This window comes from Pinus tabuliformis, chromosome 5_1, assembly GCF_031772625.1.
Source record: "Pinus tabuliformis cultivar Carrire ecotype Pingquan chromosome 5_1, CPIR1, whole genome shotgun sequence".
NCBI classification, from domain to species: domain Eukaryota; kingdom Viridiplantae; phylum Streptophyta; class Pinopsida; order Pinales; family Pinaceae; genus Pinus; species Pinus tabuliformis.
Window position 1 is genome coordinate 269,920,047 of NC_142305.1, and position 72,089 is coordinate 269,992,135.

Here is a 72,089-nt window from a genome sequence, read left to right on the forward strand (position 1 = left end):
GGAGAAGAATGAGCCCTTAATGATCAGAGCTGGGCCATCAGATCCCATGGCTCTCATCAACACACACCAGCTGCTTGCAAATAAACCCCAAACTCTCCCTAAGTATATCAATGATCAGGCTCAGGCCATTGCACAGTTTGAGGACAGGGAAAGGTTACATGGGGATGACTGTATTCATGCTTGTATGAGGAGGTGGAACACCCTACCACACAGTTTGCAGATTAGGGAGTATCACTCTCCAACAAGGATGAAAGAAGCATTAAGGAGAGTGCCATTGTACAAGTGCTCTATGAAGAATTTGAAGGTCAATTGGGTTGGCCTCAAATTGAGTCCCCCACTGCTACTAAGCATGTTAGAAGGTAGAAAAGAGGAATAAGAGCAACAACAATGGGAAGAGGTGGACATAAAGGCAGGATTCCATGACAGAGAAGAGAATCTCACATCAAAAGCATGGGATGTCAAGGAGGCCATCAGGGCCATCAAAGATGAGGAGATGGAGTAAGTTGCTCAGAGGATGAGCAACACCTTTAGTGGGGGGGTGATGGTGAGCCCCATAAATGGGTAATTATATGGGCTCATGTTTCCTCCTAGCATAGTTTAATCAACCATTCTCTGATATTATTACATGTTTTTTGATTATATTTATGCTTATGGAATGAGTTGGGTTGGTTATGTTGCCATGGAGTCTAATATGTGTTTAATGTAGATTTTTGTTGAATTTTGAAGACAAAGTCAAAAATTTAATGGAAAATTGGTAGCAATAATTCGAAGTGGAAAAAGGATAGGATTTATAGGAGGGTATCCCCCTCATTTATGACTCCCCACTTTGAATTCTCCTTCATGCAGCTCGGAGCACAAACAATCAAATCAATGCACTAGGAGGCAAAGAAGCAAGTGGAGGATGACTTATGTTTATCTCAAGTTTTGGGAGCCAAGCCTCCCTGATTTTAAGGAAGCTGTTGGGAGCTTCAGTTGTATAAGTAGAAAGGCCTATGGCCTCATAAGGAAGTTAGTCAAATTTTCGAATTTTTGTTGCAGCATTGCTCTGCTCAACTTCGAGCTTACTTTTGTTGACAATTTCATGTAATCTTATTATTATTTTGATAATAAGGATCAGATCCTTATTGAGCTAGCACTCAATTACCTCATAGGGTTGAATCTCTTGGGTTAGGTCCCAATCCAAGTAGCCAGTCTCCTATTGTTTGTATTTATATGCTTTGTTTCAGTTTATGGATTAGTTGGTGTTAGATAAATTTCTTTCTTGGTTAAGAATAGGTTGCTTTTGGTAATCTAGAAGGTGGTTTCAATTTGATTTTTCTATAGCATATTGAACAGTGATAGAAAGAATATAAAAAAAGGCCATCAACAGAGCGTTGGCCTCGTTTCCTCCCTTTGGGACCATGAATTGAGGCCAAGACCCTCTTGTTGCCACCAAAAAACACAGATTTGCCTTCTCAAAAGGATTTCTAGTGTTTCCGTTTGTTAGAAGGTTAATGCTTTGCTTTAGATCTCTTTCACCATGCTCATTTCTATCTTGCAATAATTTTCCTTCCATTCTTTCTCTCATTATATCATTTTTCAACATTTCTTTCCATAGCTCATAATCTAGATTAGCTTAATGCAAAATTCCGTTTTTTTTATGTACTTAGTTTCCTTGCTCACTTGATGTCCTTGTTTGATTTTCAAGTCCTTTTGTAGAAAATCTCTTCTCACAGCAAGTCAACCTACCAGCCATCACCTTCTCTCCCTGATCTATGCCCTACAGGTCACCCAAAGTTCACCACAAATCTGCCTTAGTTTTCTCTGTTTTTCCATAGGATTTCCTTCTCTCTCCCGACCATCCTTTCCTCTCATATCAATCCTTGGTGAACCCTAGACACCTTAACACATCATCCCAGCCTTTAGCTACCCTTTCCACCCACTCTGACACCTTCAAAACCTCCAAAACTGCTTCCGGCATCCTTTTGCAGAGCTCCAGTAGATCCCCTGCACCCTCCTATAGATTTCCCTGTTGTTGAGGGACAAAGTCTCCTATGGTATTGGGTCAATAAACTAGCAGAGTGGGGGTTATCTACAATGTAAAACAAGAATTCCACACAACCATGATACTAATATAAGCAAACTATGTGAAGAGAGGTGCACCTAGGGGTCCTTCGTTCGGGTAGATCCAGCCAGGGTTTAAACCCTCTTGGAGTTCCTTTCGATCCTTCAACCTGAAAAAAAACCAATTCAAAGAAGCATGGAAGTATATGGACCAAGCATCATAAAAAAATCAACTTCAGAGCATATTGAAAGGTAGTTAGTTACACAATTGAAACAACTATTCATAAGCAAATCATAACATTAACATCATAAGCGTGAAGAAGATTAATTTCAGGAACAAAACAAGTGTTTCTTTATTGCAAATAGCTAAAGTAAAACAAGGAATGATATCACTTGAATCTTCCTCTCGTAGGCTCCAAGTGGAACCGTCCTCTGGATTCGTCCAATCCCAAGTCTTCAAAAGTATCTTTCCATGACTCACGCAAGGATATCTCAACTAGTGAAAAAACATCATAACTCAAGGAAACAAGGGTTTCATGTAATGGCCGAAGTGCTGGAAGCACAAGGATCTTCAAACTTGATCAGGGATAATCTCAGCAGAGTGATTTTTCTCTCTATTCTCTCCTCCTTAGGCCTTCCCATCGAAGCCTTTTTATACTTCTCCCTAAGTAGTTTCTTACATGGGAATTCGTTGGGAACAGTTGGGCCACAGGCACTAATAGGTAGTCAATAGGTAAAACCCGCGATCTCCGCCAGAAATTAAGGAGATTTAATTTTTTTAAGTGTTTTTGGACATATACGTAGGTTGGGTATACACAGACCCACGTACACACGTGTTTAGCTCAGGGCAATGTCCCGTATATGGAGTAAAACACTTTTTTTTAGTATTTGGACCAGGTATGGAAGGAGGGGTTGCCCTAGGCCATGAGTGCAACATCGCAAGCATCAAGAGTGAGAGTTGGAGCTATAACAGATGCCCCCTAATATATGAGGTCATAAGGTGTACATGATGGCTGAAATGTATTATGTAAGTACATGGAAAGGAAACCTGTCAAAAACTGAGAAGGACTTCACCAGAGTTCAGCTTGCCAAGCCACAAAAGGAGATTAGAAAGAAACATTGTATGAGGCGAGCATACCCATTCTCAGAGAAAGTAAAGCATGTCCATATATCAAGTACAAGCGGATCTGCTAAGTATATAAGTATATAAGACTGGAAAATACATAATGGATCATCTGATCACGATCGAACAAGTACATGTCTGAATATCACATATAAGAATGTTAATGATGCTGAACGATGAAGTTGATCACTGATATCAAAGACTAATCCCCAAAAGTATGAAATGAACATGATGGAGTAATATGGTACTACACTGCAAACTCAGGTGCCAGCATATAGGATGTCACCATGAATGACTGTAACATATAAGGTGGAGTGGTATCAACTAGCAACAACAGGAGCAACTGTGAAGTGAACCAATGAATCCTGATGCAACCTGAGGTCTTCACCGACCACTGTGGTACATTTCTACATGATGGGAATAAATGGTCTGAAGTCGAACACGTGAGAAATCATTTGATTACCGGTCATTGATGTATATTGTTAACAAATGCGAGACTACTCACCAATAATGATAGTGAGCGTCAAGGTACCCAGTACAATCTAACAAGTGTGAATCGATGAGATGGAGTCAAAGACCTATAAGAATCTATCAATCAGGATACAATGATGATTCCCCACTGTCGATAGCGAGGGATTTGCCACTAATGACTGCAAACCCCAAGGTACTACCAAATGGACTCTAGATCTTTGCCCCAGAGCAATGAGTCATAGTCGATAAGGAAAGATCTACTAGAAGGAAGGCATTAAGGCATCCTTCATCAATCTAGCGCGAGTGTAACCTGTAGGCCAATAATGTGGAAGGAATCAGATGAAAAAGATGTAGTAACCCAACTGAAGCATGTTTCCGGAGTACACAAGATGTGGCTAGCGCACGACAAAAGCCCTCTGAACCAACCAATAATGAAAGATGACACAGAGGCGAGGTATCCACCAATAGGGTCAAATGGAAACCAAGGTACCGCACGAATCCCAATGTGTGATAGTGTAAGCTGATGTCGAACATAAGGGAAACCACTTAGTTAAAGACCCATGATATTGATCGATGCTGAGCACAAGGTGACCTATCAATAATGAAAATAGGGCTAGGGTGCGGCTCTAGGCCCATCCTCAGAACAAGATGTCGTCGTCGATAAGGACAAGACACGCCAACAAGAATTCAATGGAGACCTTCTCAAACCGGCACGATTAAAGGACCAATATAGCTGATGTGATGATAGACAAGATACTAACAACCAGGGATGGCCGACTGAAAAATGAGTCAAGAGACACCGTAGAGAGCCCGAATCATGCTAACTTCCCTTGAACAAAAGCACGACTCAATGTGACTATGTGGTAGTGTATGATGACTCTGTATAAGTTCGTTATGCAGGAGGCACAAACGAACCCTCCATATGATTGGAAGAGATAACCAATCGGGGGATAACTGACTCAATAACAAGGTTAAGGCATACCTAAGTCAAACTAAATCCCACCCAAATGGAGGAGATTTTGTTTTGACTGCTTTGTTCAAGGGCGACATGACTGAATCTAGCTGCCAAAAATAAGTGGAAATATTGTCCCGTTCTCGCTCTTTTTTTTGGAATATATAATTTTTGGAAATAATACTGAGAGGGGGGGTGAATCAGTATTATCAGATCAATCAAACTTTTTCAATGCTCAGAAACATATACGCTACTTCAGTTAAGTGAACCAGCGTGTACACGCTACTGTGACTAAGTAAAACAGCGTATAAGAAGAAAACTCACAATTTAGTTAGCTTATTCTTCAGTTAAGTGCATCAGGACATTATTCACCACATTAACAGTAAACATGTGCAGTATAACAGAACAGATCAAAAGCCACACACATGAACACCAAGATATAAGGTGGAAACCCAATGTGGGTGAAAACCACCTGCTGCAAGTTGTCTCTATCTTTCTTTAATATGAAACTTCAGTTTACAATCTTTTGTACTGGTGCAGCCTTATACCAGTACGCAGGCTACAACCTGCAGAAGGCTACAACCTTCTCTCGTTCTCCAAACTTCCTTGGAAGGGAGCTCCAACCCCCTTTGCTCTTGTACTAGCCAAGATACTAGTACGTAGGTGCTGACCTACAATCTTCTTTCTTTCAGGTATCACTTTTCATACATTTTCAGACTTGGATATTCCTGAAGCACAACATTACAATCTGAAGACCACAATTCATTCAATTTCCACAATAGATCATTGAAGCATAAAACAACCAAACTTTGAATCACTGAACCACTGAACCCTGTCAATCACCAGTTACCAGAACACAGAGCAGACTATAGAACTCTGCAATAACAGTCAGACCCCACTGTAAACCCAAAATCAAGCTTCAAAGGATATACGCTACTTCAATGAGCAAAACCCGCGTATACACGCGCTTTTACCGAAGCCAACCTGCGTACAGATCTAAAAATAAACTTTCTCAATTTGCAGCTGTACCAGACATTAGTTAGACCCAGAACATAACATTGCGACAATATGCAGATCTAGAAATACGCATAATCAACCATATCATGATAGTGCATTTCAAACCATTAGATCCCGATCTATCCTTAGATCTAGTCTTCCATCAACCGATGTGATCTCTCCTTGGCTTAGATCAAGCAACCCAGAACCTGCATATCAGATCTCTTTCTCTCTTAGATATTCAAGCCTTGTCGAAAGATAATTTTGCCTAATGATCTTCTTCTCCTTATATAGTCTTAGGCCTAGCTCAATACCAAGAGCCAAAACCATAGTAACATAATACCATCAACTTCAAAACTAGGGATCGACACGCCCGTCGAGACACAATGGTCCGAAATCATAGGCACAACTTCCAAGGACTAACCATCATGGACCAAAGATACTTTTCCACATACACGCGCTTTTTCTGAATCCAACTAGCGTGTACACGCGACTTGGGCTTAACGAACATGCGTATATGAACTTCCTTGGCATGCTGTACTAAGATCTGTCTTCTGATTAAGTTGCCATCACCTATACCAACCTCTGAGCACCTGTACCATCCTCTGAGTGAGTTGCCATCAAGGACAACACTTGAATCATAATGCCAACAATCTCCCCCTTTGGACTTGATGGCAACCACCACACCAAGTCACTCTCCCCCTTTGACATCAAGGGCAAAGGGCTGTGCTCCCCCTGAGGACATGCTGATACCTCTGCTTGGCTGTGCCGACTCGTGCTCCCCCTGACAGTAGGCCAGATCTGCAAAAGATGTTCTTCAACAAGAACCAAGACTTATACACCATAAGGGACCGTCCTATCACCAAAAGACTCAATACATACATCCATACTCCCTACCAAGAGGGGACATATCAGAAACAACCAATTATATTACAGCATTCATCCCAGGCATAGTGGGGAAACCAACATAGGCCGTTACATGACCTTGACACCATAAAAGAGATATGACAAGAGAGATATAGAGACAACAGATCTAGACCAAGACTTAGGAAAGGCACCAGCAGCATCTGATAAACATCTTGTTAGATCAGCAACCAGGATTTCTTTCTGAGCTCCTTCTCCTGAAACCAACAACCAAAACATCTGAATGCCAACAATGCTTTATGAGACTTTTAAGCTGCTCCCCCTGGACCTGTGCCTGTTGCACTCCCTGAAACTGTGCCTGAAGAATTCTGACGTTCCCATTGCTGTTCAGAACTCCAGAGTTTTCCCTGGGCAGTGGTTTTGTGAGAATATCAGCAACTTGCTCCTTAGAAGGAACATACTCCAACTTGACCTTCTGCTCAAGCACTTGTTCCCGAAGAAAATGGTACTTGATTGGTATGTGCTTGGTCTTTGAGTGCATGACTGGATTCTTTGAAATGCTGATTGCACTTGTATTATCACATAAGATAGAGACAGGTGGAGTGCAAGTGATTTGAAAATCCTGCAAGGTCTGCATCATCCAAAGAAGTTGTGTGCAACAAGATGCTGCAGCCACATATTCTGCTTCAGCTGTAGATAAGGCAATCGAACTTTGTTTCTTGCTGAACCAAGATACTAATCTGGAACCCATGAAGAAAGCACCTCCACTTGTGCTTTTCCTATCATCCACACTTCCAGCCCAATCTGCATCTGTGTAAGCATGAAGAGTGAGATCTGTATTTCTAGGATACCATAAGCCATAGTTTTGGGTCCCTTGAAGATATTTGAAGATTCTTTTGACTGCCTGAAGATGAGTTTCCTTTGGGTTGGCTTGAAATCTTCCAACCATTCCTACTGCATGTGTAATATCTGGTCGAGTACCTGTCAAATAAAGCAAACTCCCAATCATGGATCTATAAGTGGGTTGGTGAACTGCTGCTGATTCATCATTTGCACTGAGGCTGCATCCTGTAACCATGGGTGTACATACTGGCTTTGACTCTTCCATGCCATACTTCTTCAAGATCTGCTTGAGGTATTTGGTTTGAGACAAGAAGATACCTCCTTCATTTTGTTGGATTTGCAATCCAAGAAAATATGTCAATTCTCCAAGAAGTGACATTTCGAATTCTTTCTGCATAACCAAGGCAAAGTTTTGACTCATAGTCTCTTCATTGCTGCCAAAAATAATATCATCTACATAAACAACAAGAATTAGCAATTTGTTATTTTCAACTTTTATATAGAGATTGCTATCTGCTGATCCTTTTGAAAAGCCTTGTTGGTGAAGATATTTGTCCAACCGATAGTACCAAGCCCTTGGAGCTTGTTTGAGTCCATAGAGTGCCTTTTTCAATCTGCATACAAGGTTTGGGTCATTCCCAAGAATGAAACCATCTGGCTGCTCAATATATACTTCTTCTTCTAAGTCTCCATTCAGGAAGGCTGATTTCACGTCCATTTGAAATACCTTGAAGTTTTGAAAGCTTGAGAGAGCAAGGAACATTCAGATGGCCTCTAGTCTTGCCACAGGAGCAAAGGTCTCTTCAAAATCTATTCCTTCTTGCTGTGCATACCCTTTACAAACAAGTCTGGCCTTGTTTCTAATTACTTCTCCATTTTCATTTAATTTATTCTTGAAGACCCATTTTGTTCCTATTACATTCTTATCTTTTGGTCTAGGAACTAATTCCCAAGTGTTGTTCTTTTCGATTTGCTCAAGTTCTTCATCCATTGCTTTGACCCAACATTCATCTTTGCATGCCTCTTTCACATTTTGTGGTTCAATGGAGGAGAGTAGTGCCAAGTAGCTTGAAGCTTCTGCAAGTGTCCTTCTTGTTTGTACTCCTGCTTCTTTCTGCCCCACAATCTGAGTTTCTGGATGATTCTTTTGGACATATCTGGATGGAGTCTTCTCTTCTATTCTTGTCTGCTCCTCTGGTTCTTCTTGAGATTCTTCTTCTTCTTGAGGTTCTTCTTCTTCATCATTTTGCCTTTGAGAGTAACCTTCATCTTCTTCAATGTCTTCATGATGAACTTGCCTAGGAATATATCCCTTCTCATCAACCACTATATCAATACTGTCAACAATTCTGCCAAGTCTTTTATTGTAGCACTTGTATGCTTTGCTATGTGGAGAATAACCAAGAAGAATGCCCTCATCTGCTCTAGGTTCAAGTTTGCCAAGTTGCTCATCAGTATTCTTAATATAACATTTGCTCCCAAAGATTTTGAAATGCTTCACGGAAGGAGTTTTACCACTCCAAAGCTCATGAGGTGTTTGAGTGCTGTTTACTCGGACATTTGTTTTGTTAAGAATGATAACAGCAGCATGTGCAGCTTCACCCCAGAAGGTTGCAGGAGTACCTGATTCATCGATTATAGCACGAGCCATTTGTTGGATAGTTCTGTTCATTCTTTCCACAACCCCATTTTGCTGAGGAGTTCTAGCTGTAGAGAATTCTCTTCTTATCCCATGTTCTTCGCAGAAATCGAAAAATTCATTTGATGTGAACTCCCCACCTCTGTCAGATCTGAGGCACTTAATTTTGTGTCCTGATTCATTTTCAGCCAATGCTTTGAAGGATTTGAATTTTTCGAATGCTTCATCTTTGTGCTTCATAAGCCCTAACCAAACAAACCTTGAGAAATCATCAATGAATAATATCAGATATTCTTCTCCTCGAGGTGTCCTTTTCCTAAATGGACCACATACATCTGTATGGACTAGCTCAAGAGGCAAGCTAGCTGATCCTTCCTTCTCTGGAAAGTTAGTTCTGGTTTGCTTTCCAAACTGACAAGATTTGCATATGGTGTTGTCTGGAATTTTGATATCTGGAAGATCGCGAACTGCCTGATATTTGCATGCTTTTCTTATTTGTGAGAAGCTTAGATGTCCCAACCTTCGATGCCATAACCAGTGCTCTTCATCCTTGCTAAGATAGCATTGTTGTTGTCCTTCTTCAAATATGTACAGATTATTTGGAGTTCTTTTGCCTTTGAGAACTGTTTTACCTGTATCAAGATCACGAACAAGACATCCATTCGATCTGAAAATAACCTCGGTTTTTTGATCACACATCTGGCTGACACTTAGTAGATTATGCTTCAATCCATCAACATACAAAACATTTCCAGCCTTGACCTTTTCTTTCAAAGGAGCAATACCTTTTCCTTTTATAGTTGCAGGAGTATCATTTCCAAAAGAAACTTTCTTTCCCTTTTCTAAAGTAGAATAAGATTCAAGTTTTTCTTTATCACCTGTCATATGTTTCGAACATCCACTGTCAATGTACCATAGATTTTCCTGTCCTTCTGCATAAAAAGCTATCCCACATCTTTCTGTCTGAGGTTCCTTTATTCTCCATTTTTTGGTGCTCGTGGCTTGTTCCTTTTTCTCCTGAAACCTGCTCCTGCATTCAGATTCTTTATGACCAAAATTATTGCAAATAGAACATTCAACTTCATTTTCAAGAACCGAAAAGTTGTTATAGGTCCTCTTTGTAATCCCTGTCATACTTCTTTGTTTTTGAGCTTCCCTAGTCATGATTGTTTTATATGCAACACATTGAGCTGCTTTGTGACCAAAGTTATGGCAAGAAAAGCATTGTCCATTGAAGAAGCTTCTACGGTTATTGAATCTACCAGCCAACTGATTGTAATTTCTATTTTCATCTATTCTTGTGCCAAACTGAGAAGATTTTACCTGTGGTTGGTTGTAGCTTTTGTTCACCCTTAAGAAGGATTGTCCCTGATAGTTTCTGTTTGTAATTCGTCCCTGCTTTACCTGATTATCTTCATTGTTCTTCTGCTCATTTCTTCTTGCTGCATCAAGATAACTTTTTGAGGTGGATGCTTGAGAGGTTTCTCCATTATAGCCCAAACCTGTCTTGTTTAGAGGAGACCGCTGCACATTGATAATCTCATCCAAAGTTTCAGATCCTTTGACAAACTTAAGATTAATAGCTTTTGTTTTCTCAATTTCTTTTCTGAGACCAACGATTTCACCTTCTAGTTTTTCAAGATGTTTTTCCTTTTCATCAATTTGAAATTGCAAAGTATCAATGATCACACTCTTTTCTTCTATGCATCTCTTGAGTCTAGTAATTTCATTATAGAGATTATCCACATCTACAGCATCCTCATAATCATCATCTTCAAATGCCATTAACAACTTATATTTATTACCTTGTTCATCTTCATCACTGTTTGATAAGCCATCACTATCTTCATGGGTGTAGTAGCTTTTCTTATTTGCACTTTGTTTCTTGTTCCATCTAGCAGGTTCTTTTCCTTTATCCTTATAAGGACATTTTGCAGCATAATGACCTACTCTTCCACAAGCAAAGCATTTGAAAGGTAGCTTACCTCTGAACCTTCCAGCACCCCTTTGAAGATTTCTGACAAAATTTGATTCTTCTTCCTCTTCTTCTGGAACATGGCTTGCTTCATAGTAATCTTCTTTTCCTGATGCCTTAAAAGCAGCTTCCCTTCTATCTGATGGACCTCCCTTTCTCATTTCATAAGCAGTTAGAATTCCATGTAGCTGAGACATAGTGAGAACTTTGAGATTTTCCTTTTCTTCTATTGCAGATACTTTATATTCAAACTTGGGGGATAATGATCTTAGAATCTTTTGAACTACTATAGTCTCTTTTATTTCTTCACCCAAATTTTTCATACAATTAACAATCTCATCTACCCGAAGAAAATAATTAGCCACACTTTCATCATTATACATCTTGAGAGTCTCATATTGAATCCTGAGAGTTTGAAGTTTAGCTTGCTTTACCTGTTCATCTCCTTCATAGCTAGTGATCATTTTGTCCCATATCTCTTTTGCTGATTTGAAGTGCATGACCTTCATGAATTCTGTTTGGGATATACTTCCTAATAGAGTACTGACTGCTTTTGCATTTGTTTCATATGCCTTTTTCTCAGCTGGATCTGTAGGAGTAGCTGAAGGAAAAGCATAGCCTGTTTCTACAATGTTCCAAACTTCTGTACCAAGAGATTGAAGATATGCAGTAACTCTTACCTTCCAATAATTGAAATTTGTTCCATCAAAAACCGGTGGCCTGATTGATGCTTCTTTCTCGTAGTTGCTCATGATGAATGATCTACCTTCAAGCGATCAAGCTTCTCTGAAGGACCTGCTCTGATACCAATTGTTGGAAATAATACTGAGAGGGGGGGTGAATCAGTATTATCAGATCAATCAAACTTTTTCAATGCTCAGAAACATATACGCTACTTCAGTTAAGTGAACCAGCGTGTACACGCTACTGTGACTAAGTAAAACAGCGTATAAGAAGAAAACTCACAATTTAGTTAGCTTATTCTTCAGTTAAGTGCATCAGGACATTATTCACCACATTAACAGTAAATATGTGCAGTATAACAGAACAGATCAAAAGCCACACACATGAACACCAAGATATAAGGTGGAAACCCAATGTGGGTGAAAACCACCTGCTGCAAGTTGTCTCTATCTTTCTTTAATATGAAACTTCAGTTTACAATCTTTTGTACTGGTGCAGCCTTATACCAGTACGCAGGCTACAACCTGCAGAAGGCTACAACCTTCTCTCGTTCTCCAAACTTCCTTGGAAGGGAGCTCCAACCCCCTTTTCTCTTGTACTAGCCAAGATACTAGTACGTAGGTGCTGACCTACAATCTTCTTTCTTTCAGGTATCACTTTTCATACATTTTCAGACTTGGATATTCTTGAAGCACAACATTACAATCTGAAGACCACAATTCATTCAATTTCCACAATAGATCATTGAAGCATAAAACAACCAAACTTTGAATCACTGAACCACTGAACCCTGTCAATCACCAGTTACCAGAACACAGAGCAGACTATAGAACTCTGCAATAACAGTCAGACCCCACTGTAAACCCAAAATCAAGCTTCAAAGGATATACGCTACTTCAATGAGCAAAACCCGCGTATACACGCGCTTTTACCGAAGCCAACCTGCGTACAGATCTAAAAATAAACTTTCTCAATTTGCAGCTGTACCAGACATTAGTTAGACCCAGAACATAACATTGCGACAATATGCAGATCTAGAAATACGCATAATCAACCATATCATGATAGTGCATTTCAAACCATTAGATCCCGATCTATCCTTAGATCTAGTCTTCCATCAACCGATGTGATCTCTCCTTGGCTTAGATCAAGCAACCCAGAACCTGCATATCAGATCTCTTTCTCTCTTAGATATTCAAGCCTTGTCGAAAGATAATTTTGCCTAATGATCTTCTTCTCCTTATATAGTCTTAGGCCTAGCTCAATACCAAGAGCCAAAACCATAGTAACATAATACCATCAACTTCAAAACTAGGGATCGACACACCCGTCGAGACACAATGGTCCGAAATCATAGGCACAACTTCCAAGGACTAACCATCATGGACCAAAGATACTTTTCCACATACACGCGCTTTTTCTGAATCCAACTAGCATGTACACGCGACTTGGGCTTAACGAACATGCGTATATGAACTTCCTTGGCATGCTGTACTAAGATCTGTCTTCTGATTAAGTTGCCATCACCTGTACCAACCTCTGAGCACCTGTACCATCCTCTGAGTGAGTTGCCATCAAGGACAACACTTGAATCATAATGCCAACAATATTTTTTTTTTCTTTTTCTTTAAGCTGGAAAAAGAGTTAAAGAATGCTATAGTACAGTGGAAATAACGAGTGTCGGTGAAATAGATGATCTAGTGCCTGGGATTGGAACAATCCTATGCTCAATGCAGGGAGGCAAAAACCGGTCAAAGGCACTCAAAGATGTGTTCCTTCCATGGGTCAGGGTGTGTCAAGTTGTAGAAGTCAAGGGGAAGCAAGTTTGATTTTGCAAACATCATGGTCAAAAGCTGGCTTAAACACGTGTCCAAGTGAAGGTGGCTCAAGGCCAAAAGGTGTAAATGGTCAAAATTCAATGCAGTAGTACAACTCAACACAAAGGAGCCTCTAAGGTATAAGGCCAGAACAAATCGAAGAAGCAAAGAGGAATGAGTCTTCATTGCATAAGTCATGGTGGGACTACAAAGGAATCCCGAGCCTACTAAAATCGAAGCAGCATGGGCAACAAATGTCAGTGAGGTACTAACTACGACGTCCATGAAAAGGATGGCTCTACCATCATGTCATGATTTAAAAATTGGCGAGTGAAGATGGTTTACGAACCATAACATGATTGGATCAACCTTATGGAAAGTGTATCGACAAATGGAGGCTAGTATGCATAATTCAACGGAAAAATGGCTTCCCTAACCTATATGCCAGTGAGAAAATGATACCTACCATGACAGGTCAGCAGTCACGGAACCGTCTCAAGACTATCGAAAAAGCATCCAAAAATGTCCTAAAAATCAAACCATTCTCGACATTCCAAGCTCCCAAGTTAAAATTTACATGAGACAAAACAAAATCATGTTTTGAAAAAATTTGACATTTTCAAAGCTTATAAAATAGTTTTTTGACTCACCATTATCACCGTTTGAGTTGAGAGCACAAGGAGTGAAGAAAAGAAGCAAGCTTTTCCATTTGCCGAATTCGACTGTTCAAATCTCTCCAAAATCACCAGGTAACCCTTAAACTTATCTTGCATTCATTTGTGATTGGTTTTAAAATTTTTAATTCAAGTTTCACCGTTGAATTTATGTCAAAAAAATTGTCGTGGCGTATACGCGGGTTGGCTATGTACAACCCACATATACGCAGGCCCTAGACGCGACTGTGCATGAAAAGGACCCGCGTATACGCCGTGAAAATTTGAAAACAAAAATCTAACGGTCTGAACTTCTTTTTTCTTAAGGATGTCAGTCACTTGGAGGGAAAGAGAGCATGCCACAGTGGATGCTGAGGTTATGAACAATCCTCAGTCCTTGGATGCCTTAAGAGGATGCGATTTGCTAAAGTTCTTCAAAATGCCAAACATGAAAGTAAACACTCGCTTGCTCGAAATGCTCATTCACCACTGCAACATCGAGGATGACTCATTCATGATTGATCAAATGCCTCTCAAGATAGAGGTTGAGGATATTTCTTTCATCACAGGCCTTTCCTGGAGGGGAGAGGTAGTACATTCCACGGGCAGATCATGAGGTAGTCTCTCTATCGAGGACTATGTGCATACATATTGCTCGGGTCATCCAGAAAAGCTTGGAAGTCAAATTCCAATCAAGCACGTGGACAGTTTATCATTTAGGATCATCATGTTCACTATAGCCAGAGTGAACGTATCAGCTTCCTTACACCAGGCTTTACGGCTAACAATGAGCTTGGCGGTAGATTGTCTCACCATAGTATTTGATTGGTGTACTCCTCTTCTCGCCAACTTGAAGAGCCAGCTTACTTCTATAAAAAAGGGCCAGACCAAAAACTTCGGGTATGAAACTATTTTGTGCTCTTTCTTCTTTGAGAGGGTCCCAACACTCTATCTTGGAGTATCAGTTTCGATCAACACCCCACGAGATCCACGGATGGGCAGGTGCGCTGACCTGATGAAACGACTAGGAGGTGGGGACGTTCCACGGACTGTTTTCAATGATGACTTCTTCTCTTGGTGGAAGCAGAAGATCATTGCAGTGGATTATTACCCTTATGCCGGCTTGGACTTGTGAGGAGATCCTGATCTAGCCTTACCACTAGCTACGACATGGGGCAATATAGGTAACACATGTTTTTGATTTTATGATTTTTCAAATATAAAAATGAACTTTGAAAAATATTTTTGATAGGATTCAAATGACTAATATGATGATCATGTTCCAGATATTGGGCCAGTACGACCAGATGGGTTCCCACGACATGGATGTCACGACCGAGGTGCCGAAGAGGCGGTTGCGGACACAGAGTGACTCATACACACTGTTCAACGGCACTTGGTGAGACTAACTCACCTAGTACTGATGGAGGTTGTAGAGGATCTCCCTATAGACATGCAGTGTCATGTGGTTGGAATGCCATGAGACTGGGTTCGCACTCTTAGGTGTGTGGCTAAAGCAGTAGTCGCATACTTAGCTGCTCATCCTAAGCCGGGGCATTAGTTGTACTAGACATGATTATGGGCATTTGAGTCCTAATTTTTGTATATTATTTTGGACACACTTATGTACACTCGAGATATTTTATGATATATATATACAGTTTTGGAATTTCCTAGATGCTACTTAAGCAAAGTAATTTCCAACTTGTTTCCTTCAAAATCGACTAACTCATACACCCCTTTTTCTAAAATATACACACCTCTAGAGGTCTCTGGAAGGAGCTTAATAGCTAACTTAAGAGATGGAATTTCACATTCAACAGGGAAGATAGATTCCATCCCATAAACTAACTGAAAAGGTGTAAAACCTGTAGCAGTCTTTATGGAGGTTCGGTATGCCCAAAGAGTCCGATACAACATAAGATGGCAATTGGACCGATTTTTGTTGATCGTCCTTTGTAGGATCGTATTAAGGGTTTTGTTAACTGCCTCGACCTATCCATGGGCCTAAGGATAATATGGAGACGAGTGCTCTTGTCGGAAACCCAATTTAAGAGCCAATTCAAACATTAGTTGGTTCTAGAAATGACTGCCATGGTCAGTGAGAATCTCTCTCGGGATACCGAACCTTGAGATAATCTGATTAAAAAGGAACAATGTCATTGTTTCACTATCATTTCTATAAGTGGGCATGGCCTTAGCCCACTTCGTGAAGTATTCTATGACCACAATAGTGTACTTTTGATTCGTTGCTCAAGGCAGATTACAACTTGTAAAATCAATACCCCACTGAGTAAAAGGACCGACAGTGACAACGGGGAAAAGAGGAGCTAGATGTGCATGCATCTTCCGAGTATAAACTTGACAAGGGTGACAACATTTGATTGCTTCAACACAATTTTGAAGAGCGAAGGCCAAAAGTAGTCGGCATGCAAGATATGCTGGGTTGTAGCAAGCCCTGAAAGATGACCACCAAAAGCTCCACTGTGGCAGTCATTGAGCACTGACTCTACTTCTTGTAAGGTTAAACAATGCCGAAGGATTGAATCAACCCCTCGAAGATATAATGTATCACCAATGATGACATATTTCTTAGCCAGGTGACGTAATTTTCGACGTTCATCCTTATTGAAAGTCGAGGGAAACTTCGAAGTTTGGAGATAGACAATGATATCTCCATACCAAGGGTCGAGTGAAGAGATGAGGAATAGATGTTTGTCGGGAAAACTTTCCTCATAAACAATATCCTCTCCACAAGGCAGCTCGGAAATTAACTCCACAAAAACCATAGATTTCTTAGACTTGGTGGATAAGAACTCGAGATCGAATTCTTGTAAAATAACTATCCATCGATTATATTTGCCCCCAATCACTCGCCTACTGAGGACAAATTGGAACGGATTGATTGCCGCTAAGACAAAAGTTTTGCGTAGCAAGATATAATGGCGAAGTCGCTGGACAGCATGGACAACTGCCAAAGCCAACTTCTCAATAGGAGAATAGTGAAGTTCAGGACCTACCAAGCCTCGACTCAAGTAATAAATCACATGCTCTATGAGAGCATCATCTTCCTGAATGAGAACCATACCTATGGTTGATTCTGCAGCAGCGAGATATAAAAGGAAATCCCTACCATAATCTGGTGGACTCAAAAGCAGGGTAGAGACTAATGCCTTTTTCAAGGCATCAAACGACCGCTGCGCAAAGTCATCCCATACATATGGAACTCCTTTCCGTAGCAAACGCATAAACCCTTTAGTGATCTCGCATAATTCGCTATAAACCTTCTTAAGAAATTAGCCTTCCCTTGAAGACTTTGAAGTTGTCGAATTGAGGACGGGGGAGGCAACTGAATTATTGCCTCTACCTTGAAGGGATCAACTCGAATCCCTTCAGTTGACACTATGAACCCTAATAACCGACTAGATGTAACCACAAAAACGCACTTATTGGGATTCGACCAGATCTTGTAAAATCAACATCGCTCAAAAACCAATTGAAGGTGACTCGGATGATCAGCTCTCTTTCGAGAACGAGCATCTAAATCATCCAAGTATGCTTTGATGATATGCTTAATGTCATGGAAAGTGTATGACATGGCCCGCTGGAAGGTAGCTCCAGAATTTTTAAGACCAAAAGGCATCTTTCTGTATGCAAAGGTACCCCAGGGACATATAAAGCTATCTTATGCTAATCTTTAGGATAGATAGAGATCTGATTATAACGAGAAAAACCGTCCATGAAGGAGAAAATCTCATTACCCGCACACTCATCAATAATCTGATCAATAAATAGTGTGGGGTAATTATCTTTGGGACAAGCTTTGTTTAGGTATCTAAATTCAATGCATACTCGGATTGTTCCTTGCTTTTTATCTATAGGGATTGGATTAGAAACCCAATCCGTAAGAGGAACAGGGTATATAAAGCCTGTCTTGAGCAGCTTTTCAACTTCAACTTTAATAGCTGCTTCTTTCCTAGGATTAACCGGCTGAAGCTTCTGATGAATTGGCTTATCGTTTTCATATGTCTTGATCTCATGTTTAACTATGGATGGATCAATGCCAGGCATTTCTTCATAAGACGAGGCGAATACATCTCGAAACTCCTTAAAAAGGTCGGTGTAAATTTTAATTTCTTTAGGGGAACATTCAGCTCCGATGAAGAGATTCTCGATCATGTTAGGGTTCCTAGAGATGTTTATAGATATCATTTTTGAAATCACCGACATATTATCTTTGGCACAAAAGTGTGCTAGAGCCAACGGATTTGATACCATACAAACATCACTAGTAAACAGCTCAGAGAACCTAGATTTTACTTCCTGCAATGGAGGAAGAAAATATGAACGATGGTGTAAGTCTTCGCAAGGTCGATTTACACCCATCATCACTTCTAGGATTACTTCCTCGGATGGTAAAACCGTATCTAAGCAGTCCATAGCAGAGGTAGAATCAAGGGTCCAAGTTGGGGCCATATCACCATCTAACTCCTCCTCTGAGAAAAGAGTAGAATGGTTGTCTGCAGAGTTGATGATAGACTCATATCTAAGCTCTGCTGCAGACATAGGAAATTCCATTCCACCAACTTTTCCTTCATCTAATATGGTTGTAGGTGAAGGCAAGGTCCAACGCTCTGAAAAATAATGAGTTCGGAAGAACTCTTCCTATGAAGACTCCTTGGATGATGAAACGACATTGATTCTAGCAATAGGAGAGGGAAAATCAAATGTACCCATCAATGAAGAATACACCCCAACTCCCAGATTCTCAGTAGGCGGATGAGGGTTATCCACTAAGGGAATAGTAGAGTCCGAAGTTTCTCGAGGATCAACTAGAGAATAATCCAATTGATCAATCTTAACAATTTCCCCTCATGAAGAAAGCAAATGACATGAAACATAGTCAAAACAACGGCATCCATTTCGTATACCCAGTTCTCTCCTAAGAGGAGGTTGTAATCTAGGTTAGCATCAACGAATTCTTCTTCAATATTGATGACCTTTCCCTCAACACATATGGGAAAGGTGAGGATAATCCCATGCGGCTTATGAGAATTCCTGTCAAATGTTGTCAGGAGGGTAGGTGAAGGAACAACCGAAAGCGATCTAATGGCCTTCTAGCATGACATTGAAGTGAAGCACGTGGAAGCTCCTTCATCGATAACGGTTTGAAAAATGTTAATTTTCCGGTAGGTAGACTTTATTTGAAAGGCCATGTGATGAGGGAGTTTCTTTTTGACATTAAGGATGTCAAAATGAGCACTAAAGAGTTATTTGGATCAACTAACCCTATCGTTGAAAGAAAAGTACTTCGTTGAGCTAGAGACAACTGGAGGACCTCTAAAGCGAACATAGCACATGGACTCTGAGCCAGATCCTCAACAATGGAGTAATTCTGGGTAGCCCTAGCATTAGAATTGATAGTCGCGCGTTTAGCGGAACCTTTCGGTATCCATGGTATATTCTCTACAGAGGGTCACTCAATATGAAGGTCGGTAGCTCCCGTAGCAGTTTTTTCCTTGGATGTTTCAGTTTCACCATAATCACATCACCGAGTGGCCACACGGACATTAGAACCATCGTGAAAACATTTTATGATTTCTCCCCTTCCTGGTTGCCCCCCGCAGAGGTACCAGAATTTGAATTCACACCAGCAAGCATCTGTTGCCCTTGGGGAAAAGGGTTAGTTAACACATCTTGAGAGCTAGAAGTCCCTTGCTACCCTAACAAGCGTTGAGCCTCTTGAATCTTTGGGCAGAGATGAGTTAAATGGTCTCCACTGCATAGCTTACATAGAAACTTGACTTTCTTTCTAGACTGATTTCCACCACCGCCAACATTATTGCCAGGTTTATTTGCGCCAGTCTTCCTATCTTGACTCTTTTTCTTACCTCGTCCTTTCTTTTTCCCATTGGAATTTTGATTCCCTTTGGGGTTGGAAGATTGGACGGAATTAACGGAAGAGGGTTGAGAAGATGAAGGGTTGTAGGTTTGAACCCTGTACAGAAATTACCTGTATACGAATTCTAAAACACATAAAATAAACAATGTGATAGCATAACACATAAAAACACATATACACAGAGATTTTCCCCTGGATCCCAAAATCGGGACTACCAGCATGATTTTTGATTATGTTCCTTTCAATGTTATAATACATATTTATACAAGCTAAAGCATCCAATACCATGGACGGAAAACCATCGCGTCCTAAAAACATGTGCGAAAATCATGCACAAAACCATAGGTGGGTCCGCCCAACCTAACAAAGGGTACCCCTCAAACCCCCTGTTAACTACATGGAAAGAATATAACACAACCCAACAAGGGTTAGACGATGTGACCTAATTGGTAGGAGCAGTTTGCAAAGACAACTGCTGCAATTGGCTCAACTGGTTCACCGCATTAGTGTTTGCGGATCCAACGATACCATCGGCATGGGGACCTGCCTTCGACTTGGGTATATCAACCTTAGTCCCAAGAGCATCAGCCAAAATTTTTTGTAGAATCCCAGACTAAGAGAAAATCAATTCTAACTGTTAGGCCCTAAAAGTAACTTGCTCCTCAAAATAGACTATGGACAGAGAGACATCCTTAGAGATCTCAGGTTGTAAAGATTTCAAAAACCATTCGAGACAGTATTAAGGAGGAATTTCAGCTATAATTAGCCTCTTTCTCCATCTCCATTCTTGAATATGACCAGAAAAGAGAGTTGCCGTATCCTGACAAAAATTGTCCAGAAGTTCAGTTCTGGGATCATAACGGATGGGTAATTGGAAATGATTTGGGAAAATGTTAACCAAATTAGTGAAAGATGTAAAGATGCCCCTTGGCAACTCTACCACTTGGCCGCATTTTCAGTTAAGGTGAGTTGAAAAAGTCTCAACCTAACCGAGTCATCGATGAGGGAGTTTGATGAGAACCATAAATGGAATGTGGTTACATGGTTGCCCGGGTCTTCACCACCCTTCCCCTCGAAATTTGGAATGTCCGAAGGGAGTTTGGTTGGGATCGGAGGCTAGGCCTGATTGTATTTGATTAGATTGTTTGTTAACTGCGTGAGATTTGGCAAATTCAACGTTGACAGAAAAGGAAGCCTAGGAGGACCTTGGGGATTACACCCAAACTCGGCGGGGTTCCCAAAGTTCTGAAAAGATTGGCCTGGATTTTGGAAGGCACCACACTGCTTGAAGTAACCAGCAAAACCAGCTGAACCAAAAGGCGAACCTTTTGATCCAGCCAAACTCGGAGTTTGACCAACTCTGGCTGAAAAACCTCCATAACCATCGAAGCTCCCACCTAAAGGATTATAAGGAGTTGATAACCCCTGATAAGGATTCCAAGCAGAAGATAAGGGAGGAATACTTTGAAACAAACTAACTGTGGAGTATGGCCTATTCCCTTTTTCGCTGAAAAATGGATTCCCGGTTCCTATGCCACTAATGGTAGGGTTAGTCCAACCTTGGAAGGGATTACTGCCTTGTCCTGTAGAAGAAAAAGGCATAGATCCTATCGTCGGGTTGGAATGTGGTATATTTCCACTTATAAAAGGAAAACCCTAAAATGATGTCGACCCACCCATCATGGATGTGGAGGCACTAAATGGAACTGACATAATACCCTATGAATGGGTGGCAAATGGGAAGAATCTAGAACTAGATGCATTGGCTTGGGAATTTCGACTCGTAGAAGGAATGGAGGTAGACTCAACTAAGGATGTGCTAGCAAAAGACCCAAATAAAGATGCAGAGGGGATGGAAATAGTTCCTCCCCCTTGTACTGATGTTGGGTTCTACATCGATGTAGCACTTGTGGTAGAATCCATGCTTCCAGTGGTGGTCATCGAAGGTAAGTGCATAATATGACCTGGACTTGACAGTCTATGCATCGGAGTCCTAATGTATTGTAATACGTCTGGATGATTAGAAGGTAGAGGAGAATTCGGAGCCACTGGGAGTTCTTCTACCTCAATGTTGTCTTCTGATTCAAAGAGAACTCGAGAAAGAACTGGGGTGTTACTCTCTAGTTCTGCAGAAGTACCAGGCCTATCTTGCACACAAATGACCCCAGGGAGAGGATCAATCCCCGATGCATTGGCTACCACGGGATGAAACCCACTCGCAGTATTACCTCTGCACCTTCTAGGAGAAGGCTCTAAACTTGGTGGTGAAAGACCACGACATCTTCGAGACCGTCTAGGCGATCGGTCAGCCAATTTGAATTTTTTATTAAGATATAATTAAAGACTCAAGAAAAAATGAAAGCTAGGCCAACTAAGATCATAGAGCACACACTAAAAAGTCCCTAAAAGATGTCAGCCAGTCAAACAACTTTCAAGTATTTCCCGGGTGCTGAGGATCAGACACCAAAATACAAGAAAGTGATGTAAGGGGCCATCCGAAGATAGTCTGGGATAATGATGGCCCAGTCCTACCAGCGAAGGTAACAGAGGAAGTTATGTTGACCTCCAAACAATAGCCTTTGCTAGTGCAAGCCCCCAAGCTTAGCAAGGGTGCCCTCCAGAAGTACCGTTGAGAGTAATACAACGTCGACCTCAGGTGCCACGGGATTCCCCTCCGAAGCCACCTATGTAGATCCCTAGGAGAAGCAACTAAAGTTACCAACTCGTGTCAGAAGCCAGGCGGAACAGTCTTGAGGTAAGATCTGACAAGTAGGAGAGGAGGTATCTCTCTTCCCTATCTTCAAAAACCCTCATGCTTAACTCCCAGATTTGGAGCTTTCCTGGTCTTCCTAACACTATTGGATTTGCACTCGCTATTCAGACTTCTATGTTTGACAGTTTTAAAGTGGCATTGGAGAGTTTTCTCTCCACTCACCTAATCCAAGGCCCTAAAATATCCCAAAACTTGTTGGTGTGTCTAAATTAACAATATAAAGGAGTTATAGTATATTTTAATTACCACTTTTTTTTAAATGGGCTGTTCTTAAGTCAAGGGATAAGTGGAAATGAAATTTGTGGTGTTTTGACGCAAAAGAAATTAATAAAAACCAAACTATATGCAAATACACTCGTTTTGTTCTTCGATGAAAGAAATTTCTACTAGGTTCTAAGGAACTTCTAAGAAACCAATAAATTTCTCGTTTCTTTTCTTTTTAACAAGCTTCACACTCGCAAAAACTAACAAAACTATGGATGCCCTAAAAATATGCACAAACTATCTTAATGCAATAAGTATATGCTGATGCAAAACTAAAGAATACTCTAAAGCAAAGAATGAAAGTAACATGTTTATCACTTCTAATTAGCCACTTAAGATGTTTATATAGAATATAAGTTGCTAATGCTCATTTTCGTCCAAACACTAAAAGCAAATAACAAGACAAACAAAAAATCACTTTCACTCGCAAAAAGAAACTAAACCAAAACAAGACCAAAGAAAGAAAAAACCAAGTTTTCAATAAGTTTTCTTCAAAAGAAAAAACAAAAAAATGACTTTTCAAAAGTGCTTTAAATGCTATTGAAAACTTTAAGACCGAAGAATAGGCAACAAAAACACTTTGCAAGTTATCAACTCAAAATGGGCGAAAACTTAACAAAATAGGTGTTTCACGATGCTTTCACTCAACCAAAAAGCAACAAAAAAGCTTGGTGACAATGATCAAAAGATCAAGAAAGACAACTCTCAAAATCGTCACTCAACAACTTTCAAAAAGCAAGAAAAGTAAATGGCCACAAGGTGTAACTTTGACACAAAGCAAGAAGATCACAAAGATAAAGTTTGTCGCAAAGATTGAAAACAATCTTTCTACCCTGGAAGACCAGAAAAACCAAGATTCTTAGAGAGAAATCCCATGTGATCAAACACATATGATGAAACTTGCAGCAAAGCAAAACAATACCAAAACTTTCCACAAATGGAGAGAATTTGAAACCAGAAACTTGTTGTAAAAGCAGAGACTGACAACCAAACTTGACTGCTCAAGAAGTACTCAGACCAACAAAAAAATTTACTGAACAAGAAATATTTGCAAAAATCTTGGAAAATTAGGGTATACGCGACTGTGTCAATGTACATCTGCATGTATATGTGATTCAACCCAAAGAAACCTGCGTATACACGGGTTCATATGGGGAAACTTGCATACATACGTGTCTGTATCCTGAACAAACTGCATATATAACAGTTCACAAGAAAAAAAAAAAAAAAACGGGGGTCTGAAGAAACTGTTCATACTTAAAGTCTGAGCTTTTATAAGAACAAAAAACTCAGTTACAACGAGAAAATTAAAGGCTGAGCCCTGATTGGCTTAAATTAACCCAAACTAGGAACAATACTACTGTTGTCCCCAGTGGAGTCAGCATTTATGTTGAGGGAAAAAGTCCCCTAGGGTCTTGGGTCAATACCCTAGCAGAGCGGGGGTTATCTACAATGAAAAACAAGCATTCCACACAGCCATGATACTAATATAAGCAAACTACGCGAAGAGAGGTGCACCTGGGGGTCCTTCGTTCGGGTAGATCCATCCAGGGTCCAAACCCTCTTGGAGTTCCTTTCGATCCTTCAACCTGCAAAACAACCAATCCAAAGAAGCATAGTAGTATAGGCACCAAGCATCATAAAGAAATCAACTTCATAGAATATTGAAAGGTAGTTAGTTACACAATTGAAACACTATTCATAAGCAAATCATAACATTAAAATCATAAGCATCAAGACGATTAATTTTAGGAACAAGACAAGTGTTTCTTTATTGCAGATAGCTAAAGTAAAACAAGGAATGATATCACCTGAATCTTCCTCTCACAGGCTCCAAGCGGAACCGTCCTCCGGATTCGTCGAATCCCAAGTCTTTAAAAAGATCCTTCCATGACTCACTCAAGGATATCTCAACTAGTGAAAAAACATCATAACTCAAGGAAACAAGGGTTTCCTGTAATGGGGGAAGTGCTGGAAGCACAAGGATCTTCAGACCTAATCAGGGATAATCTCAACAGAGTGATTTTTCTCTTTATTCTCTCCTCCTTAGGTCTTCCCATTGAAGCCTTTTTATACTTCTCCCAAGGTAGTTTTTTAGTTGGGAATTCATTGGGAACAGTTGGGCCACGAGCACTAATAGGTAATAAATAGGTAAAACTCGTGATTTCCGCCTGAAATTAAGGAGATTTAATTTTTTTAAGTGTTTTAAGACATATACGCGGATTGGGTATACACAGACCCACGCACACATGTGTTTAGCTTAGGGAAATGTCACGTATAGGGAGTAAAACATTGTTTTTTAAGTATTTGGACCAAGTCTGGAAGGAGGGGTTTCCCTAGGCCATGAGTGCAGCATCACAAACATCAAGAGTGAGATTTGGAGCTATAACACCTGTAGGCTTCTTTTTGAAGTCCAATTGTGGGAAAAGCCTCCAGAAGGCCACCTGAGACCTCCTAGGACCCATCCACACCATCCTACATATTCTCAAGTCCCAAAACTGCCCTCCATCACCACCTAATTGTTGCCACATTCACAATCAAATAAATTACATGCATGACGATTTCACATAAAAATTCATAAAAATCCAAAAATATGTTTTTTGCTCATCTACTTGTAGAAATAGCTTCAGTAGATGTTGTTTACTTCTTGAGTAGGTAATGACATTCTTTTCATGGTTTTTCATCTCTCTTTCTTCAAAAGTAGGATTAGTTGGTTAAGTAGGGTTTGCTAGGTTTACTTTACATTTCAGTCTTATTTTCCTTTCTACAAGAAGAGTAGCCTCTGTAGAGTAATCTTTCCTTTCTTTCATCACATATAGAGCTTCTTCTGGAATCCATAGAAGTTGGCTTGAGCTCCTAGTGATCTTGCACCAGCTGACCAAGTGACAGCCTGTAGTAAGAACTAGTACTTGTGCATACAACACCATCACTTCCAAGTTTGTTACGAACTACCGGGTTGATAAAAGTAAAGTAGGAAGCCCAGGAGTTGTAGCATTATTGCTGAAATACTGGTGCTCACCAAATGGCAGTAGAAAGATACATGAAATAGTGGCTCTAGTAATAAGGGGGATATTATAGAGATGCCCCAACCAATACATCTGGCAAGGAATTAAACAATTTATGAGCTACATTATCCCAATCAAAGTAAACCCCTTCCTTAAGAATGTGAATGAATCCTTTGGTCAACTCAGCATAATTCAGGATGAACCGTTGTAGGAAGTTAGATTTCCCTTGAAGAAGTAGTAACTGAACAAGTGAAGAAGGTGTAGGCAAGTCGATGATTTCCTTTACTTTAAGAGGATCAATACAAATTCTATGTTTCGAAATAACAAAACTGAGAAGCTAACCATAAACAACACATAATACAAATTTGTGTGCATGATATGTTGAATGTCATAAAAATCATAATCCATGGCCCATTGAAATGTGGACCCAACATTCAACAGACAAAATGGGAGTTTTGGTAGGAAAATATACCCCAACAACAAATAAATGTAGTCTTAGGTTGATCCACTAGGAGAATGTTGTTTTGATTATATCTGGAGAAACCATTCATGAATGAATAGATTTCACAACCAAAACAATCATCGACAATTTGGTTGATGAAAGGTGTTGGGTAATTTTCCTTTGGACAAGCATGATTAACATCCCAATAATCCACGCATACATGGATTGTCCCATGTTTATTCATGATAGGAATGATACTTAGCACCCAATCAGTGAGAGGAACGAGGTATATGAAACAAGAATGAAAGAGTTTTTCAACTTCACTCTTAATTGCGTAGCCCTCTTTGTATGGATCAGATGGAGGCGTTACCGAAATGGCTTAGCATCAAGATACATTTTAATGTAGTGCACTACTGTATTTGGGTTGATACCTAGAATTTCCTCAAACTTCCAGCAAAATACATCACGAGAATTTAGAAATAGGGGTTTATAGGTCTCAATATTAGATGGAAATCAAGACACACCAATGTGTTCATTTTTAACAGTACTCAGTTTAATAGAGATAACAAGAGGTATCATCTCTTTGATATTTGAGATATTCTTCTCAAAATTGACTTCTTGGATAGAAAGAAAACTCGTAAAAGACTCGCCAAAATCTGTTAGATACACATCATCGAGATTATCCTCAATGGAATATGGTAAGGAGGAACCATGGTGATGATTGTCACATGATGCATCGTCTAGCATCATGATCTCCATGATTCTCTCATCAATAGAGAATACATGAGATAATGGATCACAACACTTGTCCTAATCCAGTGATCAATCTACCCAATTGATTGAAGAGAAGGTATGAGCCACACAATATGAAGAGATAAATTCCTAAATGAGTTCAATAAGGGTAAGCGGCATTCGGTCACCTAAAATATGGATGCTAGTTTCATCTAGTATAATCCATGGACCGATATTTAAAGTAGAAGATGATATCATGTTGATATAAGAAACCAAAGATAAGTTGCCAGGAAGATGAGGAGGAGGAAGTGATAAGGTTCCCATTAGAAAGTAATCCTTTAACAATCCAACCTTGACATGTTGATAAGAATGTAGAGTTTCCCTACAAGTGGGACACTTCCAGTAACATGAGAATCAAAGCAAAAATATGTGAGTTGGTCAATGGCAACAATTATTCCCTTATGAGGAAAGACGATCATATGAAAATAAGTCAAAACAAATGCGGCCGTGGGATAAATCCGCATATGAACTAAGAGAAGATTATAATCAAGAGGTTCGTCAATAACTTCCACTTTTATGGGCACAATTTTTAACCTAATTTTACTTGTAAGGAATTTAGAATACCACGAGGCTTATATGTTCTCCCATAAAAGAATTTCAATGTTGTAGGTGACTGAATATGTTTAGGTGAACCATTCACTTCCTAGCAAGACGTAGACATGATATAGGTCAAGGCTTCCTCTTCCACAATAGAACGATTAATGTTCGTACCATGGAAAACTACTTGAATGATAAAGGCCAATTGCGCTAGAAGGTGAGGGGTATATTTTTCATGATTGAAAAGAACAAGGATGGAATCTGAAGGATCAAACCATCCAATACCTGAAAGCAAAGTCCTCTTCTAGAGGGGGTAGTTTTGCAACGCCTCGAGGGTCGAAATAGTTGATGGAGACTGAGCCAAGTCTCCAATGATGTTATAATTTTGAGAAACCCTCGCACAATATTTGAAAGCAGACTTATGGACGACACCCTTCAGAGGCTTAATAGTTAACTTCATAGGAATTGTAAGAAGATAAGGATCAGATGGAGGTGATGTGGAACTTTCTGGTTGATCAGTAACATGATCGTTTAGAGGATTCACATTACCAGAGCCCTTGTTCTGAGTAGCCACCATAACATCAAATTATGCTTCATGGAGGAGAGAATTAAAACTGTGTTAGAGGAATATGGGTCCCGAGCAACCATATGGGTCTCCTGATTGGGAAACAGGTTGGTCATCATAGTAGGAGAAGTGGAAGATTTCAGAAATCGGTTCACTTCTGAACAGTGAGTACAATCATGTGTAAAATTCTCCTCGTTGCAAATCAAGCATGGGTAGTGAGGCTTTCATTTCTCATTAGAGCACTGATTTGTTTGTTTGTCCCGCGGTGAAGAATCTTTCTTATTTTTACCTTTTCCTTTCTTCTTGCTTCTTATTTGCTATTGATATTTTCCTTTATCATATGAAATGAAATTTATCTCAGAAGAAGAAGTCGTAGGAGGATTGGATGAAGCATTTTAGGCAGAAACAGTGAGAGGAACACCATATGGTTTTCTCGCTATCTGCAAACTGAAAGAACCAATGATGCCATCATCAACATGAGATCCATTATGAGGAATGGAAGGAGAAATGTTGTAAGGTCTTTGAGGATATTTTATATTTTCATAGAGCGTGCCATATTGGGTATAAATGAGGTGCAAATACTGAGAGTGAGAAATTAGTTTCTCTTTAGTCACGACTCTTCCTTTAGCTACATCCTCTGTGACAAATGACAACATGTATTTCTAAACCATTATTCTAGCAATTGATGTGTAACATAGATCTTAACCAATTGGCGAAAACACTGTCACTCATGAATGTGATTTGAAATGTCAGTGGCTTTGGTTTGTTTAAAGTTGGTCGAAAGTTACTTTCCCGTTTCATACCGGATGGGTAACTGGAAATGTGTATGGAAGGTGGTAGACAAGGAACTAAAATAATGAAATGAAGCTCTAGGTAAATCGATGTTCCATTTAGCTACAAAACCTATAAGAGTACATTGGAAAATATGTAATCATATAGAATCTTGATGAAGGGAGTTCGAATAACACCACAGTGATACATGATGATATGGGCTGGTAGCTCTTCTCTAGGATTCCCATTGAATTTTGGGATATCGGATGGAAATTTCATTGGAATTATAGGTCACCGAAGTGAATTAATGATGGTATCACTGGTAAGACAAGTCAAACATGGGAATTCAAGAGTTTCCACAAAAGCTAATGACCAATTAAGATCTAGTGGAGGATAGCCTGGATAAGAAGGAACAGTGTGAGAAATAGGTATTTGAATTCCTGGATAAGGAGGGTTCTAATAAAGAGGAACTTGGGCACCATAATAAAGAGGATTTTGTAACCAGCATATGTGTAATCTTGTCGACTACCTGTAGGATAACCCTGTAAAGGTTGGAATGGTTGGGTTTGGATATGTTAGCCTTGAAAAGGCACTTGAGGAACACCTTGATAAGGTCTATACTATTTCTCCATGGGATTTTGCATCATCCTGACATAAGGTGGGATCAATTTGGGTTGTGCCATACTATACACATTATGTCCTATAGGAATTTGAGGAATACCTTGCCCAAATAGTTGAGATTTGTAAGGTATCTTGTAAAGGTTGGGTAAGTAGAACCTGAGGTGTACTAGATACTGACAGAACAGGTTGGGACGCAATGATAGCCTGTGAAGGTTGACTTACGTGTATTTAAAATTTTTGAGGCATAGATGGACGGGTAAGAATTTGAGATGAAGATAGAACATGTTTAGGATTCAACAATAGTGTCCTAAAATGAACAAGGTTGAACAAGAAAAGTATTTTTCCAAACACTGGAAGTCATCCTAAGATAAGGAGGATTATAAAAAGGGTGATTACCAATTTGAGGTATACCAACAAAATTTTGCCCCCCTACCATAGGAGGACGGGATGATGGAGGAAACTTCAATCCATATGGAGGTAACCCAAGATAAGGAGAGTTAGGATCTTGAAGATAACCTTACCCACTAACATAAGGGTCATCGTATTGTTCAATCATAGTTGTATGTCGCGGAGAAGGACAAGGTGAGTCTAAAGGATCAGGTAAAGGAGTTCTTGTAGGAGTCTAAAGACTAGGAAGAGGATCAGTGTGATAAAAATGGAGTCCACTCCAATGAACAAGAGTATATGGATAAGGCTCTTCCTATGGGATCTCTTCAATACTCACAAGTCTAAATGGAAGAGGTTCACCATCAAGTCCAAGATATATAGGTTGAGGTTCTCTCTGAGACAAAGGAAGAGAGGGGGGAGGACATAAAGTAATAGGTGAATATGGATGAGGTTCCTCAGGCTCAAGAACATGAGGATGTGAAGTATCTAACTTAGGAAAGTAAAGTTAAATAACCTTAGGAAATAATGTTTCAGGACCTTCTATATCGATTGTGTCAGAGTCACCGTCAAAAGTAGAGGAGATATCAGGCTCATTACTCAAAAGGAAAGATGATTATGGTTTAGCAGATTAAGGATGAGGACCAGAAGTAGTTCTTGAATTTCTTGGTCTAGTAGTTTTCATCTTCTTATGCTTCTAAGGATGACAAGGAGTAGGATTTGGTCAAAGTGGAGGCTTCTTTTACATTCTACGCGAATGATGGAGTGGGGAAAATTTCTCTTCCACATTGGATAATAAATTTTAGAAATCAACATAAAAATAGATAAAGAAGAGCATAAATTAGGCATAAAAGATTTCCAAGCAACCTTGAACTGCAATATACACGTTACAAAATAAGGGACATAACGTACATGTAGGAAATCTTCCCGAATGCTATGTTCAGTGTATCATTGTACACAAGGAAACCGACTGAGTTACATATGGTGAGGATAGAAACCTATAGGGGACTTCCAAAATATACTCGATGGTACTTTGAAGTATAGTCCATAGTAGAGTTGTCTAATGCGTAACAGTTTTAGTGTGAGTATTCCCATATACTTTATGTGTGTGGTGCCATCCAATATATAACCCAAAGGTATACAGAGAATGATCTTATACTCTCACGTACGTGGAATCGAATTTCACCTCTAGGATACAACATTGGAACACAACGAAAAATCTTACATTTAACGATTCTGAAACACGTCTCTAGCTTAGAACTATAAATGTTTGCGTTAATGTTACAAATTCTCCTTAGGTTGATTAAATAAATTTTACTATTTATCTTCAATTAAGTTTCAGTTTTAGGGATCACCGCGAATGTCACCTGAATATCCTAAAATGAAAACTAGCACGAGGAAATGGAATCTTTCTCATCCAATGAAAATTTATCTAAGGAAGGGAAGAGACAAAGAGTATGCAACAAACAATCTACAAAATGTAATTCATGTTTCAACGCATTGTTTATATTTAAATGCACACACAAAGATCTAATAGCCAATGCAAATATTTTTCTTTTCAAGTCACTTAATTTTTGAAAGTGAAGAAAACTAAGATGAAAAGTCTAATCACTGATTCAAACATACTTTTCAGAATGATGATTAGAACACCAATTCATCTAAGCACTCAATGAGAAGAAAATCAATTTTCAAACAATTTAATGATAATAATGAAGCAAAATCTTCAAACAATTCCTTACAAAAGGTATTAGAGAAAAAGAAAACCAAATGGAGTCTCGAGAGGGACCACAAGACATTCAGAAAGTCAAGGAAGAGAATAAAGGAACTTACACCATGATTTTACAATGATAATTTTATTTTAAAGGAAACAACTCTGGTGGTAAGTCACCATGAATGAATGGATCTCTTCAATTTTTTCTTTTCATAGACCAATCCCAGAATAAACAATGAGGTAATGGTTATCTAGAATTGGCAAGTAAGAGCAATAGATTAATTCAAATCATATACCAACAAATGGTTTTTCTATCAACTATTTCATCAACTATAAATATGATAATTTAGCACATTAATTAATAATTTTTCACGAGCGTAGAAGGGGTATTACATACTCTCCCCCTTAATGAGAACACCACCCTTAGTGCTCATCTCTCATTGGAAATTTAACTTGTACTCATGATATAACAATCTAAACAATGCAAAAGGGGATCTTTCCCCTTTAATATGAAGGATTTCATTTCCCATAAATATTCATAGACAAAAATAATAACATTTTATCAATAGTTGTAAGCATTTATAACTGCAAAAATATGCAATTTCTACTTTCCATCACTTACATTATCCAAATTCATAGAAAGAAAATAAAATATCTATGCCAACTTACCATTACTTAACAATTACTCTTGATGATCATGGTCACGTTTATCTAAACACTCTAAGGATTGTTTGATAACCCATGGCACTCCATGGAAAGAATCTTGTAATCTATTATCGACAAATCCAACATAATCACATTAGTCACAACGTTTTGAATAAAGTGAAATACTTATAACTATCACTTATTTATACAATGTCAAGTTATATTTTAATTAGAGTATTTTTGCAAGTAGTCAAAGAGCACCTAACTCTCTCATGATCGAAATGATCAATAACTGCACCCAATGCATACTGTCTTAGCCCCTGCTAAGACATTCATCAAATCAGTAATAGAATAAAGGAACTTACACTTCCAATAATTCCTTTTTGATCACTAGGCTCATTTCCTGTCAAAATGTACATAAACATTTTACACAATGGTATACAAAATTTATTTTTAACACAACACATAACATATTAGTTAATTTTTTATGCTATGAGAACCATAGTGGTAAAATAATGTTCCTCCAATCAAATGGGAATTGATTTCCACAACCATATTGATCCATTTTCATGTCTAGATAGTTCTCTAACAGAGACCATACCAGGTCGATTCTGGAATTCCATTATCCAACTAGCTCAATAATTCTAATGACGACACAAGGTCCATTAATAAATTCCTCTTCTATTCCTCTGACAACATCTCGTCAATGAGGAATTTATGGCTTCCTCCAATAGGGTCCAAAAGAAATAGAGTTTCCTCAGGATTTTTCCCCACTCACCATCTTGGCTAGCTCTTTTCTCTTATTGAGATCATCTATCTCTAGGGAGAGGAAATACAGGCAGGAGAGCACCATCAACCCCTTTTGGTAGGAAACTATCATCAACCAAAGGCCTCCTCACCTTTCACAACTTTCCACAACTATCTTGAATTTTAAATTCTCTTTTATCACTATTTCCCATAATAATTTACATAACGAACGATGTACACTTTATCATTAAAAGAAAATAAACATTTATGTACTTCATGCATTCATACTTAACCATTAGCATTGGTCCACAATATCTCGATAGACAAGAAACATAACTAAAATACAGGTGGTATACATTTTTATTTCCCAAATATCCAAATCATGCATATCACAATTTTATACGTTCTCATTTACGGTTTTAATTCGCATTCAACCATTTTACCTTCAACGGTTCTCATGTTTCCATTATGCTACCACTGCTTACTCCCATTATCAACATTACTAATAAATATGCATTGTTTAAACAAATATTCACTTTGATGATTATTTTTGTTTCATGCATACAGTACTGTCTTACATAAAATTATGTGCAAATATTCATTAGTGTGTAAATGTCAATAACAATTAGGTTAAAAATTCAAGCATTTCCAATTTATGAGTGTATTGTTACCCATAGAATGACACGTGAAGTGACTACCATAATCACCTGTTTAAAAATTGCAACAAACATAAATCAAAATCAATTCATGCATATAAGTTTTAATAGTTATTCATGGAACACTAACTAATCAATGCTACCAACCATCTTAATGCAACCACGACAAGACTCAATCAACAACTAGTTATTACAGTCAAATCTCACTACTCAACTAATTGGTTATTTTTATCATCTAAAGGGGTCCTTTTAAATGGCCTTTTAAAACACTATATCGTCCTTTTCATGGAAATTCCCCATTTTTTACATTCATGCATTCATTCATTATAAGTAGTTCACTGTAAATTTAGTCATGTTCATTAAATGTATTAGAAATATTTTCATATATACAAAGGTTGGTAGTCAACTCTTACTTTCACTAGTGAGTACTCATGATTGTTCATAGGTGCAACATAGGTTTTATTTCATTTTCTGCTCATGGACGTTCAAATGTCATGAGAACAATTTTACAACAGATTTTATTACTTACTACTCTTCAATGTAGTTATAAACATGCATCATATATCTCATGTTAAAAGAAATCTACTGCATATATCATTATATAGTTGGTTAGAATCATACTTGAGTTGATGCTCACTAGTATCATACGTTGATTTTATTTCCACTTACCAATTCCCAAAAGGAACCAGTGCTGCAACCTTCAACTTTAGTACCACTTGTAACATCCCCTAGTAACCTCACATGAAAATGCATGGAGTTAGATTTTTTTAACATAATTTACCCACGGGCAAATATTCAAATTCATAGGAAAATATCCAAATTACTATTATATATTCCTCATTAACCATTATATAGAATCTTCCTCATTACATAGAGTAACTTTAGTCAAGGAATAGTAAGTTGGATAACCATTAATAACCACTCTTGCAGCATATTGAGATAAACATTCTATTATAACCTTGCATCAATTCCATGATTCTTTAACTCAGTCAGTTAATAACATTATTTATAATATACATATCACATCATGCAAGGAATCAACATCATAAAAATGGCACAACAAGAAATCACATCATTAGACACTAATATACCCTTGAAACCTGTAGGCTGAAAACAAGAAAATATTTAATTTTAATATTAAATTTTCTTGAGGGTGTTCACCCCTCACTCAATGGTTTGTAAGGGAGTCCATCCCTTAACTATTGTCATAAAATATTAGTTAAAAATATCATTTAAATACAACATATCTAGCTAAAATCTATTACGATCATCATGATATCATTTACCCAACAATATTCAATCTGTATATCTTTGTTTCTTGGTTGTTCTATAAGTGGACCATCATATAGTTTGCACTCCCGATCTGCAAGGAGCATTAGGTCATTACCCGCGACAATGTTAAATGTAATCTATCTTTTGCATGAGTCACCATCCTTTCCTCCAATTGTTGTCGTTAACACACTTTGATATCATTAGTAACACTTAAACATCTATTCGTGTGCATACATAAAACATAAATAAAATGTCATGAAATTCCTTCTTTAACATCATTTCACATGCATAAATAACAAACATATCACTATCAAGCATCATATTTCCAACAAAATTCTAACATAATCTTGCATGCACTTTCATATTCTTTCCAAAGGAAATCTAACATACTAGATATTGTTCTTGTGCATGCAAATGCATAACAATATTTTAAGAGAACTAACCCAACAATCAATTTTCTTTGTGTCTACTCTTATGTTTTATTTTCCAAAGGGATCAAATGCATACATCCATTATTTCATGCATGCAAACAAACATTTTCCTCTTACAAAAATATCTAGCCCAATAAACATATTTAATCTTCTCCTGAAAAAAGCTAATACCATAGCTAATCCCTTTATGCGTGCAAATGCATATTATTTTTTCCAAAACAAGGCAACAGAATCAATATTATGTGATCACACCTCTATTTCCTCCAGAATTCTATTACCAAAACTATACTTTTCCATGCATGCAAGTGTATATGTTTCTCTAAAGAATCTTCCAAAACAAATCTTAATGCAATAAAGCATGTGATTAGCAGTTTTCCTGTCCAAGAATCTAATTCAATAATGTATGCAAGGACATTTTTTTCTCCTTCTTTTTCTTTAAGAGTTCTAACACAACAAATATTTCCTTTCATAGAAACATATATATTTATTTTCCAAGGAATCTAACACACTAATTATTCTTTTTCCAAAAGTTAGATAACTCGCCATCTATTATGCATGTAATACAATATCTTGTCCTATCATTTCACAAATCAGGCAATTTTGCAATATTTTCTCAATAAATGGCATGAATAACAAATCCTTCTCAAATAATACAACCAATTATCTTTTATGCAAAATTTTTGTGTAAAATATTTCTCAAAAATGCTACATGTCTCTTTCTATATGACACAAACTTCCCATGCATGTAAAATAACATATTGATTTTCAATAGATGAAACTACACACATAAGCACATATTCTCTTTAAGAGTACAATGTTTCTCTTTAAAAATTTAATGCATATGAATCACAATAATATTTATATAAACATTTTAAATGAAATAACTTATTTTCTTTTCGAGAAATATCAACATAATAGTCCTATTTTTGTGCATGTGAATAACTTATTTCTTTTCAATACATATCAAACTTAACAATTATTTTTTTGTGCATGAAATTAATTTATTTATTTTCAAAAATATCGAGCATAATAGTTCTAATTCATTTTCAACAACTTCAAAACGCATATTTTCATTTCCAATAAATACTTTTTAATTAATAAATAAAAAATCATATATTCTTTCCAGAAACTCTAGCTAGCTTAATAGTTATTATTATCATTAATGCAATCCAATTATCACTAATGCAATCCATATTTCACAAGAAACTTAGCAAAATAACTATTGTGACAGTATGGTCAAGCACACATATTCCTTTTAGAGAAACTATTAAAAAAATCACATATTCTATTAAAAGAAAACCTCACTTCTTGTACTTTTATTCTAATACAACCTTTTCATGAACCAAAGAATACTTTATTTATATTTCTATATGCAAGGTTCAAATGCACGCTTCTGGAAAATAACCCAGACTCCTACCATCTCATGCATAAGAATTCCTATAGAATCCTTCAAGCAATATCCTGGTTACTTGCATTCTATCTCAAAAGATTATCATAGTTAATTTATCCTTTACTATGTATTTTTTCCAAAAATAACATGGTTAATATTTTATGCGGACAGTATCGTATGCATTCATATAACAGTTATTATGTCCATGCATAATTTTCCAAGAAAATAAATACAATAATATTATCTTTTGCACACACTAATTCATAAAGGGTCTTTACATAATTTGTTATAGATAATGCATACCTCAAAGCACGTCTTTCCATAGTTTAGTATAGATAATGCTTACTTTTTACCCACATCTGATTTAGGAGTGGTAGGTTCAGGGCTATTGGTCATCTCTATTTTCACTCCTACTGTACAAAGATTGGACTTTGTCTATGCTAGACTCTGTCCACTAGAAAATTTAAAGGAGAACATAATACCAATCCTCCAAGCCTGCTAGAACAATGAGGACATTAGTTGAAATATCACTGTCCATGTCTCATATGGGTTTTCTATTTGTAACGACCGCACTCTCCTTTAGGGTATCCCTACAGATAAAGACCGAGAGTTTCCTGATGAGGAAAGCGAGAAAGGCGTGTCTCTCTTCTCTTATATTTGTGCAGATGCACATAGATATGAGACAAAATATTTTGTGCACTTCATGAAATCTATAATCTAGACCCCCTTGCATTAGTGAGTACAACCAATGAATCAAAACCCAAATTCTCAACACCGGAAATTTACAGTGACAATTTACTTTTAAAGGAAACAACTCTAGTGGTAATTCATTCACCGTGAAAGAATGGATCTCTTCCATTTTTTATTTTCATAAACCAATCCCTGAATAAAGAATGAGGTAGTCGTTATCTAGAACCAGTGAGCAAGATCCAAAAGTTTTATTAAATTAGTTTCCAACAAACAATTTTTGCTATCAACTATTTCCTCAAGATAGACATGGTAATTTAACATGATAATTAATAGTGTTTCACGAGTGTTGAAGGGACATTACACTACAAAATAAATACTAGATAAACTACAATATATATTTGAAGAAGGAAATAAAAAGGAACGTATGAAGCTGGAAGATCTTTACTGCACAAATAATAAATCAGATGATAAAGGAGACTCCCTTTCCATAGTTATTTAAGTTGTTGATCATCAAAAGATAAATTCATATTCATAGGACATATATGGAGGTGAGAAATATGAAAATGGGGTGTAATCCATATACATGCTACTATTATGTTTAAAGTGTAAAGGAATATGTCATATTTCCTCTAGATGTTCATATGAAAATTCAGAAAATGGTAGTAATAAAGGAAAAGTTAAAGTTGAAAGAATACCCAATGGGAAAGGTAAGAAAATTATTTATTAATTTCCATATGAGGAGATAATATATGTTCTTCTAGTAGTTATGAAGAAGGTATTTTAATCATGATTATGGAAGAGACATTGGATTCAGAGAAAAAAGAAGTTGAGGGGAAAATACATCATCAGTGTGATCTTGATAATTTCATTGATGCCATGAAGAAACCCAAATGAAATAAAAAAAGGAAGAAGGATATTGAATCAGATCAAGCTAAAGAAATGCAATATGTACAAGAAGAATACCTTGGTGAGAAAATATATTTTAGAAGAAAACTTATCTTTGCTCTAGAGGATATTAAGAGGCTCATAGTAAAAAATCAGAGACAAGGAATTGTTGCATGTATATATGGAGAAGAATCAATATTTTTATGAATTAAAGAAAATAATTTTTATCTTGAATACTTAGCAAGCAAAAATCAAAAGAGTGAATGAAGTGGTGACTAATTAGCTAAATGAACGATGAGGTCATTGCGAAAAATTAGAGGATGAGATTATTTCACTCAGAAATGATCTAGAAATGGACAATGATCAACTAAATCAATATCTAAAGTTTGATAAGAGTACCAAAATCCTAGATGGTATTCTTAACAATCGGGGATATACTCTCACAAATACTGCTCTAGGTTATAAAGGAGAATCAATCACTAAGAAAACTAAATAAAAATAATCAATCAATTATGTTGAAGTAGTCAAAGGCCCTAACAACGATTCATCCAAAGGAAATGATGAAGATTTGCAACAATAAAGAAGGGAAAAGGATAGAAATACAACTTAGTAGCAATAATGGAAAATTCATAACAAAAATTTGGAAACACACAAAGATTGAGTGAAAAATCATTAGGGATTTAATACCCCTAAAGGGAAAATCCATCAAAGAATCAAAATATTCTATTCTCAAGGGAACAATGTTCCCAAGTGTTAAAGTATTTTCTATGTTTATTGTTTTTCTTCCAATAATCTTGTACACAAGGAAATAGATTATAGACATTATGGAAGAAATCATAATATATTGAGTAATAGTAGAAAAGAGAATATAAGGTTTTAAGTAATAGTTTTGATTGAAACTACTCTAGAGGTTATGATAAGAATGCTTTTAGAAATTACAATTTTTTTCCCTTTCTTAGAGGTTGTTGAATGTTACATATGTAAAAATATTTGGAATCAAGAAAAATACTTTGGAAGTATGTTTTTGGATCTTTAAAGAAAACCAAACAAAACAACTCCCTTAGATCAAGAAAAAGAAAACAAAATCAAATACTATTAATGGAAATTGGAATTCAAAAGTATGGAAAAAAAAGCAAGAACAATGACAGAAATGTGAATTAATATTATGTGTTAAAGATATAAATTATCAATGGTATAAAGACAATGGGTTCCCTAATCATATGAGAGGCGATAAAAGTGCATTCCTCTCTCTAAAAGAGTTCAACGATGGCATTGTTATTCTTGGAAATTCTACATCAACAAAAGTAGTGGGAAAATAAAACATTAGACTTGATAATAAAAGGATTAGTGTTGAAAATGTTCTATTTGTTAAAGGTTTAAAACACAACATCATCAATGTAAGTAAAATGGTTGATAAAAGACACCAATTCACATTCAACTCTATAGGATGTAGAATTAGGAAGGAATACTTCAGAAAATTAGTGGAAAAAGGAATCAAGACTCCATACAATATAAATGTACTAAAAGGTAGCAAAGACAATGATAAGATTTTGAATGCAATATATCCTTCACATTGTCAATTAAAATGGGCACTACCTAGTTAAAGTCCATCACACCATGTTTCATTCAAATTGTCCACTACTAAAAGCGAAAAAGTTGTCCACATTGGTATACATGCCAAAAAAAGGAAATGAAGTAGTAGATCCAAGTAAAATTTCATATGAAACAAGAAATGAAAGGATACATCAGTGAGATGGAAGCTACAAGAAAAAGATGTGATCTATTTAAACAGGGACAACTAAGAAACACATGATTTGGAGGAATCAACAAGTAAGAAGAATCATAACAACTTATTGATCAAATAAATAGTTCATATCACAAAAGATAATGTTCAAAGGAGGAAGTAACTTTGTCATGAAGCTGGTCATTATTTGGTTGATTTTACAATAGAATGACACAAATGGATAGTTGATGAAGTGCATGCTATTTTGACAATTCTTGCTACTCATCAAAAGAAAATAAGTATCAATGGTAGAGTAGATTATAATTCAATTATTTCAAAATTTAAAAATGCATTTGTTATCTTTCTCTCACTACACGCAAGTAATCAACAACATGATGTTTCATCTTGAGAACTTCAACCTTATGAGTATATAAGGATCATCTGAGAATTGTAGAAGAAGAGTCTTGATTAGTTCATTGATGCATTCCGTTTTTACCAAAGTCTTGAAAAAATACCTATTCTAAAGGAGATCAAAGATTGAAAAGTTGACATCATGGGTGAAGCCTATTCTAAAAGGTGATGAAATGATCACTCATACTTCCAAAAGATATAAAACGTTAAAAGAAGAATATTTTTTCCTAGTGTAAAGGAAATTTATGGGTGAATGAATGAGGATAATAAAAGTACTCAAGTCTCCAAACAATGTGTACATCCTTAGTGATATTAGAAAGAAAAAATATAACTCTATGAGGACAATATCCCTAACAAATCCTTTCCGAGTGAAAGTATAAGGTTCAGGTGAAGAAATATGAATTAACCATGGTGGTGCTACTCCTCGGGAAACCACTTTTGATGTTCTTTTAATAAATATGTAGATAAAATGATTAGGTTAGTGGACAAGAAAATAAGAAGAGCCAAAGTGGAATAGAATGCTCAGTTCTAAATTATTGATGAAAGCTTCTTCAAGTATATGAAAAATTGAATTCTCTAAGGTAGGTAAAGAAAAAGAATTTTGGACTATGTAATATGATCTAGAAAATCCTTTGGTTGGAAAAAATGGAACAATTAAGATTATTAACTTCTATATTAGAAAGATGAGAAAATAAAAAATAATGAGCATCGAAGGTATCCTGGTTTCCTTGTTATTTTTGCACCATATTTTTCCTTATGTTTGACATATCGTGTAGGACAATGACCTTTCTATTTCAGGATGATTACCTTGTATAGAGCAATACACTGAGGAAAATGATAACAACAATTGGTACTTCCCAAAAAAATGATCATGAACAAGTCACCTAATGAATTCTTGATTGATAACAGAACAAGAAATCAAATAAGAAGAATGTTCCAGCAGTATCCCTAATTACAAAGAAAAAAGAATGGTCCAAAAGATTCATACTTTTTGGTAATATATAACAATATAAGAAAATCAAGCAGTAAGAGGAAGAGATTATTCCATTAATGAAACCTGCTAAAGGTCCATCATGCTTACTAGCAACACAAAATATTATATATGACCTTAAAAGTAACATGTTACTAATCAAATGATGACATTGTTATCATGAATACTTATAGTGTTCATTCTGCCATTGGCTAAAGGAATCCTAGGCATAGGGGGAGTATAATTGAAATAGATATGGAAGTCTAAATGGATGAGTGAATTGAGGGGAGCACTTAAAATAAAGAGGATTTATTACACCTTATTAGTAAGCATATATTCAGGGGATAATTTGAGCAATTATTGGTGATTCTTGATGCAAGAGTACAAAAACAAAAGCACATTAACGTCACAATAATAAATAAATGCATGAGCTCAAGGGGAGACTACATAACCTAGCAAGGAGAGTAGATCCACATGTATCAGCAACCATTAGCTTCCGATGTAGCCTAGATTAATCAATTAAAACAATAATAAATGACATGGATTTTAGGGGGAACCTCTCAAAGAAAAAGGAGCCAACATAGTCATAAAAGGGGTACATTCTAGTGGGCATCTCAATAGCAATATTATGTTGAACTGTCAAATTGGTAAAATCAAGTAAAAAAGGGAGAGAACTACTTTTCCATTTATGTCAAATTGGGAGAGTGAGAAGACAATAGATATTTATAGCTACAGGGAGTTCATTCCACAGCCATCAATGGCCATCAATGTCTAGAAGTGTTGTCATTAATGACCAATAATTTCTAGAAGTGTTTCCATCGGTGACAAAGGGGGACATTGTTGACAAGTGTGTTTTCATTAATGAAAATAATATTCATTGATTTGAAAGGAATATCTTAACTTGGTGTGTAAAGAATATAAAATGACCCTCCTTGTCCAAATGATGTGAAATATATCGTAATATGGCCAATATTTAGGCTAAGTACTGGTGAAATTTTTATCAAAGAATGAAGTATCATTTTGGTTTTGATTATGTTGTAGCTACAACATTTTTACATTAATAATTTTGGTGGCACTTCATTGTTTCATCAATAATTTTGGTGGCATTTATTGTGGGTAGTGGACACAACAAAGAGAGCCAAATTTTGAGGTTTGAGAATGAGCATCATGAAGAGATTTTGTTGAGAGGAATGGTGATATGTTGTGTGTTTGGAGTGATATAATAGTTCTTTGGTAACCGTGTGTAGGTTTCAAGGTGCTCTTAGGAAGATCTCACAACAATAGTAGATCAATGTCCTGCTGGGCCACTGAGTGGTGCAGGAGTTAATCGTCGCCCACATGTCAGTTGATGCACAAGTTCGATGGATGAGAAGGTAATTGATTGGAAAGTAAATTAAACCAATAACAAAGAGTGTGCAGACACCCCTCCCGCTGGTGGATGTTTAGCTTGGGAGGGGGGGTTTCTGTAATGGGGACTCTCGTCATAGTTCAAAATAAAGATTGAATCATAGATTTAAAGCACCGCCCCAAGTACAAATCCACCAAGGGGGGATCACTTACTATAATTGGTTTCACAATGCATTTTTGGTGATCCAGAAGCTACACAAGATAGAACACAAGAGTTGGTGCATAGTCAGTCCACAGGTGGAGTACATAAGGTTGATACAAGTGGCACATCAAACAAGAAGTAGTAACATGGCATGATAGGAGGAAAATGACATGGGGTGGCTGTGATGACATGGACATACATGGAAGGTGACACATGGGATGTCTTTTTGGAAATTTTAAGTGCCTAAGTGAAATTTTTCTTAGTTGAAACGTGGCTAGTGACGAGGAAGAATATGTGGCAATTGTGATAATGTGTTAGTGTAAGATGACGATATTTGGAAGATTAAATGACTCTTAACCTCATGGGACTCGAAACCTTGGATATGCTACAAATGGTTAAGGACACAATCTCATCCCTTGGTAATGATATCAAGGAAAGGTGCTAAATCCCTCCCACACTTCTAACAAATTCATAATATTACAAGAAGAGATTTAGGAAGTTGTTCAAGAACGAATTCCATGGGTAAATACCATAGACTACTACCCTTGGCAAATAAAGGGCCAAAAATTATAAAATAAAAGGATATATGTGAAGAAGGTGTGAGGCTTTTGGATATTAGAAAGATGTTTTGTATATGAAAATGAAATGTATTGTGTAAGATAAAAATTAGTTGATATCCTTACCTAGATACATTGAGCAGTCTATGTAGGGAACATATTAAGATTAATGTATCACAATTTTCAATTAAAGATGCAGATAATAGATTACCTTAGAAAGTTGAGGTAAATTATTGAGATCAAAGGTGTGAACCAAATTGTATTTGAATAATTGCATCAAGAATAAAGGAGAATTCTAGTCGATCTAATTTGAAAATGTTGATAAATATGGGGTTTGTAAAAATTAAAAGGATGTAAGTTGAAGTTGTTATGTGTAAGAAGAAGAAATGTGTATTTGATGCCAAGTAAAAGAGTTACACATAACCTATGAGCATAGAGGTGCATGGGCCTGAGGAAAGAGATGCAGAAAAGAGACATAGCCTATAGATATGATTGAGTGAAATATTAATAGTTTGAGTATGATTGGGATGTAGTCCAATATCTCGATAAGTTAGAGATTAAGTTGAAATCAAATATGTCTAAAGATTAAAACGAAAGAGAGACAATGGGTCAGAGTTTGAAAATAGACGAAAGAGGGTTTTCTAGTCTAAGTAGGTTGGTGCATGCAAATCCATGGATAGGAGTCTCATTCAGGTTGGTGTTTCTAAAATTTAGGGAGTTGGTGCTTCCTTCAGGTTGGTGGTCGTAAAGAAAGTGAGTTGGTGACTGCTACAAGTTGCTGCTTGCAAATTAAGGAATGTGTTTCTCCATCTAGTTTCTTCGAGTAAATTTGATGTAAAAGTAGGTTGGAGACTACAAAAATATTCTAACGAAATTTTTGTGGTTTTATCTACTCATGGGTTTTCACATACATCTAGTGTTCAAATGTGTTGTTTATTTGACTATTTGTTGAATGGTTTTAGATTTTTGCATATTTTTAATAATTGTTAAAATTTTCCATTATATTGATTCATACCCTTCTTAGTATCATCATATTTCTGACACCATGATTACTCCCTCCTTACATCTATACACTAAGGTTATTTGACCTCAATTAGCTATACATTTGGCTATGTGACCTTACCCTAAACTCTTTCCCACTCCATTACCATGCTTCTCACATAAACCTATGAATTGATGGTTTACTTGGAAAATTCCACTTCCCTTTGGGGACTATAGACACCTAATAGGGTTATCCATCTAACTAGCCCTAACATAAGGAGGTAACCTATTTACAAGACTTAATCTAGTTAGGAATTTGAAGATGAGCTATTTATGAATTATTATTATGCACCTAACATTAGGTAATTGTCTACAATGATGCATTTATGTTTATCGTCACTAATGAATGGCGATTTTCAGTTGAGGTTGACAAGGTTTTGTCAAGTGGTATCATCAAAACAATAGAGGCCTTTGGAGACATCATTATCCTCCTTCAGAACAATGTTCCAGAGGTTGTTTCACACATTCCAAAGAGAAAATATGACCTTGTTGATGCAATGTTTCCCACCCAGAGTAGATCATTAGGTTGCTTGATGAATCCACATGGTACTTAACACACTAAGGTGCCCTAGTATGATAAATATTTAGCCCCTTGTGCTTGGTGCTAGAGATATTAATGATATGCCAAATGGACCCATCAAACCCCTATGTTAACCTTGACACTCTTAGATGGATATTTCTTGTTCTGAATCTTAGATGATGACAATTATCCTTGAGATTATAGAGGGGGGCATTCAAATAAATCTTTTACCCCAATACTTGAGTGGAAGAGAGGAATTCCACCCCTCTTTCCCTTTAAAGAGTTACATTGGGCCCCATGGTGATGATGCCTTTGTTTGGAGGCATTCCCATGGACATGGATCTACTCCTTGGAATATGGAGCACCCATATACCACTTGAGAGTTACTTGTGGCATTTAGGGCTCATTTGGAGTATGATTTCATAGTGGAGGAGGCATTTTCTCCCACACGTGTGGAAAATATTGGAAATGTTTGTTATGTTTTGAGCTATGAGTTTTTCTTGTAACATTGCTCTTGTGGAACACTGATAGTAAACTTGTAATTAGGAATTTTTAAATGCATTATTTTAGAAATGAGGGAGATAAGTCTCGTATAAATAGGGACTCCCCTCATTTCATTTTTTCATCATCACACATTCTATTCTCTTCTCTGTAAAGAGAGAATGGATTAGTATTTTTCGCTATGATGGGAAAGATATGACCTTTTATGTGTGAATTTCTTGTGGAGTTAACCTTTTAAAGCAAGAAATTTTTCTAGGATAGAAATAATCTCTTCTTACAGGAATTTTGTAATTTTAATGTCCTGTCATTGTTATTTTTCAAATTAAGTATATTACGCAGGGTTTCTATTTGTGCCATGACCAAATACTTAATTAACATTGAGATATTTCTACATTATTTCATGCAAAATTTTTATCCTTAATACCTATAGTGAAACTTTGAATGTGGATTTGCTAAATTTATTTTTTCTCCTCACAAGAAAAATAGTTAAGGTTCTGAAAGTACTTTCCCTAGCCATCCCTCTTACTACACCAAAGTATTTATGTCATGAATTGACATATTTAAATAAGCTAAGTAATTTTTTTTTTAGCAACTTACTGCATGGATCAGCATGGTACATATATATTTTGACAGAACTGTAGTAATCAATTCCTTTCTATTTGTTTGATACACAAATGAATTAGAATAGGGCCCTTAGCATATATTTCCATCATATTTTTTTTTTAAAGTTCTCGTGTAGGAATTTAATGGAATTAATAATGGTCAGGATTTTGAAAGTACTAACGTGGCAACTCACCAAATCGATGTCACTTTATTTATAACCTGTATTACTCGGCTTAAGCCCGGAAATTACATCTTGACCCTGATTTTATTCACCCTAAGTTCACTACTGTGCTGTTAGCTCCACTCGGCCTCCATTAATGTTGATTTATTGTCGGCCGTTGTGGCGGCCTAGGTAACAGGACCATCCCTTTGGAGACTTCAATGCTGGACAATGCCATCATCATCCTTGGGTTCTGCTCCACATCTACGGCCTCCAGCTATGGTGTTGATCCAATGGTGGATACGAACTTTACATTCCTTTGCCTCGAATGTCACTTCAGTTTTCGTTCACTTTTTCTCCTCTTGGAGAGAGGTCTTCAGTCTGCTCTGCAAGAGAGATTTCCATGCACAGGCATCTTCGGTCTCCTGTCTACTGTTGGGGTTGTTAGGATCTGAGTCTACCTTCCTATTCCATGATAGGCCTTATTGTTTGTTTATGGCTTCTCTGGTAGTCATATCGGATTCCAAGCTTCAGTAGTTCGAAAGCGATGGGGACTTTTATTTACGACTGGCTATAGGTAATTTGAATGTTTATCTTTTTGTTGCTAGGCTCAATCTCCAGTTTATACTTGTTTAAATAATTGAAATGCAAGATTCTAATTAGTGTTACTCCTCCCAGTTGGGATGGAGGTTTTGCAGGCGTTGCAGATTTCTGATTGAGGAGTTGGAGGAAACCCTTACTCGGCTCGTCATGCAGAATGATGAATGTCCAGCCCATTATCGGGTACTTGAACTAGTCTAGTGTTTTCTATCAGCGTTTTTATGGCTATTATGAAATTCAAGTCCAAGGGAAGAAATAGTCTGCAAATACTGTTAAATATTGTAATTTTATTCTTCTTTTGGTTGTAAAGTTCGTCGGCTCTAATGATAGTATGCATTTGATTTAAGGAAGACATTGTAAGGCCGGGGCCTAGTTGACTCTGTTTTTTGTTTATTTAATGGACTTAGGGAAACCTCACTCGGATTTTGTGAGAACGCCCTAATGGGAATTTTTAAGACTCTGTGTCACTATGACTCTCAGTATTTACTTCGAGTTATCATATTCATTTATCAGTAATTTATTTTGGTAACCCCATCGGGGATTTTTCAAGAGAATCTGTAATGTTTAGCTCTATGCCACGACTGTAAACTCTCTTCTTCTGAGTATTTTAAATATGTTTATTTTCTGACCCTACCTACGAGGGTATGGATCTTTATGATGCATGAGTGAAGGATAAATCTTGGGGAATGCCTATCGAAGACTCTGAGATTTTTTGCAATTGTCGTGCTATAGTTTTTCCGGCATTCTGAATTAATTTTAGGTGGTTTTGTTCACTATTTTCCTTCTGTTTTTTTGCATTTTTGTGATTGATTAAACTAATTTGAACTTCCTGTAAGAATAATCATCTTAGTTCGTTTATCCATAGTGTCAGGGTTTTACCGCTCTCTAATGAAAGGTTCATGTGTGCGGTTCCTTGTATATCTATCATCACACTGTGAATGATATCAGCTAGTTTTATATATATATATATATATATATATATATATATATATATATATATATATAGATATATATATATATATATATATATATATATATATATATATATATATATATATATATATATATATATGATTGTTTTACTTTGACCCTGCTACTCAGGGTTTGGTTTCCCTAGCCAGGTTTTAGCATTTAATATTTGCAAGAAAAGAGGTTCTAGGTAGTAATTCATTGATCTTCATACCCTGACATTGTTTTCAATACTGAAATTACACTTCTTTAACTTGATTTTTAATACTAGAGTATACTTCATTAACTTGTGTTCCGCTACTAGAATATACTTCTTTAACTTGTTTTTCGATACTGGGATTTACTGGTTCAAACTCTGTCTTTTCTTTTTTTAAGACTTCTCATTTTAATGGTACCTTTACCAGTAACTAGATAATCTTCTCTTCATCTATTTTCATGAAAGATAATTGCAGACTACCTTCACTAATTATCAGGCTAATCCGTCAATTCCTACAATCTAATAGTATCTGACATGTAGATATATACATTTATAAAGATACATAACATATTCTAAATTACTTGTAAACTAATTTGGCTTATCTCGCTCACAATGCTTTCTAGGTTCAACCTACAACTAAGCCTTGCTACTTGATACTTTACCTCCCAACCTTGAGACTACTACCTCTGTAGTATCCCCCTAAGTTGTTCCTATACCTAGGAACCTTTTTCTTATTTCTATGACGAGATCTTAATATCTCTCACACCTATCCAGTCCAAACTAGACGTAGCTATTGAACGCTGCCTGACATCTCAACACATAAATTCTTTCAATTCTTTCCTCCTAATCTCAGATACCCCTATCCTCTTGATCTTTCTTCAGTAAATACTGAAGAAATTAGTTAGGGCAGATAATATTTTCCCTAACTACTTTAAGAAGTAAAAGTAGTATTTACGAGTAACTGCTAATTCACTTCTGCATAATTAATCCAATAAATAGTTTTATAATTAAAGTAACAACAAATTGTTTAGTTTGCAGTAAGTTAAATATTTACATAATTTGGGGATATCACATCTTCCCCGCCTAATATGTAACATCGTCCTGATGTTTTCCTTCTGAAAATAAATCTGGAAAGGTTTCCTTCATAGCCTGCTCATCTTCCCAGGTAGCCTCCTGCGGTTTGACCTATACAAAGAAATAAAACACTTTAAATTGTCAACGAGATTGTTTAATAAACTTTAACTCAAATAATACGCTTATTATATACTTTACCTGACTGTTTTTCCAACAACGACCTAAATATTCCGCTACCTCCTTCTTCATACCAGGTCAGAAAAATTCTTTTCTAGGGGCAAAACTCATTTTCTGGTATCGTGGGTACCATGCATAAGCACTCTTATGATATTTGTCTAAAATTAGAATTTTAAGAAGTTTTTGGTTAGGAACATATAACCTCTTCCTATAAATCAAAAATTCATTTGAATCTACCTCATATCCCAATTGTTGTTCATGGTTGTTTAGAATCTTTGCTTGCTGCCATAAATGTTTATATACTAGATCTTGCATGGTTGTTTCATGAATCTTCTCATAGAAAGTATTTTGTGATTCACTAAAAGAAATTTCATACAAGAAAATTACCTTGTGACTTAAGGAATTTGCAACTCGGTTCTCTTTTGCCTTCAAATGTCTGATCTCAAAATCAAATTCACTTAGGAAATCAGCCCAATGGGCATGCCTAGCATTTAAAATGCATTGTTTGAAATAGTTTGTCAGACTATGATGATTTGTCATCAATAACAATTTCTTACCCGTCACATAATGTCACCACATCTTCAAGGCATGAATCACTGTTGTCAGTTCCAAGTTGTATGCTGAATACTTTTGCTCGTATTCTTTAAGATTTCTTGACTCATAGGCAACAACCCTGCCTTCTTTCATTCATATGCTACCTACACCTTCATTGCTAGCATCCGTCCAAACCATTTATAATTTATTAGGATCAACAATTCTCAAAATAAGTGCGGTGGCAAGTAGATGTTTGAGTTGATCAAAGCTCACTTGATAGTTGAGGGTCCATCTAAAGGATTTTCGTTTATTTTGCAGATAGGTAATAGGATATGCCACCCTAGAAAAACATTCTACAAGTCGTCTATAATATCATGTTAAACCCATGAATGATCTTATGTCAGCTACATCTTATCGTACTGGCCACTCCATGATAGTCCTTATTTTCTCTGGATCCACGACAATTCCATTCTTGGTGATGACATAAGTACTGGATTTTCTCCTTAAATAAATCACATTTGATGTACTTAGCGTACAGCTGGTGTTCTCCTAGGACTTGCAGAACAATATGGAGATGCTCCTTATGTTCTTCTACAATTCGGGAGTAGATCAGTATGTCATCAATAAAGATTAACACAAACTTGTCTACGAACTGATGACATATACTGTTCACGAGGCCCATGAATGTTGCAGGGACATTAGTTAGCCCAAATGGAAAAACTATGAACTCATAATTCCCATAACGAGTCCTGAATGTTGTTTTTGCTATATCTTATTCTTTTACTTTGATATGATGATAGCCCGAGTGGATATCGATATTTGAGAAAATGGTTGCACCTTTCACTTGATCAAATAACTCATCTATACGGGGAAGGGGGTATTTTTTCTTAATGGTCAGCTTATTCAACTCATCGTAATCCATTCACATTCACAGGGTTTCGTCCTTCTTCTTAACAAATAATACGAGAGCTCCCCAAGGGGACACACTGGGACATATATAGTTTTTATCCAGCAAATCTTGAAGTTGCATCTTTAATTATGTGAGCTGTAGTAAGGGGCTGAGGAAACTAGGGCAGCTCCGAGAATTAACTTAATGGTGAAATCTGTGTCCCTTTTTTGGGGTAGACCAAGAATTTCCTCAAGAAATACATGTGGAATTTTTTTTACCATAGGTATATTCTCTAATAAAACAGTTTTATCTTTAGAGTCAGTATACCCTACCTGTCTTTCATAAACTTGGCAAACTTTTCTGATGCATTTTTCTAATTGGGAGGTGGTTACAGGTCTTAATTGCAGAGGTTTTTGAATACCTTGAATCTCCAGCATTTCCACTTTCTCATCTCGGTAATTAATAGTTTTGGTTTTATAGTTAACGAGGGACTAGTGTGTCTCCAACCAGTACATACCTATAAGGATATTGTATGACCCCATGGGTAACACATTTAGATTTTCCATGATAGAGTGATTAGCTAATATTAGAGGGAAATTACTGACATTCGCTAAAACCCTTATTTTTGCTCCTATGGCTAGTTGTACTAACCAAGGATTTTTAAACTAAACAACATGTAATTTACATTGTTCCACTGTCTTGGGGCTAATATAACTAAAGATACCTCCAAGATCAATTAAAATAGATATTTCTCGGTCAAAAAATTTACCTTCGAATTCGACCATGGTTGGTTGAAACTCTGCCTGGTGGTTTTCAAGAGCAACATTAATTTTAGGAATGCTTCTAGACACCTCTCCCACAGTAGATGATTCTCGTATTTGTGATATTTTACTGGCTCCTTTGTGATGTCGGAATTTTCTAACATAATGCGGGCCTCTGCAAACCCAACACTGTACAGGCGGTCCCTTAGTTAATTCTGCTTCAGTGCTACCAAGTTGCTCACTCACGCTGGTCTCACCCCGTACTTTAAGTATGGGCTGATTTCTATTCATGTTTCAGTTAACTTGACCTTTAAAAAACCTTTGTTGCAATTTCCCTTATTCCCTTTGTTGTTGGGAATAAATTTACTTACCTTTTTGTCATCCCACCTCTTTCCCATATCTCCCTTTCATTTTTTTTATTTTTAGCAGATCTGTGCCTTACGAATAACTTCATCCATGGTTTTTGGGTTGTCAAACTCTAGCCGTTCTTTTATGAACAACAGGAGACTGCTGAAAAACCAATGCACTTTAGCTTTTTCTTCATGTATGTAAGGGACATAGCGAAGTAATGATGTGAACTTTTTTATGAACTCATCCATAGACATTTGGCCGAGTCAGAGATCATGAAACACTTTTTCTTTTTTGTCATAAAATATTTCCATCAGATATTTTTTCTTAAAATATCTCTGAAATCTTTCCCAAGTGGTGCTTTTTTCATTTACTCTAACAATTTTTACTTCATCCCACCATAGGGTGTGATCTGAAAATGGGGCACTTAGGCTTCTTGTCTAAGTTACAAGAACCTCTCCCACTTCCAAATCTTTAAGTTTTCCCAAGTCTTAATGATTAACCAATGCAGAATTAAGAAATGCTTGAACAAAATGGTGTATGCTGGTATTTGTTTTTAACTATTTGGGTGTTGTAAATTAATGTGTTGAAACTGATATATAAATGCATATATAGTAAAAAATGCAAAAATAAACAATCACACAGAAACATTAATTTAATTTGGAGTTCACCCACAACTCTTGGGCTACATCCCCATGAGCTCTAGTCAATTCAACTAGGCTCTCTGAGATTATGGTATAAGTCTTTTTACAAGCTCTTTGGCTCAACTCCTGCTATTCTACACATAAACAGTGGGTTTAGACACCATTTTATCCCTTGGCTCTTGAAGCTCTGGCTCTTGGCTCTTGGTTTTGGCTCTTGGCTCTGACTTTGGCTCTTTAGCGCTTGGTTCTGACTCTTGGCTCTGACTCTAGCTCTTTGGCTCTGGCTCTCAGCTCCTGGCTCTTTGCTTTGGCTTCTTTCTGCCTTCAATCGGGTTATAGCTCTCTCTGGGCTTTTCACTTGAACTCCAAGTGACTCCCTTGGCTACCTTTTGCTTCTGTGCTACCTCTTTTGCCTTAGCTTCCTGCTTTGGATTTTCACTTTCTGCAACAAAACCTCAAGGGTCAAAAACAGCAACACACACTCAACTCAGCAGCCCTCAACAACTCAGCCAACCCCTCTCTTTTTGACATCCATGGCTTTTAAGCCAAAATGACATTTTTGATTCATTTCCCTCTCGGACTCTTTGTCTCCCCGTTTTGGTCCGCTCGAATCCCTTCTTTGAGCATTAGAAATCATTGTTAAATTCCCTCGGGGATGAATGCCACCTATTCCAAAATGCAAGGAGCCACCGATGCTTTGAATCCTTCACAAATAGTCGCTCTATGTTTACACACAGAATATTGTAAAACATGGGAATGTCCCTTGAAAACACAGTTCCGGACTTCAAAGTTTCATAATTGCACCTTATTTTCCTATCGGGTCCACTCATAAGTCGCCATCGCATGTCGCAATGCCTGCTCCATGGTTTTCCCCTTTGTTTTCAAAAATACACTAAAACATGTAAAAATCCCACTTATCGGACTTGAATTTATATGAAATAGTGTTAATAAACCCTTTCGGGTCCATAATATCGCATCGGGGCTTTATCCCTTTGTATTTCACTTAATAAACAAATTACGCATTTAAAAAGAAAATTGATGTTTTACGAATTTAAAAATATATAGAATACAATCTATATTCCCATCGGGTCCGGCCATCACCGATATCGATTCGTTGATCCGATCATCGACGATCGACATATCGCACTGTATATATACATAGGCTCCACTCCATTGTGTTCGTCGATTACGATCCACTGATATCAGTGATCGCGGTATCGCATCGACTCGGTTCCATCATGTTATGCATCTGACTACCTCCACTTGTAACCGCCAATTGTGATTGCTGATCAGATCTGGACCGTTGATCGGCCAGATCTGACGGCCCCTATGAAAAAATTGTTCAAGCCTTCAATTGCCTCATTTTCGTTGTTTTCTCATGTTTTTAAGGTTTCAATCATGTAATCCGATATCCTTAAGACTTCCCTTTTTCGGGGGTTTTGACCTTTTAGGATATTGATGAAGACTTAGAGGGTTTTAGGACCCATTGTCAAGAGATTTTGCCTCTTTTTCCTTTGAAAAAGGGCAACTTCATTTTATGATAACTTCTGCATCTGAAGTTCATTTTCACCCATTCAAGTTGTGTTGGATTCAGAATGAAGGGATCTCTGTAATGAGACTATTTCTGATAGCATCTAGTGACTTTCATTTTCCTCTAATTTACAAAGGATTTCTGCCATTTGGCACCTTTTACCTCTTATATGAAGTCTTTTAGACTTAGAGGTTTATCCAGGATCCAGTTTTGGATCACGCCTTCCCACTAAAGAACCTTTGGTCTCCAAAAGAGTGATATACTGATATGAATAGTAAATGAGAGTGACTCACCCTCTTCTTTAAGCCTCCCTACACTTGCCTTTGGATAGTGCCTCTGAACCAAGGTTTCTGCCCACTTCCCTTTTTGGATGGGTTGGTCTTCCTGGGAAGAACTGTCTTCCTCCTTGCCTTCCTACAGAACTCCTACTGAAATGGTTATAGAAGGTAGTTTTGAGGTTCTTTGCCTTGGTCATTGATCCAAGGTGGCTCAACGAATGTGAAGTACATTCGATCCACAAACTTTCATTTGTACCTGTTTAACAAGCTGCCAACAACAACTGTTAACAACAATAGGCATACAAACAAAAACTTGGATGGCCTAAACTCCTGCTTCAACAAAAGAAATAGATTTCACATCTTGTGAACACCTCCATCTGTTACATCTGCATACAAATGATGGACTAGATACAAGCCCACAAAACAAGCCTTTGAATAAATGACCCTTCAAGTCAAGCATGTAGAAAACGGCCATTAGGTCTCTTTTTCAAAAGATGAAATACTTCATCATTATCTTTATTTGGAGACTAAGTTAACTTCTCCCAAGTCAACCTGGTATCACATGCATGTCAAAGCAATCAACCCTGCAATTTAATTACACATACATGTTCAGAAACAAGGAAATCATCAACATCCCTGTGTTTATGCATATCAAGCCTATGCATGCATTTCATCCTTCAACTTTCGCTTAAGCACAATGTACTTTCGAAGCTGAAATGAAATATAATGTAGATGCATCAATAGACATGCAATATCAATAAGGTAATAACTCTAATCGTTCCTTACCAATCCCTTTCAAAGGTACTACCATTGTCTGCACATCAACATCATCATGTGAATCCTTCTGAGACACATCATTCATGGAATACTCACTTCCATTTCTGTCGTCTTCTCTTTCCACTTTCTTCAACTTTTGTGGAAGCATTGCTGGATTCAAATTCCAACATTTTGTAGCAACATGTCCTTGCTTGTGGCAGTAAGTGCACTACATGTGCATCCTCTTGACAACATGGTTTTCCTTGTCCAATGGACCTTTGGCTTCTTGCCTCTTTTCCTTCTTTTGCTTCTTGTATGTGGCTATTCTCTTCCAACATCTAGAAACACCATGGTTATCCAAACCACAAAAGGAACATGCAATTATTTTCCCATACATATCTAGAAATTCATCATGCTTTTCAAAATCAAAAGGAATATGTTTAGAACCAGATTTATACCTTTCTCTTTCACCTTTATTGCCTTCATGCGGAGGTGAAGCAAATGAAGGAGTTGCTCCCTTTGGAACACCATCAATCTCCTCAAGGCTGTTGGAGTCTCCCCAACTCTCTGGTTCAAGTGTGTGCTCCTCAACACGTTCATTCTACAAATTATGTTTCAAGCCATTTCATTCCTCTTGAATACAACCTTCACACTTTTGAGGTAGAGGACATGAAATGTAACTCCTTCTTGGGACTGTTTCAATGACCTTCATGGCAGCTTTGGAACTCTGTCCATAGCTAAGACCCAAATACTTAGGCCTTTCCTCAGCCATTATTGGTTCAAAAATACCTTGTGCATGCTTTCCCAAGCCCTTTCCTTCATAGCCCATCTTGGACATTAGCTTGGAACCTATGCCTTTAGTATGTTTTTCAAAAGGACCAGTATAAGCATTCTCAAAAGAATTTGAAGACAAACTAGAATGGTTTACTTCTTCTTCAAGTTGATACTTGACCAAGGCTTCTTGGGCAACAAAGAGCTGTGTTTCCAACTCATGCATCCTTTTCAGGTTCATATTTCCAATATGATGTTGCCTCTGCATTTCCTGCAATTTGTTAGCAAGGAACTACTTCTTCCTTCATGGAATTCAGCTACTTTTAAGCATGCTGCTCTTCCTTCCATCCTCATATATTTCTCTCACTATATCCATCATGGTGGACAATTCTTACTTCATGTCTTCATTAAATAATCTTGTGAAGAGAGCAGAGTTCGAGGACCCACTTGTAGAAGTTGTCATTATGCCAATGAATGAAAAAACTTCAACAAGATAAATAAAGAGCATATTCAGCAACCTTTTACCTTTGCAAGCTCAGAAAATAGTCAGTCTACAAAACAAGCATACAATCAGCCTCTTGATGTTCAAACACCTTTCAGACAAGCAATCTTTCCTCTGCCAATCAAGAATTCTGATATAACGTTCCTTGAAGGTGGGGTTAACCAATATTAAGCTCCGATACCACCTTATCTGAAAATGGGGCACTTAGGCTTCTTGTCTAAGTTACAAGAACCTCTCCCACTTCCAAAGCTTTAAATTTTCCCAAGTCTTAATGATTAGCCAATGTGGAATTAAGAAATGCTTGAAAACAATGGTGTATGTTGGTATTTGTTTTTAACTGTTCGTGTGCTGTAAATTAATGTGCTGAGACTGATATATATTTATGCATATACAGTAAACAATGCAGCAATAAACAATCACATGGAAAAAACAATTTAATTTGGAGTTCACCCAGAACTCTTGGGCTACATCTCCGTGAGCTCTAGTCAACTCAACTAGGCTCTATGGGATTATGGTATAAGTATTTTTACAAGCTCTTTGGCTCAACTCCTACTGTTCTACACATAAACAGTGGGTTCAGACACCATTTTATCCCTTGGCTCTTGAAGCTCTGGCTCTTGGCTCTGGCTCTTGGCTCTGGCTCTTGGCTCTTGGTTCTGGCTCTTGGCTCTGACTTTGGCTCTTTGGCTCTTGGTTCTGGCTCTTGGCTCTGACTCTGGCTCTTTGTCTCTAGCTCTTGGCTCTTGGCTCTTGGCTCTTGGCTCTGGCTTCTTTCTGCCTTCTATTAGGTTACAACTCTCTCTAGGCTTTTCACTTGAACTCCAAGTGACTCCCTTGGCTGCCTTTTGCTTCTGCGCTGCCTCTTTTGCCTTAAATTCCTGCTTTGGCTTTTCACATTCTGCAACAAAACCTCAAGGGTCAATAACAACAACCCACACTCAACTCAGCAGCACTCAACAACTCAGCCAGCCCCTCTGTCTTTGACATCCATGGCTTTTAAGCCAAAATGGTGATGTTGATTCATTTCCCTCTCGGGCTCTTCGTCTCCCTATTTTGGTCCGTTCGAATCCCTTCTTTGAGCGTTAGCAATCATTGCTAAATGCCCTCGAGGATGAATGCCACCTATTCCACAATGGAAGGAGCCATCGACACTTTGAATCCTTCAGAAACAGTGACTTTGTGTTTACACAGAGAACGCTGTAAAACACGGGAAAGTCCACAGAAAACACAGCTCCAGACTTCAAAGTTTCATAATTGTGCCTTATTTTCCTATCGAGTCCACTCGTAAGTCACCATCACATGTCGCAATGCCTGCTCCATGGTTTTCCCCTTTGTATTTAAAAATACACTAAAACATGGAAAAATCCCACTTATCGGACTTGAATTTATATGCAACAGTGTTAATAAACCCTTTCAGGTCCGTAATATCGCATCGGGGCTTTATCCCTTTGTATTTCATTTAATAAACGAATTATGCATTTACGAAGGAAATTGATGTTTTTCGAATTTAAAAATATATAGAATACAGTCTATATTTCCATCAGGTCTGACCATCGCTGATACTAATTCGCCTATCCGATCATTGGTGATTGGCATATCGCATCGCATATATACATAGGCCCCACTCGCGTTCGATGATTGCGATCCGCCGATATCGATGATCGTTGTATTGCATCGGCCTGGTTCAATAACATTATGCCTCTGACTACCTCTGCCTGTCACCACCGATTGTGATTGCCGATTGGATCTGGACTGTTGATTGGCCAGATCCGACTGCCCCTGTGCAAATACTGTTCAAGCCTTTGATTGCCTCATTTTCACTTTTTTCTCATGTTTTTAAGGTTCCTATAGTGTAATCCAATATCCCTAAGACTTCCCCTTTTTTGGTGGTTTTGACATTTTAGGAGATTGATGAACACTTATAGGGTTTCAAGACCCATTATCAAGGGATTTTTCCTGTTTTTCCTTTGAAAAAGGGCAGCTTCATTTTATGATAGCTTCTGCATCTGAAGTCCGTTTTCGCCCATTCAAGTTGTGTTGGATTCAGAATGAAGGGATCTCTGCAATGAGACTATTTTTGACAACAGCGAACAACTTTCATTTTCCTCTAATTTACAAAGGATTTGTGCCATTTGGCACCTTTTACCTCTTATATGAAGTCTTTTAGACTTAAAGGTTTATCTAGGATCCATTTTTGGATCAGGATGGCTTTCCCTTGTAGCTAAAAAATGACCAAATGAGCCTTTCGAAAATGGTCATATTCGTACAACTATAAATATTTATTCATGTTGATGAGCCATGCTTCAGTTGCCTCTTCCTGTTCACCATCAAAGAGAGGAGGCTTTATTTTCTGAAACCCCTCTTGAAGCTCCATTTTCTGCCCTTCCTGGGTCTTGTGATCTGACACATTATCTAATTCTTCTTCATGATTTTCTTTGCCACTTTCTCTTTCCACATCCTCTGTTCGAAACTCTTGTTCCCTTGTCATATTTCTATGTTTAGGACTAGGGAGTAGTGGCCGATGATTCTGTTTATCAGATAGGCTCTTCAAAATATTTTCCTGCACTTGCATCGATCTTTCGTTATCTGCCCATAACCGGGCCATCTCACCCTTCAATTCTTGTACAATCTCCATGATATTTGTATTGGTGTTTCGCGGCTCATCACCTAGTTATACCCATACCTCAGGATTTCCTTCTTGAAATGTTGTTGATCCTGCTCCCATTACATACCTATGTGGGGGATTTCTAGTTCTCCTCGTGTTGACTGCTTCCTTGCTTCCTCTGTGCACATTATCGATATTGTTTTTTTCTTTATTCTAGAGGTGTCAGTATTTGCGAGCTGAGCACTCTGATACCATATGTCATGAATCCACATATTTAAATAGGCTAAGTAATTTTTTTTTTTATAGAAATTTACTGCATAGATAAACATGGTACATATATATTTTAATAGAATTGTAATAATTAATTTCTTTCTATTTGTTTTATACGCTAATGAATTACAACAGGGCTCTTATCATATATTTCAATCATATTTTTTTTTTAAAGCTCTCGTGTTAGAATGTAATGGATTTAATAATTATCGAGATTCCTAATGTCCTAACATTACCACTAACCACATCGATGCCACTTTATTTATAACCTGTCTTACTCGGTTTAAGCCGAGAAATTACATCTTGACCCTGACTTTATTCACCCTTAGTTCACTGTTGTGTTGATAGCTCCACTCGGCATCCATAAATGTTGATTTATTGCGGGCCGTTGTGGCGTCCTAGGTAATAGGACCATCCCTCTGGAGCTTTCAGTTCTGGAAAACCCCATCATCATCCTTGGGTTCTGCTCCACATCTACGACCTCCAGCTATGGCGTTGATCTGACAATGCGTATGAACTTTAGGTTCCTTTGCCTCGAATGTCGTTTCAATTTCTGTACATTGTTTATGCTCTCGGAGAGACGTCTTCAGTCCCCTCTACAAGAAGGTTTTCCATGCACACACATCTTCCGTCTCCTGCCTACTCCTGGAGTTGGTATGAGCCAAGTATACCTTCCTATGACATGATAGGCCTTATTGCTTCTCTCTATGGCTTCTCTGGAAGTCATACTAGATTCCAAGCTTCAACAGTTAGACAATGATGGGGACTTTTATTTACGGCTGGCTATAGGTAATTTGAAAGTTTATATTTTCGTTGATACGCTCAATATCCAATTTATACTTGTTTCAATAATTGAAATGCAAGCTTCTAATTAGTATTACTCCTCCCAGTTGGGATGGAGTTTTTCTACGCGTTACAAATTTCTGATTGAGGAGTTGAAGGAAACCATTACTCAACCTGTCGTGCATTGTGATGAATGTCCAACCGATTAATGGGTACTTGAACTAGTCTCGAGTTTTCTATCACGGTTTTTATGGATGTTATGAAATTCGACTCCAAGGGAAGACTTAGTCTGTAAATACTGTTAAATGTTGTCATTTTATTCTTCTTTTGGTTGGAAACATCACCGACCCTAACAGTGGTATGCATTTGATTTAAGTAGGACATTGTAAGGATGAGGTCTGGTTGACTCTGTTCTCTGTTTTTTTAATGGTCTTAGGGCAAACTCGCTCGAATTTTGCGAGATTTCCCTAATGGGCAGTCTTTAGACTATGTGTCACCATGACTCTCAATAGTTATTTGAGTTATCATAGTAAGAATACTCATCTTATTTCAATAATTTATTAAACTAATTTGAACTTCCTGTAAGAAGACTTGATTAAACACATGTAAGATAAGGCATTGTGTGTTGATGATCTGTACCTTTTATTAAATTTCATTTTCTTTCCCCCATTCCTAGATGTGTAAGTTTAGCTGCTTGGGATTCTATGCTAGATTTATACAAAAGTGAATTTTGGTTCGATGTTTATGGCTTATAATTTAAGAATTACATCTATAAAACATATAAAGGAAAAAACATATGATAGTGCATGGTTAAACCTCGTTATTTAGGGTTGATTCCATCCCTCATCTATTTTTTATATTTATAATTAAGACATAGAATCAATTTCCTACATTAACCCTAGTTTCTATTGGAAGGCATTTGTCCCCTTATTCTTTATTATTATTGGAAGGCCTATTCCTTGGCTACTATATGAAATTTTGCACTTTATTATTACATATCAATCAAATAGTAACTTGTAATAGCATTATCTCTTTTCGAGGCATAGAATATTTGAATCCTACTGTAGAACACCTAGGCCTTTCTAGGCTTTCAGATAAATCTAATTCATTCTATAGATATATTATGCATCATCTTAACCATCGTATTAGTATTTCCTTTAGGTGATATAGGGAACCATCCCTGGTGATAAAATACCACTAAAGAGTAAGATAAAGGTTTTCGAGGTGATAGTGGCAACATTTTCTTGTTGTCTTTTCCTACCTAATGAGGATTTTCAAAGGGACTCCTAGATTTTGTGGCAACAATGATCTCCCTCTTAGTAAATTTATATGGATTTATTTTGAAAAATAAAATTAGTGGATCACTTGAAAGTCATGGAAATAAAGCTAAAGGGTAGGCTACATTTAAGACTTATCATTCAAGTGTGGAACATGTTGTTATGCTTAGGATAATTGCAAAGGAGTGTCCCAATACTAAAACTATTTCCTTGTGTTGTTTGACTAACTTTAGAAACTATTTTGGCATGGTTCCCGATAGTAACATTTGTAATATATTAGAGTTAATTTTTTCTTTTCAAGTCGAGATTTACTTTGGTAAAATTGTATAAGAAAATTATTCCCAGGTTGGGGGACATAAAGGTGTTCTTATGGTGAGGACTCCCTATGATATTGACAATCAACTAAATATTCTACAGGATTTATACTCTAGTACAAGTATGACTATTAACATTATTAAAACAAAGGTTATTATAGTTAAATACAAAAGGATCACATACACTAATATTTAATATGACAACTACAACTTGAGGATAGTGACTACATATAAATATCTTTCGATTGATCTTAATTAGAAGCTCAAAATTCAAAGAACAATAAATAAAGGGTAGAAAAGTTTTTATGGGTTTGAAAAAAATTATGAATTAGTGGAAATTTTTCTATGGGATAAGAGGAAACTTATATTTTAGACTCTTTTCACTCATATTGTTTGGTGTTACAACATGTCTAACATAGAACTGTGGAGGAGGATATATAAAATTCAAAATAATTTATAACTTAATCTCAAAATCAAAGGCAATATACCCTATCTTATCTGCCTCATAGTAGTTAAGTTTTTCTTCATCAAAAACATGAATATGATAAGGTACCTAATTTACAAGATGGGGATAAACAACATGGTAGAAGGTTGATGATAAAAAGGTTGCGATAAAGATGTCATGTCTTGGATATAACACTTTTATATGAAGGAATAGTTCACTCTACATAATAACAATAAAACTAGGCATATTATTGCATCTAAAATGAATGAATACTTGTGGTATGAGATAAAATCTGATCTGAAATACCAAAAGTCTCTCTTTGTTTTGACCACCAAGAAAATCAATATTCCAAGATTAAGGACAATCTCTCATGAGTTCCATAGTGAAATAAGGATTATAATAGTTCTTAAAATATTGTTCGTCAAAATAAATTACCATCTTTGTGACACTAAGAAGGTTGAATATTAAAAAATTCATTCCCTTAATTGTCCTGCATACATAGACATTGAATTTCAATTTCAAATTCTTTTTTATACTATCCACGAGGTCCTAATATTCTTATCCATGATAACTATGGTAATTTTGGAAACTCATATAATTTATCTACTTTTTGAAGATCTAATTTAAACCAAATATGATCTTGGTTAACCACACCACCATCATCATTGTCATATATATTTTTAATTAATCAATAAAAATTCATAATGCATAATTCACATTAAAATAATAAATATTTCATATTTACATTTCCCACACTTAATTTAAAAAAAATAAAAATAAATATTTTAACATTTTAAAAATAGTGATGATGAAAAAGTAAAATTTCGACTTTGATAAAAATTGATTTATTTGACATAAACTAGTACAATATTTCTTACAGTCCTCTATAAAATTACTCGCAAATATTTTGAGATTTAAGTATTTAAAATATAATAAATATTTTAATCTTTTAAGTTATAATCTATATTTAAATTTGATTATTGTAAATTAATTATAATTTATTTGGTTGTGACTATATTAAAATTTAATATATGTTTGTAGTTCTACATCCCAGTATATGATGGAGTTGTTAACCTTATATATATATATATATATAGATAGATAGATAGATATAGATATATATTATAGAGATGTTGCATGTAATGTTACTTTAAAAAAAAATTAACATTACTTTAAAAATCAATGTTAACCATAAAAAAAAAATCAATTTTCACTTTTATTTTAAATCAAATTTTAAACACTGAGACAAAGTAGTTGAAATGTGTATTGTATCGTAATGTAAGATTTGACTTAGTGAAAATAAAATAAAAATAAACCTATAAAACAAATTAATAAAAAAAATAATGACCCATGGTATTTATCCATGACTTTAAGAATAAATGGTATTGAGCCATGGTATTCATGTGGAATATCACCTATTAAGAGGAAATCTATTTGATGTTATATTTATGTTACATTGAATCCATGTAACATATAAAGGTATAACTTTTTTATGGATATGTCTGTGACATTTGTGGATATGATTGAGGTGAGGGAAATATTAGGAGAAATGTAATTATTACATTTTATCTAAAACTTATGCCTACACCCATCTACTTTTTACTAAGTTATATTGCGTAATATATAATACTGTAATATTAAATTTTACCCAATATTTCTTCTCAATAGGTCCACTTTTCATTGTAATTTTTTTACTAAGTTATATTGGGTAATATATAATATTGTAATATGACATTTTACCCGATATTTCCTCTCAATAGGTCCACTTCTTATTGTAATTTTTGTTTATATTTGAAGTTTAAAAGTAAACAAACTCAACTATAAAATTAGCAGAGGTGAGGGAGAATATTGGGTAAAATGTAATATTTAGGCTAGAGTGTGATGGCAAATATTCCTATCACTCATCTCAACTTTTTATTAGGTGGGAGTGGTAATAAATATTGGGTAACATATAATTTGGTAATATTATTTCTATCCAAGATTTCCCATCACTGGATTCACTTTTATCAAATTTTTTCTTTATATTGGAGGTTCATAAGTAAGCATAACTCCTATGTAAGCATTTGATCATAATATGGTGGAGACGTTATCGATAATAATAAGATAACAATAAAATTAATAAAATAGAAAAGATAAAATTAATAATTATAATTATAATCAATTATAAATAATAATTGAATCACCCTAGATCTATCTTAACTCTTAATCTACCATCTACCAAGAATCAAGAGAGCTCAGATTTCTTGAGATACAAACCTCTTTTAAAGTGAAAAGAGATTTGATCTCTTTGATCTCTAGGGCCTGGTAGATGTGGAGTTCAGATGTATCTAGGCAAGTTTAATTATTAATTATAATTAATTATAAATATAAATAGAATTATTGATTTATTTTTACCAAGTCAAATGTTAAACATTACAACATCTTTGGGATCAAATATTTACATAAGACCTCACATCAAATGTTTACATAGGAGTTAAGTTTACTAGTGAACCTCAAATATAATGATTTTTTTTAATAAAAAGAGAACTGAGTTAGGAAAGCCTTGGATAAAATATAATATTACAATATTAAATATGTTTGAGTGCTTGTGTTATTATATTTATTTACAACCCACATTAAAATTTTCTTTATTATTAATCTTTTAAAAATCTTATATATCAACTACATATTAAAAACGAAATAAATTAGGCATGTGCCTAGTTATGGAAAGTGAAAATATAAGCAAATTTTTAATTGTAAATTATTTTATTTTTATCTATATAAAGGAGAAATAAAATTATGTTATTTATGATGGGACCAGCCCTGATCACTTACGTCATATTATTAGATATTGATTGTGTGGTTGATTGTTTTGTGGTTGGCTAACTTTATGGCGCGGTATGGGAGGTTGATGTCATGAGGACAACTGTCCTCCTCCTTGGGCTTGCTTCTCCCGCATCTTCACTATCCTGTTGAAACCTTAACCTTGCCCATTGTATTGTTACTCTGCTCTTCTACTGCATCATCAAGGTCTTGGCTCCTGGTCTCTAGTTGTTGCCTCATGAGGATTTCGCTTGTCCAACTCTGGGAAAGATTCGTTGTAAGGGTTTTTACTTGCACACGTTGGTGATGTTTCCTATTCTGAGCATGGTTTTGAAGTTCTAGGTCTGGAACCGCTAGTCTTAGTCTCTGGTCTCTGTCTGTTTGGCTCTGGTAATGATTTTGGTTGTGGGTCTTTGCTATATTCTGGCTTCGATTACGCTGTTGTTTTCAAAGTGTTCGCTTCACTGTTTGACTATTTTCTTGGCATTTTATTGCAATTCATGGTCGCAGGGTGGCTTGGCTCTCGGCTCTAATCCGTCATTCAGCCAGAGGTAAGTTCTCCCTCTATACCTTACGGTTCTGCCTGCTTTCTACCGTTTCTGACTGTGCTTGCTCCTTGTGAGCAGTGGGAACTCCGCGTCTGTGGCCTTGGTTCGCGGCTTCCTTCCTCGTTCGCACAGGCTCGACTCCTTAGGTAAGTGGTCTTTCCTTAAACCCTTACCTCTGTTTTCAGTTCTTGTCCTTATAGCTCTGTTTTCTGGCTCTAATGGCCCTATTTTTTGGCCACACAGGTATACAACTAGGCTCACCATTTGCTGGTCTCTTGCCCTGACACCGACGCTTGTATCGGGTAGGTTTGCTCCTTGTTATTCCTCTGTTTGTTTATCTAATAGGTTTGTTGTTGGAAACCTTCTTTGGGTCTGTTGTGAGGGTTTGGCTTCGGCCTCACTGTGTCTTGGCCTATGTATTTATACCTCTAGCTATTAACTTATGAATTGTATTTATATCAGTCGTATGGTGACGTTGTGGTTGTATTTAGTACTGTTAATGGAGGACCATTGTTTTCATGACTTGTTTGTATTTGGCAACTATATCTTAGACTGTAGATATTTGATACCGACATGTACACAGTGATTTCTTTTTGATAATTAAATAGTAAAAGGGAAATTATATGAGTTATGTTGGTACCTGTAGATATTTTTTTATTCCTTTGACAGTGATTATGCTCGTTTCTTCAGCAAGCCCTCTCTCTTGTTTTGCTGAACTCATCCACGTATTCTTCTTGCTTCTGTGTTAATTATTCACTCTCTGTCATCGTTATGAAATGGGTAAGTGAATTTAATTAAGTTAGGAAGAAAATGACTTTAGGCTGCGATACATGGATTCAAACTTTCTTGTTCTGTGTTCAAAATGTTTGCATGCTTGCTTCTATTCAATCCTATGATGATAATTACAGTAGTTTTTTCCTCTCTTTTTTGTAAAGTTCACTGTACAGTTATTAAACTATCAGCAACTACATTTAGTTATTCATTGATAACTATTCTTTCTTGACTATATTCTAAAATTAATTTTTAACCAAAAATAAAAAGAACGTAAACAAAAACAAATAGTGGGCTAAGACAACCTTAAACTTAACATAAGGTCCTAAATGCTATTAACTAGAAATTTAAATGAAAATTAAAAAAAAACTAACTGAAACTCCTTCTTTCTGCAAAGACAATACTCTAGCCATGATCTCCCTTAGCTAGATGCTCTTGCATCAAGCTTCCGGGGTTGATGAAAATTCATGGCTCCAGTCAATGAGCTCCTCAATAGAATACCCTACACATTGTATCTATCCTACGTCAAGCCATGAACTATCCTCAATGGGGTGGTTCTTCCACTTGATGAGGTACTATAGGTTCTCCTTTCTTCGAGTCCGCCTAGCCACCTGTGTATTGAGGATTCCTTCGATTTCAAGTGGTTAAGCTGAAGGCATTTGTCTCATCGACGAACTACTCTCTTCCTGGGTATCTCGTTTTGGATGTGCCTAACTATCCCCTTCAGGACTGGCAGTGTATGGGAATAAATCCGACACGTTAAAAATGGGCGATATTCCTATACCTAGAGGCAATTGCAGCTCATAGGAATTTGCAGAAAACTTACATAGAATTTTGCAAGGTCCAATTTTCTTAAATTTCAACTTATTGTATTCGACCTTAGGGAATCTTTCTTTGCACAGATGCACTAGGACTTGATCCCCTACATTAAATTGTACCTCCCATCATTTCAGACGCTTTTCATTTGTACCTTTAACTGTTATCGTGCAATTTTGACTTCACCTGCTCATGTAGGTCTTTAATTGCTCTTGTGAAATCCTCCCCATTATCACTTCTTCTCTCTAACTGTCCCAAATATCGTAACTCATGCACTCCTCAGGGATGCATTCCATACAAGATCTGGGAAGGTCTACTTCCTATGCTTCGATTTGGTGAATCATTGTAAGCAAATTCCACTTGGGCAAGTACACGATCCCACCTTCGTGAATTTTCTCCAACAAGACTCTCTAGCAGGTTCGCTAAACTACTGTTCACCACCTCTGTCTGACCATCGGTCTTTGGATGATAAGAGGAGCTGAAGTTTAACTCTGTATCAAGATTTTTCCATAAGGTGTGCCAGAAATGTCTTGTGAATTTCACATCCCTGTCGGAAATAATGGACTTGGGTAGGTCGTGCAGTCTAATGAATTTAGTGAAAAACAAGTGTGCTACATGGGTAGCAACACTGGTTTTACTACAAGGGATGAAGTGTGTCATATTCGAGAAATGGTCCACCAACACCATGATGGAGTCAAAACCCCGCTGTGTCTTTGGCAGACCCAAGACAAAGTCCAGACTGACTGAATCCCACGGTCTGTTTGGAATAGGTAAGGGTGTATACAACCCCGTGTTCTGACTGTGCCCTTTCGCCAACTGACATATCTTACACCTGGTCACATATCATTGCATGTCTCTTCGCATCTTCGGCCAGTAATAAAAATGACTAAGCTGATCCAAGGTCTTATTAATGCCGAAATGTCCAGCTAGACCTCCACTATGTTTTTCCCAGATGATGTTCTCCCTCATTGAACATTCTGGAACACACAACTGTCCTCCCTTGAATAACAGCTCGTCCTGTAAGTTATAGTCCATCCATGGACTATTATTCCTCAACAAGGGATTCTGGTAAGCTTCATAAACCTCCTTGAAATCTGCATTTATTTGATACAATTCCTTCACGTTTTCAAAACCCAACACTTGTATCATGCTCTTCTGTAAGAGTAAAACTCTTCTGCTTAGTGCATCTGCTACATTGTTGGCTTGACCACTAATATGGTTCAATACGAATGTAAAACTATGAAAGTACTCCACCCATTTTGCGTGCTTATGATTCAACTTATGCTGCTGCATAACATACTGTAACGCAGAATTATCAGAAGACAAGAAAAACTCATTACCCAACAAATAATGTTTCTAATGCTTCAATGCTTGGACAACAACATAAAACTCCTTGTCGTAATACAAGTATTTTTTCGTGCTTTCATTTAATTTTTCACTGAAATAAGCTACTGGTTTGTTTTCCTGGCTGAGTACGTCCCCAATGGCTGTATCACTAGCATCACAACGAACTTGGAAAAGTTTGTTAAAATCAGGCAATCTCAAAATTGGCCTTTCAGTGATCTTCTTCTTCAACATCTGAAAACTCTTCTCTACAGCTTTAGTCCAATGGAAAGGCTGACTTGCCTTTTTGAAGGTATCCAATATGGGTGCGCAGATTCCACTAAAATCCTTTATAAACTTGCGATAGAAACTTGCCAACCCATGAAAACTTCAAACTTCAAATAGACTCTTAGGGGATGGCAAGCTAATGATAGCTGCAACCTTTTCTCGGTCAATTTTCAGCTCATTTTCCTGCAATCACAAAACTCAAATAGACTAACTCCTTCAAAAGGAAAGAACATTTTTTTAAATTTATCCGCAACTTATTTTGCTGCAACTTCTCCAGAACATATCTAACGTGTCAAAAATGTTCTTCCTTGGTCTTGCTGAAAATCAGTATATCGTCAAGATACACAATTATGAATTTCCCAATGAAATCCTTCAACATCTCGTTCATCATGCGCATGAAAGTGCTAGGGGTGTTACTCAACCCAAATGTAATCACCAGCAATTCATACAGACCTTCATTGGTCTTGAAATTTCTTTTTTCATTCATCCCCTTCTCGTATTCTAATCTGGTGGTATCCGCTCTTCAGATCTATCTTCGAAAAATATGCTGCTCCACTCAAGTAGTCCATCATGTCATCAATTCTTGGCAATGGAAACCTATACCTGATAGTAATTTTATTTATTTCTCTCGAATCCATACACATCCGCCACTCGCCTCCTTTCTTGGGAGCTAAAACTGTCAGAACTGCACAGGGACTTAAACTTTCCCGTATCAAACCTTTGTCCAACAATTCCTTTAACTGCTTCCTGATCTCTTTGTTGTCCTTAGGACTCATCTGGTAAGCAACCTTGTTTGGTAAACTAGCTCCGAGGATGAAATCTATGTGATGACTGATACTTTGATTTGGTGGTAACTTATCTGGTAAAACATCCACCACAATGTCGCCGAATTCCTGCAACAAATCCTGGATTTCTTTAGGTAAGTCAGAAATTTCAGTATGCAACAGCATTACTCTCAATGTCCTTACAACATCATACTTTATCTCATTATCTTCAATTTGTTTTAAAAATTCTTGTCCCCCCATCAGTAGCACTTTTGTCCCACTAGTCTCTGTTGTATCTTCTTCCTTGATGGGTACTAGTGTATGCTTAATCCCATCCTTGACAAACTTGTAACAGTTTGTTTTTCCGTCATGAACAACTTTTCTGTCACACTGCTATGGTCTACCTAGCAGAATATGACACACGTCCATGGGCATGATATCACAAATCACTTTGTCACTATACTTGCCAATATGGAATTCCACCTCACACTGCTCATTAGCTAGCAGTTGATGTCCTTTCTGTAAACAAGATACCTTATATGGATTTGGGTTCTTCAACATTTTCAAACTCAATTTCTCCATCATCTCCGTTGCAACCAGATTATCAGTGCTTCCACTGTCTATAACCAATTTGCAACATTTTCCATGTGACTTACACACAGTCCGAAATAATGCATTTTCCTGTGTTTGTTCAGCCGTCTCCTTTGCCGGTTTCAGTAGTACCTTATTCAAGACTAAAGCCTCTCATATCTCCGATACATTCTCTACCTTTTGGGGTGGTGCCTCTGCTTCCTCTGTTTGAGCAACATATGCTCCTCTTTGTCCAGCTTGTTCACCTTCAGGACACTCAAAGGACCTGTGCCCCCACTTGTGGCACTTGTAACACTGGTAAGCATCTCCTCTGCCTCTGCCATTTCCACTTCCTCACTGGTATGGACTTCCTTCCCTATTGCTACCTTCCTTTTCTATTGTCCCTGAGGTCTTTGAACTATTGCCTTCTTCACTGTTGTTCGCAGAACGTCCTCTACCAAAGGATTGTCCTTTCCCTCTGCCAGATCCACATCCTCTTCTGGCATTCTGCTTCCTTGCGATATTTTATTTTTCCTTCAAGGCACTATGGTATGCTTCCTCTATGATTTTTGGAAAAAGAATACTTATCTCGTCTAATATCTCTATCCTTGGGCGATTCAAAAACCTTGCTATATTTTTTGGGGCGTATTCAATGTAAGCCACTCTCAGATTCACCCGATAAAATTCTTCGGTATATTCTTTCACTTTCATTCCTCTCTGTTTCAAATTCTGTACTTGTCGATACAGAGCAATTTGGTAATCTTTGGGCGAAAACTTACCCTTCATCTTGGCGACCATTCTGGTCAACTTTTTAATAGGTAACTTATTCGATCTTCTCCTCTCTTCTTGGAATCTGTGGCAGTGAATGTAACTTTCTATATTTGCTGATCTCCACACATTCAAAGTATTTGTCTAACTCACTAATTCATTCCAACAGCACTTTTTTGGACAAACTACCATCATAGTTTGAAATCTCAGGCTTTGGCTTACTGCTAGCCAATAAAATTGACCTTAACAATTTGATTTTAGGTCCTTCCTCATCTGATCCATCTGTCGTAACTACAACTTCTTCATCACTGTCGTCTCCTCCTTCCAGATCCCTTCTCCTTCCTACTTCTACTGCTACCAAACGGGCATTCAGGATCCTAATCTCTTCTCTCAATCCTTCATCTACTACCCTTCGAATAGCTTTGCCATGACCTCTTCTTTTGACTTCAATTTTGTAAAAAAAAAATACAAATTAACTCTAAACTGCTTTGATACCAAAATTTGATGGGACCAGCCTGATCACTTATGGTATATTATTAAATATTGATTGTGTGGTTGATTGTTTTGTGGTTGGTTGACTTTATGGCACGGTACGGGAGGTTGATGTCGTGAGGACAACTATCCTCCTCCTTGGGCTTGCTTCTCCCACCTCTTCACTATTTCGTTAAAACCCTAACCCTGACCATTCTATTGTTACTCTGTTGTTCTGTTGCACCGTCAAGCTCTTGGCTCCTGATCTCCGGTGGTTGCCTCACGAGGGTTTCGCTTATCCAACTCTTGGAATGATTCCCCGTGATGGTTTCTACTTGCACATGTGTTATAGACATTTTTGTGCCTTACAGCATGAAGCATGAAATGTCGATAATCGGAGGGATCCAAAGTCCCTAAACATGTTGTTCCTACCCCTAGAGGAACAAGGTCAGCAAACGACAGCACTAAAAATCAGTTCTCCACCTGAAAACACTCAAAAACAAGCTAATTCTGGATCATGTCAACTGCTCCACTGAGCATCTACGCTGAATGTCAACTGCTCCACTCTGTACCTACGCTGAATGTCAACTCTAATGAAGGCTACCTGCGCTGGGCGAGATTGGCCAAGTGGCACAGTCATTCTGCAAGGTGTCAAATGCCCAGGAAGCTTCCAAAATGACACTTGGATCAGGGAATTCGCCTTGTGATGAGTAACAGGATCTAGATCTCCAAGTGGAAGCAAGAAACTCCAAGTGTACTCAAGAACTGAAGTATAACTGAAGTGGGAGAGGACACTAGTCAGCTTCATGCCAAACTCAAGCTAACTCATCCTTTCTCCAAATCTCTTATATGTAGAGCTCTCTCATGAGGTCTAGGGAGGCTGGA